Source organism: Nymphaea colorata, chromosome 11 (genome assembly GCF_008831285.2).
Source record: "Nymphaea colorata isolate Beijing-Zhang1983 chromosome 11, ASM883128v2, whole genome shotgun sequence".
NCBI lineage: Eukaryota > Viridiplantae > Streptophyta > Magnoliopsida > Nymphaeales > Nymphaeaceae > Nymphaea > Nymphaea colorata.
The window spans coordinates 11,806,908-11,864,349 of NC_045148.1; the positions used below are offsets into that span (position 1 = coordinate 11,806,908).

The window sequence follows — 57,442 nt, forward strand, 5'->3', positions numbered from 1 at the left end:
TAGGATCATTGGCTTCAGCTGTCCGATCTTGCACGATCAGACAGACTACAGTTCTTCTGCAAACCCATCTCCCTCCTCTCTTACCTTCTCTGTCTGATGCTCTTACCCTCTCCCACCTTTCTCTCATCCCTTATGCTTTCTTTGAATGGAGGGGAAGGGAAGGAAAGGGAGGGATGGAAAGGAAAGGAAAGAAAAAGAAAAAGAAAAAGAGGAAAAGGAAATGAAAAAAGAAGGGAAGGAAAGAGGTGATTATAAAGTCTCTTTTGCATAGAAAGGAATGAATTGCTAAAATCATTTGTTTGTACTACATAAAGGAAAAGAAAAGTTAGAATGTATATTACTTTACAATAATACCCATACATCAGACAATGGAAAGGGGTAAGGGGCGTCGTGAACAGTGGTAAAGGAAAGATAGGTAGATGAAGCTACGGAAGTTTCTTTGTTGTGATGGTTTACATGAAATGAACTGTTGTAAAAAGAGACTCTAGATAGAAAAAAATGCTGCTATTAGGGTAGAGAGGATAAGAGCGTCAGGTGGAGAGGGTAAGTGGGGAGAGATGGTGGGGTTTGTGAAAGAACGTGGTTTGTCCGATAACACAAGATTGGACGGCCGATGCCAAATGACCCTGCCAGGTTCATTTGGGATCAGGTTAAATTGATATATATATATATATATATATATATATATATATATATATCAATTGGAGAAAAAAAGTTTTGAAAATTGAAATTTCATTCTTAATTACACAATTCATGTATCAAAAAAATGAATTACAATGAAAAATCATTGTCTCAAACTAAATTTGATAGACTATCATGAGTGTACATCCATATCGTACTCTTTTTCTTCTCTTGCTTTCTTTTCTGTAGATTTCATCAATATGGTAGCTTCTGCTTGCTTGCAGAATCATAATCAAGACAAACTGTAAAAGCTGTAAAGCCACAAATTGCCTTTGTTAAATACTTTCATGTTGTGGCAACCACTGTCAGTTATGTGCTCAGGGTCTTGATATCCATATTGTCAGTACCATTTACATACACGATGATGGAGATGTAGGTTGCCTTGCCATATTCCCACTCTTCAAAGTCACTGCTTGCCATTCAAGTAGTGGTGTGCAACGCTTCAATCCTTTTGTCTGTGGTCTCCCCATCATACTGAACTGATCAAGCCTAGTTTCTCAAGTAGTTGAAAAGAAAGCTAAGCCAATATCCAACGTCTTTGCCTTGGAAGCGAGACCACCAATCATGTGTTTTTTTATCATGTTCTCAATCATACTTTGAGAACCATATTGATATTTTTTGTAATAGTGATAGATAAGCTAAGGAAGAACATAGCTACCTAAGATATATCATGTCAATTATGTGTTAAACACATAACTGTATAATCTTCAAGGCTTCAGCCAATGCTTTACTTTCCTTTTTGAAATTTGAACCACTATCCTGGGAAGAAACACTAGAACATGTCTCACAAGTTTCTCACAAGTTCTGAATGGAACATATTGTATAATATGTAAATTTGATTGGACATTGGTTGGACTCACAGTTCTGTCAGATTCATTCTTTCAAAAAGAAGGCTCCTCATCACTCCTCACCACCGACCAAACCCATGGCCGACTGCTCCAAAACTCTTCTCCATGCAATGGACTTCTTCTGGTTTCACCACAACATCCTCAGCCCAAACCCCCTCGCCCTCTATCATAAAGCCATGGAACTGGTGAACCCAAGTCCAGAATTGCCATCAGCAAAACCACCACTGCTTCTTAAGGAACAACGTTTCTCTCAATTGCCAGAGCTTGCCCTCAGCCCACTCTATGAGGTGGCATCTCATCTATGAACGTTTTCCTTATCTAAATTGGGTGGCATATAAGGTAGCATCTATGAAAAACTTTTACCACTTAGAATTTCTAGAAATTATAATTTGTCTCTCATAAAATAAATTTTAAAAATAAGTCATCTTCTATTAACAAATTCAGAAATTTTATAGAATCCAACTTGTTTTATGACCATAAACAACATAATACCTGGTAAAAGCCAGAATCAATGTTGGAAGAGTTCTACTTGAAGCACCACAATCAATGTTGGAAGAGCCATCTAATGGATCAAAAACAACACATTGCCTGAACTGTTTACAACAATTTGATAGTCAACTAGATTAGTATACTAACTAGATAGCTGCAATCCAAGCAAAAGTGTGCAATAAATAGAACAAACTTTCCCTTTTTTTTAAGGGTTCAAATAGGACTTTACGAGGACGTAAAAATGGAAACAAATTGGTATTAAACAACCAAATACTTAAACCATAGAGATAGCTGGATGATATATATATATATAGTCCAATTTGAAAAGTGCAGAGTGAAGTTGATGAAAAGTCCTCAAATTTGAATTACCTCCTCACCTCAATCCTGCAACCAAGAAAAAAATCCTTAGTCAACTGCTTAGTTATTGAGTGATGAATTAAGGACATGCACGTGTGCTCAGAGATGCCAACGTATTTGATTTGAATTGGATATCAAATCAAACCATTTTGAAAAAAAAAACTAACATAAAAAAATTAATATATGTGAACACTCAATTCACCGATCTAAGTGATTGCTTTACCCTTTATCATGAGATTTACAAATTGGTTTTGATAAACCAAATTTCAAGAACAAAGGTCCCTACTGAACCACACAAGAAAATTTCATCTCAAGATTGAGCACCTAAACCTGGATCACTTGGGTTGCCATAACTGTAAAATTACCATTTTGCCCCTGAATTTTGTCACCCTAACCTAGAAAGTATGGATTTTCACCAAAACTCCAAAATTTACCTAACAATTGAGCAATTATGCTATTTTAGCTTTACAAAACTTGAGGAGTCGTTGGCGTCAGCTTGCTAGGGTTTTATCAGCCCAAAATCAGCTCGCTCTAACTTGATCAGTTCACTTAGACCAATTTCATTTGCGAATTTTGGAACACCAAGACCATGTTAAGCCGAACCGAGCTAAACAGAACCTCTCTTTAGTGCCCACATAGTATTCCCTCAGTTACCTTCAGTTTCAAAGTCCAAATTTGATTCTAGAACTTTGTTCTAATATCAAACAGACACTCTTGCACCAACTTTAGTAGGTTTGAGCTAAAATTCTCTCAATTCAAAACATGTCAGCTTATACCGAGCTATGATCATATTCTTTAGTATCCAACTTGAGTAATTTGGATTTTGAGTTCAGTTCATTTATCCATATTTGAGCTAAATTTCCATTTTACAGATTTACAAAAGGTTGTCCAGTTCTGGACATCTCCTTTCAATGTAGATCAATATTCTAAGTTAAATTATGATCATTTGTTTATTAATTTCTTGATTTCTTTATATGGTTGCAATCAACCCTTCAAGAGAGTAGTTCTAGCTCTGGATGAGACAACCCTTCAAGAGAGTAGTTCTAACTCTAGATCAGTCAAACAGGGCTCGGATCAAAAGTTTCCATTTTGACCTTCCGCAGCCTTCAGAAAAGGGTCTTCTAGATAATGTAAATTGAATTTTTTAGCTTTCGAGGGGGAAACAATTTTTGCACCAAATTTCACAAGATGCCTTATTTTTACCCTATGCACCTTCTACTGTGGTCAGATTGCCTACATGACCCACCAATTTTGCTTTCCATGGCAATGGTAATTTGGTCTTTTGTTCACAAAATATAATTAGGAGCCATATGAACCTAAGTTAGCATTTCAAAAAGCTTTATATGCACTCAATAGGCTTGAGACCAAGCTGAGCCTACTTCAAATTTCAACTGAACCGCGTTTGTAAAAAGTGCACTTAGACTAAATCCAGTATGTCCTGCACCCAGCATGGGTCTGAACTTATTTCAAACTGAACCGAGACCATGCCAAGTACAAGTGGCTGAGCTTGAACCCACCTATCCGAGGTCGAACCAAGTCTACATTCACGTTATTTCCAGATCTCATGTCCAGATTTCATATCCGGATTTTATAACCAAGTCGCATATCTGGATCTCACATCCAAGTCTTAGATTTGTGATCTATCTTTCATATATTCTGCTCCATTATTTCAAATTTCAGATCTTGATAAGATCATGATGCGGATCTTCACATCATATCCATGTCCATTTTCTAGAATCTTCTTCAGATATGAACCTAGTTCTGGTTCTCAGTACCAATTCATTTTAAAATTTGGATGTCAATTTAAATATTAGATTTGGATCGGATGAAATTGGATTTCAGATCCAGATTTAAGTACGACTTTTCTTTATTCACGTTTGAACCTGAATATGTAAATATCTGCAAAGCGCATTGACATCTCTATGTACACTCTCTTCTGTCCCCATTGACAATTTTCGATTGGACATTGATGGTATTGGAGGTATGTGGCATGTAAGGGACGATGGTCTACCACCGAGAGTTCACTGACTTGGAGCATTAAATCTGCCGCGCTCTTGGATCACCTCAGAATCTTCAAGTTGAATATTGTCCTTTTATGGTAGTCGGCCGCCCTTCATTATTTGCACCTCTCTACCTTCGGAGAGCATGGCCCGCCAAGAACAGCCTGTTGGCTTTGGATGTACATGTCAATGGGATGCACGCGTTCCACTATATACTACTTTATTGGCCTCTCGAAATAATTATGCCTCCATTCCCACTTGCCCACCCTATTGATGATTAAACTCAATAATGCTCAATCAATTTGTGTATGCCCATGTAATTTCATTGTAATGTTTAATGAAGACCGCCCACGAGGCGGAGCCAAGGAATTATTTGTTACAAAACCCGAACTATAATCTCAAAATTTTAACGAAGCCGAAATAGGATTTTTAAAAATTTAAAAGTTTATATATAATTTTTTGAATTTTTAAAAATCTTAGAGGGGGCCAAGACCCCAGCCTCCTCCCCTGTGCCCACTTCTTCGTCATTGTTCTCTTTCATTAAATATGAAAAATACGTCCAATTAAGTGGAATTATGCAAATGGAGAGGAATTATATTACCTGTCCCATTCGGTTGGCAAAGGTTCAGGCACGACTGGAAAAGCAATGGCACATGGAGTGCCCACTACCTTCTCGTCATTTTTTGCGTAGGTGAACAAACACAACCCTTACATGGTGCCTAAGTATTTTTCATGATCAAGGTTTCAAGTTACCCACCAAAAGCTGAAGCCTCCACTCAATCCTTCATTTCCTTAGGGTATAGAGCTACTTTTAGTGCACCCCACTCACCATAGGCCCCTTATTCAGAATTGGCACCCTGAAAATTCAAAATAAAAAATTGGTTTCCTGTCAGCCACTGTTTAACCTGTTGTGCCAACCCCCTTGAGAATAATGTTCTTTCTAGGCATTATTTGAAAAATCTACACGATAAATGCATGGATCTGAAATATCAAAAAATATGCAAAAAAAAAAAATCATGAAATTTTAGATGACATCATATTTTATATGGCGATTCCGTGAAGGTCATTAATCATAAATCTTACAAAATATAATTTATCATGAGTATGTTCACATGCAGTCTGGACATTAAGCATTATATGAATGTACACAATTGCAGGGCGAGGCTCCTGTTCTCCTCCTGCCTCTCTTCTTTCTCTCCCCGCTCTCAAACCCTCTCTCGTTTTCCTGAAAGAAAGAAGGGACGCAGAGCTCGTGCGATCATAAAACCCTCCGTTTTTTCAACAAAATCGAACCACAAAGAAAGAAAATGTTTCAAAATCACTCACTTTAGTTTTAAAAATTTTTAAATAGCTTTTTTTAAAACTCATAAGGGTAACAATTCTTCTCCCTACAAAAATTTTGTCGTGGTAAAAAGCGAGAGCCTCGCCCTGCAAAGGCAGCTTCCCACCGATACGCTTTTTGTTTAAAAGGAAACTGACCATTCAACAATGAGCATAGCAGGCTGTGTGTAGTGGCCAAGACTGTGGATAAAGGTGGATATATAAATACAGTAGCTTTGTCTGCTCTCAAGTTCTTATGCCCAAACTTGCAAATATTCCAAATTCCCAACTTTGCGTGACACTGAAAGCATCAACCTTTCTTTCAACTGTCTCTGTGCTCCCTGTTCTCTCCAGAGGCCTATTCAATCATTGCCTTTTTTTCCTTTCACAAGGTTGAGAGGCAAAAGGTCTGGTAATCCTATGGTCCATTGAAGAGTGTGGTTGAGAGTTTGAGGGGTCCTTCTCTTCAGGTTCTTCCAGGAGTTCGTTGATGGAGAACATAAACAGAAACAAGTGTTCTTGCTTTTCGTTTCATTTATTTTTTGTTTTCTTTCTGGTGCTTGGTAGGGTAGTCCTGTCTCAGAATGAGACGGCCATGGTGTATATTGTGACGCTGAAGCAGCCACCAACTCTTAACTATCTGCTTGGTTTGAGAAAGAGTGATAATGATCTTAGCTATGTACGAAGAGGCAAGCTAACGACGCGACAGAACCAACGGTTAGTTGCTTGTAGCCTTCTTGTGTTGTTCCAGGCGATTCATGCAACCAACTTTTTGGTCTTTGCTATTTCTTTTCATCTTGAGGTTCTCTATTGCGTAAATAAGATGATTGATGTAGTGCCACATAGAATTTTTTTTATTATCACCACATTTTTGTTGTTTCCGTTTGATGGCTTCCAAGTGGCATGTATCCAGATTTTGTTAGGACACACAGGCAGACATACCTTCTCTCTCTATCTCTCTCCTCTGCATGTCTGGTTTGGTTGTTTCGATTGATCTGTTAAGGCAATTACAAATGCTACTTCCTGGATTTGATACGCGTGACAAGTTCTTAATTTCTGGATCATCTTTTCTTTGTTTCTTGGGGTATTTGTTTGTGTTACGGTAGATAAATCATTCGTTTGATCGCGGAAAACCAAGTTGTTGTCTCTATGTCTGTTTTGGAGATCTTTATATTGTTTTATCTTGTTTCTTTGAGATATAATTTATTTAGAATACTGACCTGCTTTCTTTTGGTCTACAGTATATTTCACTTTGGTTTAATTCCTTCTATATAGAGCACTACGTTGCTGTGATTTTGTACACTGGCGGTTGCGAGGCAAATTGTATTTCAGGTTCTAGTCGACTCATTTGATATTCTTCTTATTTGTTTTACCAGCAACTGTTCAAGATCTGATCCTCATAACACTTGTTATCTGATCCGCTTCCAAGACTCACTTCTGAAGCGGACATTTAAAGGGGAGATCTACCAGAAACTCTACAGTTACCACTACTTGATCAATGGATTTGCGGTCTTTCTATCCCCCCAGCAGGTATTCTATAATGAAAGGGTTTTACATATGTTTCTGTTCCTTTTTTTTTTATACCTTTCATTTTATTGTTACAGGCTATGGTTATGCATTTAATCTCATATTTCTTGATGGGGGGGAGTGTTCGTTTAGTTTGGCACTAAAAGATAGGCTACATGGTCTAGTTACATATATAGCTAGTTTCTTTTCTTAACAATTGAAACAGATTCTGCATAATTCAGACTAGCATTTTTGTCTCTTTGTGACAGTTCAGGTCGTTAACATTGTTGATATCTTTCCATTGGTAGTCCTTATCCATAGTTTGACCGTCTAAATAGCTTAGATGCTCCCTGTGATTTCCTAATTTAACTTTTTATTTCACGGATTTGTAAAGCAATTTCACATTTTTTTGGCTTGCCAGTTGTTGTTGTGTTTGGTAGCTCGAGGTCCATGCCTCCCTTCCTTCCCCAACTGCTGATCCTTCTACAGACTAATAGGTTATGGTGTTGATTGCAGAAAACAGACGTTCCTGGCGGGCTTGTATATATTTTAATTGTTTGGTGGTTTGTTTGCTCTTTCATAATTAGTAGCCCTTGAGTTTCATAAGGCTTTTTATGTCTATCTGGAAAATGGTTTGGCTTTTTTTTACTCTTTGTAAGGATGCACTGCCTTTTGGCAAATGGTTGTTAAAACAAGGGTTCGTTTCAGGCATTAGATCAAAGTTCCCTATCCATGAGTATAAGCTTGGAGGACCAGTGTCCCAGATCAGTGATAACCAAGTGCAGTCTCAACTGTCTCACTACTTTCCAATGGACTGCTTTTGTTTGTTTGCAGGCCAAGAAGCTTGAAAATAGAAAAGAAGTTACAAATGTGGTGCCAGATTTCTCTGTAAGACTTGCCACCACACATACTCCTGAGTTTTTGGGTCTACCAGGTGGAGCTTGGGTAATAGAAGGTGGACCTGATGTTGCTGGAGAGGGCATAGTAATTGGATTTATTGATACAGGGATTGATCCCACACACCCCAGTTTTTCTGATGGCATTTCCACTGAGCCTTATCCAGTCCCGCCACATTTTTCTGGTGCTTGTGAAATCACCAAGGATTTTCCATCTGGCTCTTGCAATCGCAAGCTTATTGGAGCCTGTCATTTTGCTGCTTCCGCTATTGCTAGGGGACTTTTCAATGCCACTGAAGATTATGCTTCCCCTTTTGATGGAGATGGCCATGGAACGTGAGTCTCTTGCTTCTTTCTTTAAAAATTTTATTTTATGACGTTTTTTTTTTACTTATGTAAGGTAGGAACATGATTTTTACTGCTCAAAGATGGAATGACTGCTTACCACTATTTATAGGATTATGAATGTTGCTTTTTTATTTTAAATTTTTAACATGAAAGACAATAAAACTTTTTATGTTACTGTATCTTCTTCCATTACTGGAAGTTTAACTGTTTTGCCATAATGTACAGGCATACAGCCTCCATTGCTGCTGGGAACCACAACATTCCTGTCATTGTCGCAGACCACCATTTTGGCAATGCAAGTGGCATGGCACCTCATGCTCAGTTAGTGATGACATACCTTTGTGACGGTAATTAACTAGTTATTTTTGTAAACTCTATGGCTGAATATCCTTCTGTTGCAGCATTGCTGTGTACAAGGCCCTTTACAAGAGGTTTGGAGGATTTGCTGCAGATATAGTTGCTGCCATAGATCAGGTACATGACTGTATTTACCGGTCCTGTCTGTTATTTTGCATTTGGTTGATCCTTTGAATCAAAGGAAAGTGGATATTCACTTGAATCTTTTTGAATCTAGGCTCCGTTAAATACTATCTCCATGGAACACTGATTCCTATCCTGATATGGAAATCCCAACAGACTAAAACATATAAAAAAAGGAAAACAGAAATAAAGTGTTATGTGGTATCTGCAGTAGGCTTCCATGTGGCTGGGAGGTTGTCATGGTTGGTCCATTCAATCAACCACTCTTTGATTGCCCCTCTGTCTGCCTTTGTCTTGCATGTTCCTAGCCTTCATCTAGAACTGGTGCAGCCTGTGCTTTTCAGTTGCATACTTTGGGGCAGGGCTTCAGTTTTGAAACGTGGAAAACTGGGAGGAAGCCTTCCACAAACCGCCTCAAATAGTGTCATGCCTATGGAAGTGTCCCAGTGAGTGTTGTATGACAGTTCTGCCTAGGATAAGTAATCAGCCCAACTTAGGTTTCTGTCTGCAGATCAACACAAGTTAGTTTCTAAACATCTAGTCACTGCCTCCATTTGCCCATCTGTTTGCGGATGATAGGCAATGCTTAGTTGCAATTTGGTCCCCTGGAGCTGCAAATATGCTTTCCAAAATGCGCTAAAGATATAATGGATTACGATCACTAGTGATGAAGCACAACATGCCATCTAGCTTCCCAATGTGTACTTGGAATGTTTTTGTGCCACACCCCGACCTTTTGACACCCAAACATTTTTTTTCTAAACATAAAGCATCGAGGTGCGACTACTCTACAATTCAAAAGTGAAAGAGCCATGCAATTCTAAACAATGGGGCGAACTTTCATTTATATAATCATTTCAATTCATACAAAATCACATCTATGTATAACAAAAATGCGCCAAACTATATAATTGATGCCTAACAAAAACAAGACATCAATAAAACCAAAATAAGACGCGTCGGCACTACAAAAGACACATCCCAAAACCTCCCCAGTAGGACGTGAGTGAAGCCATCTGCTCAACCTGCTGCCCCGAATCTGCCAAAACCTGAAAAAGAAACAACTGAAGGCTTAGCCTTCGCAGTATGGCAACAAGCCAGGAAAATACCAAACCCTCTTAGATAGGGCTCAAATCAGAAAACAATTATCAAAATCATTCATCATCATGTCGTGTCAGAGCACGACACGTACAAGCCACTCAATGGCCACAGTACACAATTTCAATCACATGCTTTCATATCAATCACATGCACATCAGTCACATACAATCATATACATTACATTTTCATTAACTTTAGTGAATTAACAGTTCCTGTGGGTGCAACACAGGCACGTGCACACCATGGGTGGCCTACAGCCGAGAGACAACCCCCGTGGTGGCCCATAACAGTATGGATCCATTTCATCCGCTGCAGCGATAGAGCACTCATCCATGGATGTGTGAAGTCCAAGGAGAGATACTCAGCCTTCCCTAGGACACCCAGGTTGGGAAGGCGGGAGCCCAACGCTCCAAGCACAACACACAACAGTACCCTGGGGCCTTGCACCGCCTGCGCTCCGACAGGCGAGACCAGTGGCGAGAACGGGACGTCTCCCAAACACACAGCCACATCCCTAGCCTCTCATCTCTTAATCATTCATTATTATCATTAGAAGAATGTCACAGATTGACTGGCTAGCTCATGAGGTTGGTACACTTCACGAGTGCACCCACACCTCCAAATGCCTCCACACGAGGTCTACTCATAACACTAACAGTCATAACTAGCCGTCATACGCTAGGGGTACAATTACCCTCCAATCAATTCATTTGAATTATTGCCCACGACAATGTATATGCAACAAAATACACATTCATGTCAATTATCTCATCAATCACATCTTTGAAAACTTAGCCAAACCACAGAGAGTAGTTTCGATCTGCGATTGGCTCGTAGCTGTCCTATGCAGTTATCATTCTATGATGCTATCTAATGCACAATTGGGATCGAGGAGACACTCGACTCGATATCCCGCCTCATCTGTCCTAAACAGTTATCAATTCTAGCATGCACATGCAAATGCGTCATTTTCAAAACAAACTACTAATAGCCTTTCAAAACAGTTCATGTTATATATCCAAGCATACATATACTCATTCACGAAACAATCAATCAATTCACATCACAATCTTAGGATCCCGTGATCCTAGGAGCACACAATCACACATTTGCCCCAGGCAGGGATTTGCCTGGAATGCCGCCATACTTGTGGCGCGCTCACAAAACTCTTCAAAATTCCTCGAGCTTTGAACTCAAGGTCGACGGGACGTGCCCGGTGAACCTGCAGACATAAACAAAAGGTAAGATTCCTACTACATACCTCGACAATTCAAACAAATACAAAACAAAATTATTGAGGCACGTGTCATCGCCTCAAGAGGGTGTCGACGGGTAGTGTCGTCCTACAATCTCTCCAATAGGCCACTTCCCAACCTCCGTTGCGTGATACCAAACAACAAAACACAATGCTTCGATCAATCCATCCTTAACACATTTCTCATTAACTTTCCTTTGGCGTCTTCCCAATATGCACATCCCCTTCCTACCAACAAATACCACCCACGTCGACCAAGGTGCTCCAAGCGTTCCCAAAGACGGTCCTACGCTTCTCCACAACATCACTAACTCTACCATGTTTTTCAAAAGCTTCAAAAAGCAACAACTCATGCTAAAGAGAGAGATATACGCATGGATTCTTGTTCTTCTCACCAATGGTCATAAACTTCCCCCTAAATAACAACATCGCTAAAAAGCTATCCAAAACATCAAATCATGAGTCGAGCATGCTTAAACAATAATTATACATGCTCTAATAAATATTACTCAACAATCTAAGCTCGATTAGGTCTTGCTCACCCCAATACAAGAGCTCAAACTGCTGCGATGCTTCCGGCAGCCACCTCACGAGTCCAAGTGGTCTCCAAGCGGCTAAAATCCTTCAATGCCGCCACCACCAAGGCCTACAAGTCGCTGTTATGAGAGGGAAGACCAGTCCCCCAAGCTGAAATCCGATCACATAATCGTAAATAGGGTGAGATTTAGTGAAAAAGAGGTCAAAAGAACGGTCTGCCGTTTGAGCAAGACCTCCCGTAGCTGCGAGGGAGGAGGCTAAAGTCAAATGGGAGAAAGAGGGCACGAGAGGATGGGAGTGAGGCTGCACACGTGAGGGAGACAGTGAGAGAGGAGAAACCCAATGTTCGGGTGAGGGAGAGAGAGACCGCATGAGCAGGAGAGGGGAAGCGTGGCAAGAGAGAGAGACGTGGGCAGAGAGGGTTCAAATAGAGAGGAGAGACAGACAGGGAGGGTGAGAAGGCGTGAGAGAGGCGGAAGAGGGAGATAGCACGAGAGAGTGAAGGCTGGGAAAGGGGGAGGCCGTGCGAGAGGGAAAAGGGTGTGGGCAGAGGGTCGACAATGCAGCGAAGTAGGGAGAAGGAGAAAGAAGAGGAAAGAAGAAAGATGAAAACAAAGAGGATTCGAGAGGGCTTACCCGAGCGTCGCCCTCCACCTCTGTCGTCGCTGCCTGCTTCTCTGTCGCAAGAACGGTGAGAGATGAGAGAACGAAGAAGAGGGAGGTTCTGCGGTAAGGGAGAAGAGACGGAGAGGAAGAGAGAGCCAGCGTCGGGCTCCCCTTCACGCCTGGACTTCGGGTCCGGGTCCGGACTAGCTCCAATCCAAACTTGAAATAAAAGAACGAGTGTTACATTTTGCTACTGATTTGGTGGTGTAAGGATGAGCTAAGGAAACGAAGTGGGCATATTTAGAAACGGTCTACAACAACAAAAATTATTGTGTTTCCTCGTGAAGGGGGAAGTCCTTCGATGGAGTCCATTGAAAGGTCTTCCCAAATCTGCTTGGGAATAGATAAGGGCTGCAGTAGCCCTGCAGGCTTCATATTCTCGTACTGGCAAACGTCGCACCTCTTGACATATTCTTGAATGGCCCTCTTCATTCCCAGCCAGAAAAAATTTGGACGCGTCCGACAGTAGGTTCCTTCAGCTTCTTCATGCCCTGACGCACATGCGTTATGGAAATGGTCCATCTACATGGTAAGTAAATTAGTTCCTGGTGGTATGAATATCCTACCATTATGGTATAGATATGGATCTTTCCAAAAGTATCCATAACACTGATGTGGACTGGCCTGCAACTGACTCTTAATTCACTGGACTGATGAGGTATTGTGGTGGGATTCTCTGATCTGATCCCATAGATTGGTCTGAGCGCTTGACAAACTGAGCAGGCCTGAATGTTGTTGCTCATCTGCCATGTGTGCAAGCCCATCAGCTGCCCTGTTTTCTTTTCCCCTACGAAACTGCACTTGAAAATCAAACTCCATCAGTTTGAAAATCCATCGTTGAAGTGTAGGTGAGAGTGTGTGCTGTTGTAGGCACGATTTCAAGCTGCTGTGATTGGTTAATACCACAAACCTGCGTCCAGCCAGCCAGTGTCTTCATTTGCTAACTGCTAGAACAATAGCTAGAAGTTCTCTTCCATACGCTGATTTGGCGCTGAAGGATACATCCATGGCTTTGCTGTAGAAAGTCACTGGATGCTGATTTTGACTTAGCACGGCTCCCACTCAAACGTTTGATGTATCTGATTCCACTACAAAGGTGAGTTTAAAATCGGGCGATTGCAGCATGAGGGCATTAGTGACTGCTTCCTTGAGTGCCGTGAAAGCCTTATTAGCTTTCTCATACCACCTAAATTGCCCTTTTCTCGTAACAATGTTCAAGGGCGCTGCTATTACCCCATAATCAGGCACTAATTTGTGGTAGTATCCCGCTAGCCCAAGGAATCCCCTCAACTCTTTCATGGTTATGGGTTGTCTCCACTCACCTACAACAGCAACCTTGTCCATTTCCTTCTGAACCCGCCCTTTTCTAATTATATGGCCCAAGTAGAAACCTGCAAGGTGCCAGATATGCACTTAGTCATCTTTGCCTTCAGCTGGTGATGCTTCAAGACCATTAGTATCAAACACAGGTGCTGGATGTGCTGATTCATCCCTGCTGTAAATCAATATCTCGTCAAAGAATACTAAAAGAAATTTGCACAAGGTCAAGAGATGTTATTCATTACCAATTGGAATGTGGTTGGGGCATTCGTGAGCCCAAATGGCATGACTGTAAACTCGTAGTGCCCATCATGAGTTACAAATACTGTTTTTGGGACATCCTCTGCAGCAACACGTATTTGGTGGTAACCCAAGTGCAGACCCTGCTTTGAAAAATACATGCCCCCTTGCAGCTCATCCAACAGATCATCAATGACTGGAATGGGGTAGCAGTCTTTGACGGTTATCGCATTGAGCGTGCCATAATCTATGCAAAATTGCCAACTGCCGTCTTTTTTCTTCGCCAGTAGGGCAGGGGATGCGAAGGGACTGTGGCTAGGTTGGATCACACCCGTCCTTAGCATTTCTTGAACCATGCCCTCCAAGACTTGCCGCTATACTCTTCTGGTACCTATATGGTCTTTGTTTGATGGCTGTTGTCCTTGGACAAAGAACAATTCTGTGGTCGTAGGTCCTTTTTGGGGTAACCCACTTGGTGTTGTGAATACCTCACTAAATTCCTGCAGAAGTGCATTTAGCCTCGATTTATCTATCTCTGTCCTTCACAATCCATTTTCCCTAACTTCGACTAGAGGCTCACTGGTCAATAGCAAGAAGAAAGAAGCTGTCAAACCCTTAAGCATTTTAAGCGTGGAGTCGTGGACTCTTCTACAGTGGGTCGTTTAGCCACTGCCTTCAAGATAAAACGCCCCTGATCTTCTGTCCTGAAATGCATTTTCATGTCAACAAAGTTCCAAGTGACCTCTTTCAACCCTCACAACCATTGAATCCCGAGCACCAAATCGGCCCCTGCCAAGGCCAGTGTATATAATTCTACAGGAAAGCACTGATTCTGAATTTCCAGCATCTCATGGCTGCACCTGCCCCTGCATTTGAGCATGCTGCCATTGCCGACTACATCATCAAATGCAGGTTCAGCCCCGATGATGCATCCCAGCGCCTTTGCAGACTTCTCTGAGATGAAATTATGCTTTGAGCAAGTGTCGACCAGCACGTGCACTGGTTGCCCCCTAAGTCGCCCCTCTAGTCGCATGAGTTGCGGAACTTCATCACCTGCTGGTTGCATGCAATGAGATTTCTGGCAGCCTTTCCAACGCCCCGTCAATGGCACCAACCTCCTCCTCTTCAGGCCTGATAATCGTCGGGGGTTTCGTCCTCCTCCACCAAGTACATGTGCAGTCGTTTACAAGTATGGCCAAGAGACCAAGGGTTGTCACAATGGAAGCATATGCCTCTGCGTCGCTTGTTTTGATCTGTTTGGGAGTTTAGCGATGAACAAAAGGCTTGGACACTGGGTTCTGCACGCTGGTGATGGAAGAGTTTGAATTCTCAAGCTTCGTCAGATTTCTCATGAAATTTCTATTCTCCTACCAACCCCTCCCAACTGTGTGAAGACGTCTGTGTTTCTCCTTAGCTGTGCACGCCATCTCAAAACATTTTGTCAAGCTCGTAGGCCTCAGGGCTTGAACTTCAATACAAAGCTCCTCCCTCAGGCTTCCCGCAAATTCCCCAATCAGCGGCTCAACTGGCCAGCCCTTCACCATGTTGTTGGTGTTCTCAAATCTCTCCTGATACTCCAATACAGATCCTGTTTGCCTGATCTTCGAGAGTTCTACATTGTAATCCAAGAATGATGATGGATCGGGTGATTAGGGCATCCACGGGGGTTTTCCAGTTTGGTTTTCCCTCGTTAGTTAGCAGCCATCTATACCACCTGATTGCAGGCCTTCAAAGTGAACGGCAGCATGATTCACCCGCTGCTCTCCTACGATCCCTTGACAGTCAAGAATTGCTTGGATTTGAAAACCCATCTCAAAGGATCCTCACCGAAGAACTTTGGGAAGTCCATCTTCGTCAGTTTCCATGCTGTCCCGTCAGGCTCTGATGGCTCTTCTGCTTCCTGTCTCCCGCAATCCTCCGACTGTATCTGTTCAGAGCTAGGAGTTCGCAGGCTACCTTGTTGGAGTGCTTCACACAAGTGCGTTGCCAAGGTCCGATGCTCCGTGAAGATTGCATTGAGCTTGGTGTCTACCCCTTCCATCCTTTGCTCAAGCGGCTGCACTGTCCCATCCGCCACTCCCAATGCCTCCTCACTCGGGTGTGGTAAGCCTCCACCGTCGCCATGGCCTCTCGCTCCGTCACTCTCTCCCATGGCTGCCGTCGCCTTCCAAGCTCTGATACCCTGTTAGCGTCTGCCAACAAGACACAAACCCCAGCTTCAAATAGGTAATTCATTTACTTAAGAGTTTAATCCCTCGTCATTCCAGTATATATCCATTTGGACCCAGTAATCGGGTTTATTACATACCTACTGAACCACCCGATTCACTAACCCTTATCCTGATATGAAAACCCCAACGGACTAACATATAAGAAAAGGAAAACAGAAATAAAGTGTTATGTGGTATCAGGTCCCCTAATAACACCATGGTTAGAGGATATTAAACATGCTTGGTCAAAATATTTTCTAAAGTAAACCACAATCTATAATTTTAAACGAATACTCAACTACATGAAAGAACATAACCACATGACGACAGATATGATGTGGTTCATTCAGATTGAACATACATCCACGATTTTAGTGCACACTTGTGATGACACAAGTTGCAGGGATCCACTTCTATTTATAAAGGAGCTCACAAGGAATCACAAATGCTTTTATTATTTTCACTGTTGTAATTTTCCTCACATTGTACAGCTGTATGTTTCTCTGTAATAACAGTATTTCTTAGGAATCCTCATTTCGTCATGAATTCTCCCTGGTATATCCTTACCTCTTTGAGTTGGTTCTGCCTTGTGATCATCCTCAACCGTAGGCATTGTATTACTTTCATCTTCACCTTATCTCTAACAGTCCCTCTCAAATGCAATGTCAAATTGAATTTGTAAACAAGAAGTTTGTGATGTGTAGTTCTGAGAAGTTTTGTGAGCATGTCTGCAAGCCAGTCGTTGGTGGATACATATTTGACATATCAAGCTTTTCCCTCATAAAGTGGGTGTCAACCTCTATATGTTTTACTAGTATTTTTGGATCGTAGGATGAGCTGCTTCAATGCTGTCACACCACAAAGCTAGTGCAGAGTCCACCTTAGTCTTTAGTTTCTTGAAGAAGATATTGTGACCAAGTCAATCAGCTCTAATGTTGGCAAGGGCTCCATATTCAGATTTTATATTTAAGCGAGATGCCATACAATGCTTGCTTAGGTTTGAAAAATTGTGTATCCTCCAGTTTGTTGTCTACTGTTTGGAGTTTGGACATCTGACCCATTCTGTGTCAGAATAAGCAAACAGAGATCGAGATGGTGATGACTTATCTTCAAGGTGTAATGCAGATGCATCAAACAGAGATTGAAGTGGTGATGACTTGATTGCAAAGGCACAGTGCACCATCCATTTTCTTTATAAGAATTCTTTTGGCAGGATCCAAGTTAGGTCCAAACCCATTCTGCATAAACTGAGAGACACAGTTGCAACAAAAGAAATATCTGGTCCTCTTTTGGTTGCCTACTGAAGGCTCCCAACCACACTTTTGTATGATGTAGATGCCGAGAGAGGCTGATGCACTGTTTTTGGCTTTTTACAGATCATATACAAATGTTATGTAATGCTATTTTGATATCCAGAAGGGTAACATATTTCTTCTTGTAGGCCGCTCAAGATGGAGTGGATATAATAAGCTTATCAATCACTCCAAACAGGCGTCCTCCTGGAATCGCAACTTTTTTCAATCCTATAGACATGGCACTTCTCTCTGCTGTAAAGGCTGGTATCTTTGTTGTCCAGGCAGCCGGTAATACTGGGCCTTCGTACAAGAGTATTTCTTCCTTCAGTCCATGGATCTTTACAGTAGGTGCTGCAGCTCATGATAGAACTTATTCTAATTCAATTGTACTTGGCAATAATGTGACGATCCCAGGAATTGGACTTGCACGTAAGTTGGAATTGTCAACATTTAGTGTCATGATGTTTGTGTTTTATTGAATGCTTCCCCTTTAGGTGATTTCTTCATGCAAGTTAATCGACCAATGTGAATGTAAGTTGTGGTGAAACGGTTTACCTGTATTGTCATGACTCTGGAATTAATTATTGCTTCTGCAATGGTGCTTTTATGATTGCGAGTGGTGGTGCACATTTTCTTCTGATTTTCAGCTGATTTCAAGTGGTGACACTCTTGAATTATTTATTGCATAGTGCTCATATTATTTCAAGCTGTGACACACATTTTCTTCTCGGTTTCGGCTGATTTCTGGCACTGAATTGATTGTGGAAATCTACCAAAAAGTCTAACTTTTGTATCTCATCCTCAGCTGGAACAGATAAGGATGCGTTGTGCACTCTGGTCTCAGCAGTTCATGCGTTGAACAAAACTGTAGATTCAACAGATCTTTATTTGGGTGAATGCCAAGATCCAAGTCAACTGATTCAGGAGTTGGTGCAAGGAAACATCTTGATATGCATGTACACTGTGCGCTTTGTGCTAGGTTTATCATCCATAAAGCAAGCTCTGGATACGGCAGAGAATCTCAGTGCTGCAGGGGTAGTTTTCTTGGTAGACCCTTTTGTTACCGGATTCCAGTTAAACCCAATGCCTATGAAGTTGCCAGGCTTGATCATTTCTTCTGCAGATAATTCAAAGGTCTCTCTGTCTCTGTCTCTCTCAAGCACTGTCAAGATATGCTCTTGAATATGTTGATTCTTTAGGATTATATAATGCCAAAGCATGTCCATGGTGCTACTTTATCAAGAGCAATAGTCAGGGCTTGACATCTCTCTCTCTCTCTCTCTCTCTCACACACACACACACACTTATAGAACACATGCATAAGCACTATCAATATATGCTCTTGCAAACATTGATATTTTAGGATTGTCTAATGTCAAAAAAAATGCTCTGCTGTATCAAGATATGATTTTGAAAATATTGACTTGTTTACGATGATGTAATGCAGAAAGCATGTCCAATTATGCTACTTTATCAAGAGCAGTAATCAGGGCTGGACATCTCTCTTTCTCTCTCACACACAGAGACAAAAGCACTTTCCAGATATGTTCTAAAAGATATTGATCTTTTAGGATTGTGTAATGCCAAAAAACATGTTTTCTCTTCCTACTTTATGAAGAGCAGCATTCAGGGCATATTTATGATCTGCAAAACATGAGCGTAATCAATACATGTGCTTGAAAATTGTTGCTTGACACCAAGGGAGAAGAGACGAGGTCAAGAAAGAGAGAGAGAGAAAAACTATTTTACTGTTAACCCTAATCTCTGATTAAAAGAGACTAGGGAGGGGCAGCGAAAACAAAAATTACATATGGGTCCTCAAGAAATATAAAAGATAACAAATAAGACATACGTAACTTCTTAAAAATTCCATGAAACTACCTAACCCATTAACTAATATTGTAATACTCCCCCTCAAGCTGGAGCATAGATGTCAATCATGCTCAACTTATCACAACCTCTCGTAAACTCACCAATAGGTAGTGCTTTAGTGAGTAAGTTTGTTGCCTAGTTCTTTGATGAAACATGCACTGTAGATATAATTCCTTCCTGCATTAAATCCCTAATGAAGTGACAATCAACTTCAATATGCTTTGTCCTCTCGTGAAACATAAGATTGTTAGCTACGTATGTGACAGCCTTGTTATCACAATACATCTTCATTGGAAGTGTGACAGAAATTCTCATATTTGTAAGCATAGACCGAACCCAAGTCATTTCTGCAGTAGTTTGGGTTGTAGCCCTATATTCAGATTCAGCACTAGACCTAGCCACCACATTCTGCTTTTTGCTTCTCCAAGATATAAGATTGCTTCCCACAAAGATATAGAACCCTGTAGTTAGACTTTCTATCTTCTACTGATCCGGCATAGTCAGCATCGGTGAAGGCTTCAACTTCATAAGTTGAACCCTTCTTAAACCACAACCCTTTCCCTAGAGACGACTTTAAATACCTAAGAACCATCATGACTGCTTCCCAATGTATCTTCCTTGGTTTCTCTATAAATTGGCTCAAACGTCCCACTACAAAACTTATGTCTGGACGAGTGATAGTTACATACAGCAGTTTCCCATTGAGGGATCTATATGATCATGAGTAGACAACTTCAGATTGATTTTCATGTAGATGTAGACGAGGATTCATAGGCAGATTGGTAGCTTTTGCTCCAAGCATTCTGGTCTCCTGTAATAAGTTTAGCACATACTTCCTTTGACATAGAATTATTCATTTATTACTTCTGGCAACCTCAATACCTAGGAAGTATCTCAATTGACCAAGATCTTTTGTTGCAAACTATGTCACATGGGTACGGGTACGGGTGCGGGTACAGGTACCGGTACCGGTACGGGTACGGGTACAGACCATTTTCAAAAAACTTGGGTACGGGGGTACGGCTGTACACACACAGACATATATATATATATATATCAAAAACTGTCAAACATAATAACATATTCACATTTCACACATATATATCAAAAAAATGCAAACAGAATAACACACAAACATAAATCATGGTCCAAAACACATAAATCAAGGTCCAAATGAGCTGCAGCTGCAACAGATAAGATAACCAATAGAAACAGGGATCATGTAGTGCAAAATCATATACAAATACAATACATATGTACTGTTTTAATATCTACATGCAGCACTCATGCAGTACAACGGCATGAGTGCAGCACTCATTCGATGCCCTGCAGGCAAATGCAATCCAGAATCCACATTCAACAATACCCTGCCGGCAAATGCAATCCACATTCAACAATATTCTACGACAGTGAAGAATGAAAAGGCCGCATATTCTAAGACAGTGAAGATTGAAGAATGAAAAGGAGGCATCTATTATATTTGAAAGGGATTTGAAACCCTCTCGGATTGGTGGTCGGTCATCAAAGATTTAGGGATGTCGAGGCTTACGATTCAACATCTTGGTTTGTATTCACAGATTTGAAACAGAGAGAGAGAGAGAGAGATTTGAAACCGTAGAGAAAGGGCGAGCCAGAGGGAGGGGTGATGGCTTTTCACTTTCAGGCGAACAACACAGAAAACCCATCGCCGGTCGTTGCCGGCGGCGAAGGCAGGGGCCGATTAAAATGAAAACAAAAAATGTAAAAAACTTCAGTCACCTCCTGTCTTCACCGCTGTCGTCGCCACTGCCGAAGCCGCAGTCGTTGCTGCTACTTCGTTGCCGGAGAGAGACGAGAGGTAAAGAGTTGAGGGTCGAAGGTTTCGGTTTCGTTTTACCTTTTTTTTCTAACGTCATAATAATTTTTAACGTTAAAATCAGTTAAACGTTTAAAAAAATGGACAAAATTGGTCCCGGTTAATGTTGACCGTGTCCAATTTTGGACGGATACGGTCCCCGGTACGTTGACCGTACCCGGTACGGTCAACGTGTACCGGGCCGTACCCAGGCCCGTACTGGTACCGGTGTCATACCGGTACCGGACGGGTACGCCCCCCCGTGTTACATAGGTTACAAAGTATTGTTGAAAAAACATTTTTGTAGCAGAAATATCCTAATCATTATCTCCTATAAGAATAATGTCATCTACATACACAACTAGAATAACCATACCTGAAGGAGACCTCTGAAATCCACACGATGACAGAACCTCAGACAGTTTATGAAACCAAGCACGAGGCACGAGGACTCTGTTTGAGGCCATATATAGCCTTTTTAAGGCAGCACACCTTCGAATGCCCTCCCAAACTTTCAAAGTTAGGTAGTTGCTGCATATACACTGTCTCAAACAGATCTCCACAAAGAAATGCATTTTCACATCGAGTTGATACATAGGCCAGTCGCGCTGCATGGCAATAGAGATGATAAGCTTGATGGTCCCAAGCCTGGCCACAGGGGAAAAAGTTTCAAAGAAATCAACTCCATATGTTTGAGTAAACCCTTTTGCAACTAGCCGTGCCTTATACCGCTCCACAGTCCCGTCTAAATGATACTTGATAGTGAATATCCACTTGGACCTGACAACATCAAATTAGGTGGTAGATCCACCATCTCTTCTTACATCGCTTGTTTCCACTTAACCTATTGTATGCCTCTGCCAAACCAAGGTTATCACTCCCAGTGAGCATCTGTGCCTTAGCCACTGAATATTCTGGAGAGAGACCTGCCGAAAACTTGGAAACCATACTTTTCTCATAATTAGTCTTATAGCACGACTTACATGGGGGCCAAAGGGATTTGAGTCGCTCAAAAGTGGCCTTGACAGCCCCAAAATATTGGGGCAAACTCATATCACCCTGTTGTAGTTTGTATAATTCTTCCTCTACTTGGAATACCCTACTCATATTCTTATCAAGTGAATAAGTCTGACATAAAAAGCCCCACATCTTCTTAGTAGTGGTGCAATATGCAATGGGAGGAGCAATAGAAGAGTCCACACTATTCATTATCCAAGGCGTAACCATGTTGTTATCCTCTTACCAAGAAGCATGCTTTCCAGTCTTGATTACTGGTTCATCTTCCTCAAGTAAATTTTTTTTTCGATGTCTTGTGACCAACATCATGAATGACCTCGACCAGATTTCATAGTTAAGGCCGTCCAAATTACCTGTAGAACCATAAGAGAATGGATTGCCCCCAATTTTCAACTCATGAGAAGAATCAAGTTTGGAATTTTCAGCCATCGTAAATCTGTCCACAAGAATTCAGCCAAAAGAGAATATATTTAGTAGAATAAAGCTGATCATAAATGAACCATCGACTATCACCATACGATAGAAGTAAAAAATATGGTGTTGACTGTCAACACATGACAGATTGTAGAATAATGGATGGGAAAACTCTTCACGACAGACTAAACTTCTGCTGAATCACCTTACTTAATCTGATAAATTTAGAGAAATCATGAACAAATCCAATAGATCTTCGTAGAAAGAACTCTCACAAACATGTATGTATATATCTAAGTCACATGGGTGCTTTAAAGTGCACCTAGCGCCCTTGTCGACAAGACGCGGGTGTGGCTCTGACACGTTCCCAAGCCGCACCAGATTTTTTTCCTTTTTTTCTATTTTTTCTTACCCTTTTTTCTCCTTTTTCCTCACCCTTTTTCAGGTCCCTCGTATTTTCCCCCCTCTCATTCGTTCTTTTTCAAACTTTCAGCCATTGTCATATACATCGTCTACGTGTATTATACAGCGAGGAATTGCTCAGGTATAATCTGGCAAAGTTGTATATCTTGGGAATATCTAGGCAAATTTTTAAAAAATTTAAAACGATTAATAAATCCTGAAAATTATGAAAAATAAAAATTAATAAAAAAATATGAAAAAATGTGTATAATACACGTTTTTTTATTTTTTGGTGTTTTTTTGAAAAAGACACATCTAATTGCTGTTTTATGCGGCCGACTTATTTCTCAGGTATTATATGTGCTTTTTTCAATTAATACACATTTTATGTGACAATGCTTTCAGCTTTGCGCCTCTCTTTTTAAGAAAAGCAGATAGTTAATGGTGCAGCAGTCGTCCTTTTTAAAGGACAACCAGTCTGCTGTCCTTTATAAGGATGACTAGACTATGGATATTTAAAAAAAAAAACTCTATTCTATTTCCTGTTTCTTTCTTTCGTTTTCGAGCTTCCAACTTTTCTCTTTAAAAAGAAAGGTAGCAAGGGAACGACCAGACTGCTTACATTAAAAAAAAAAAAAAACTTTATTTTATTCAATCGAAAATATTAAAAATTAACTGCCCTTAGAATACCTGTTCTTTAAAAAGGATGGCCAGACTGTCTATATTCTAAAAGACCATTATTTTATTCAATTTAAAATTTTTAAAATAAATTACGTTTATATTTTCATGCACCCAACACTTACATTCAATCTAAAATGCACCCAACTCCGTTTGGCATTTGCTCATACTTGCAGTGTGTTTTACTGTTTTTCAATTCTTTTTTGTGATGTTCAGGTTTTAATGATTATTTTCTAAAATGTGGAATTGTTTGATTGTTGTTTTCATGGTATACACTATACATGCTTGAGTTTAACTGTTAAAATGTTAATGTTTTTCACCTAGATCAGTTTTTTGTTTTGCTGCAGTGATGGTTATACTGTTGTCTAATGCTTACTTGCTTAGCATGTTTTCATGACTAATTTCTGCTGGGTTTTGCTGTTTTTTATAGTGTCCATAATTTGATTTGTTTTGATACAATGACTGCCAGCACCGAATGTTTGAAGTGTATTGTAAACATTTACTCAATTTGCCATTTACTGATTTAGATTTTAGCATTTTACTTAGCCTCAAATGTGGATACTGTAAATTTGTAACTTTTTTTTTTGTTTATAGACAATTTTGTTGTGTGTGTGTGAGAGAGAGATATAATATATCTATTATAGTAATAATAATAAATTACCCTCGCCGCACTGCATCACTTAATTTTTTTGGAATGTGCTGCTCCGGCACCATCACCGGCACCCCGCACCTATGTGACATAGGCATATATATACACACAGACCATAAGATGAGCAGCACGCTTCCAAAAAAATATAAATACCTTCACAGCAGACTGTTGTCTGCTTGCTGACAGCCACACTACAACTAATCCACAAAGAAATCCTTACTCTTGAATCTTCTAATCCACGACCACTTGTGCTGTCACCTCCAACGAAGACTGGGTTTTAATGCAGCTGACAATGCTGCATCAGCAGATAATTGTCTCCTAGGATCCACGAACCATCAAATCAAGAAAAAGAAAAAAAAAAAAAACTACAGCAGACTGCCTTGACTCCAGCGACATTCATAGACTAGTGTCACCATCACACCCAACTCTGAAGATGATCTTCACATCACCGACAATCTTCAGGCTCTGCAACTACCAGATCTAGGGCATCTAATCACTACCTTGACATGTTCAGTAGTGATTAGATCCCTGATATACCACATGTCATAGGCCCTTAGGGCAAACTGCTACACACAAACGGATCTGAGCAAGAGAACAGAGATGAAGAGGAGGAGGGAGGAGATAAAAGATGAGAGATGAAAGGAGGAGATGTAGCTGGCGTTAGGCAGATCCAGGAAGGACCAGCTCTGGTACCATGTTGTGTGAGACCAAGGGAGAAGAGACGAGGTCGAGAAAGAGAGAGAGAAACTATTTTACTATTAACCCTAATCTCTAATTAAAAGAGATTAGGGAGGGGTGACCAAAACAATAATTACATATGGGTCCTCAAGAAATATAAAAGATAACAAATAAGACATGTAACTTCTTAAAAATTTCATAAAACTACCTAACCCATTAACTAATATTATAACAAAAATATTGATTTAAGAATAAAGATTTGATAAAAAATTATGTTCTGTAATGCGCATTAAGGCCAAAATAGTTGGTTTGACATATTTCTGATGTGTGTTCTGTGGTATCCCCCAAATCATGAATTATTCTTGATCATTTGAAAATAATGAAATGGCTCCATCACTCTCCCCTTGCATGTAATTGTTATTCATGGATACCTTGTGTATTGTGATGCAAAATAGGTTCCCGGGAGCACAATATATGCTCTTGAATGTGTTCATATTTAGGATATGAGGCCAGGAGTGTTGAATGATGGAGTTTTATAAAGGCCAAAGTAGTTGAGGTGGCATTTTTGTGACGTGTTCATTCCTGTCTTTATATCATTATTTGTCCTTTGGTATCATAGAAGAATGAAACATCTCTATTTTCTGTGTCTTTTCCTCGAACTCCATGAATCAAATTGTTATAAATGAATGCCTTTTTGTGTATTCTGCCATAAGAAAAGGTGTATGTAACTAATGTCGCCTTCGTGAATGTAGCCTATTGTTTTTTTGAACTTTAATGCTTGACTGCGAAACTCTTGGCTACTGCTTGATGTGCATTGCTTCAGCTGAAGGTTTGTTTCTTTTTCTGGGTATAATAATTTCTTCCTGAAGCTCCTGTGATTAAAATCTTTATGAAAGGGAATGTCAGAATGTTAGATTTATCTTATGGAAATCAGAAATGGCCTAAGTTATAGAGGCTTCTGTACTTTCACAATTTTGCAGAAACTTCACATCTCCGGCTGTAATATCTCTTTGTGACGTTGTGTACAGATTTTACTCCAATATTATAATGATTCATTGGTGAGAAATACATCATCAAACATTATTATCCAGTTTGGAGGTAGCGCAAGAATTTCTGGTGGCTTGCAGCCAGAATATAACAATTCAGCACCTAAAATATTGTATTACTCTGCACGAGGGCCAGATCCAGAAACTGCACTCCTTGATGATGCAGATTTTATGAAACCCAACTTGGTTGCTCCTGGAAACTTCATCTGGGGTGCATGGACTTCTGGTGCAACTGACTCAGTAGAATTTGGAGGTACTTGGATGCTTTTCTTAGCCTTCACATTTGAAAATTGGAGTTTGTGTTGACGTCATTCAAACGTGTTGCTTCATCAGGTGAAATATTTGCAATGTTATCAGGCACAAGCATGGCGACACCTCATGTTACAGGGATTGCAGCTATGATCAAGCAGAAGTTCCCTAATTTTAGTCCTCCAGCGATTGGCTCTGCACTCTCTACTACTGCATCTCTTTATAACAACCAAGGAGGTCCAATAATGGCACAACGTACTTATAATAATCCAGATTTAAGCCCGTCTCCAGCAACACCTTTTGATATGGGCAGTGGCTTTGTGAATGTGACAGCTGCTTTGGATCCTGGCCTTATTCTTGATGCTAGTAAGTTTCCGTTTATCTTTGTCAATGTGAAACTGTCGCTACGTTTCTTTTTGGTGGTTGTAGACATGAATTCATGTTAAGTCGATATGGAAACACAGCCATTGCTTAAAGTTTTTATATCACCTACGTATAAAGGGAGAAGAAACTGGTGTTAATTGCAGTCACTAGCTAGTCATAGATGCATTTCGTGTCAAGCTTGAAACAAGTCATTCATATACCTATCAAGAAAGTTTTAAGCATGTATTTGCATAGTTTTATGACCTTCGAGGAACTGTGTTTGTGTATGTGTACATGTGAGTGCAAAATTGTTCTTGGTGTAATGTTCCCTTTGGTTTGGAATTGATTGATCACGGTCTTAGTTCAGTTTCCATTCATCTGTCAAACTTGACATTGCCTTTGCATGGAAGAGTTGTGTGTTGCTTGCCTCAGCTTAGCTGAACAGAGCTCTAAGATGGCTTTGGAGCTATATTAAACATTGGCAAAATATGAAGTCGGTGCAATGTGTATAGGGCCACATTTGACTGACAACCTGTGGCCTTTCATGGTCTGTCTATGATCTTCACCTTAGCTTTCAGAATTAGGCAATGCTTTCTTCCAGCCGCTGTGTTTTGTTAATGAGCTGGATTTTCTCATAAGAAGCCATAAAGTGATTTTTCATGGGTTAATTCAATTGAATTCCCTGGTTCTTTGCTTCTAAAGGTCCTTGAAATACTGGAATTTGTGGTTGTTTGAATTCGTGGTTGTTTCTCTTAGCAATTGGAATATATTTGTTATTTCTTCAAATGTGAAACCAGGTGAATTGAGCCTGTGTGTTACTTTGTGATATCTACTGCTTTCACTTTCTAATATATAGTACCACAGCAAGATGTTATCTTTCCCTGAGTCTTCTGGGCTAGGAAGAAATGCTTTGGGAATTTAGTTTTTGGTAGAGGGCGTTAGATTACAAGTAATCTTTAGTAAGGTAATAGTGGCTATGTTAGGAAAAATTATGATTTGTGAACCTATGTTACAGATGGATGACAGAAACTAAATAAAATTTGCTATTGTTTGCTGGCTCCAGGCTATGATGATTTCTTCTCTTTTCTATGTGGTATCAACGGCTCCAGCTCAACCGTACTGAATTACACAAGCCAAGCTTGTGGAGCCAACACCATGCTTGCAACAGATCTCAATTTACCTTCCATTACGGTATCAAAACTGAAACAATCCTTAGCTGTTCACAGGGTGGTGAAGAATATCGCAGGCGATGAGTCTTATAGAGTCAGTTGGAGTGCTCCTTATGGAGTGTCAGTTGCAATAGTTCCCAACCAGTTTTTCATAGCCAACAGACAGACGCAGAATCTTACTGTGTTTATGAATGCCACCATGAATAGCACTTCTGCAAGCTTTGGTAGGATAGGAATTTACGGAAATCGTGGGCATGTGTTAAATGTTCCTATTTCTGTGATATCTAAGACTGTTTTTAACGGCACTGATTCATAAATATGTACTGAAATCTCTTTTTCTATTTTGTTGTTTTTTCTGATTCAGGTCAGTTTCTTTTCCTTTCCGAAACTGTCAAGCCTGCCTCTGTAAAGTCTAGATACTGATATAGTTGTTAATACTACGAGCTAATCCATAATAATTTTAACACTCTCACTTCAACAGCCAAGGGGGAGAAGGGAAGAGGACGAGAGAGAGAGAGAGAGAGAGAACACGTTTTGGTATTCACTAAGCTGCCCTATTCTCATGTTGAATGAGAATTAGGGTAAAACAACATATTACAAAAGAAGTCCACAACTGGCTTATTTGTAAAGAACTGTTTCTAAAACTTTTAAATATTCAAAAACACCACTCAACACAAATATTATTCAACACTTTCTCTTAAATTGGAGCATAGATGTTAATCATGCTCAGTTTATCACAACATCTAGAAAACTTTGCAATAGGCAAAGCTTTATCACAACATCTTCAGACGCTACATGTATAATGGAGATGATTCCTGTAGAAACGAAACGAAAAGAAAAATACGATGTAACGTGGAAAAACTCTCAAGAGGAAAAAAAACACGGGTGAGAGAAGACTGGTGCCCACTAGCAGCCAAACACACTCTCTCTAAGAATTTCAAAGTTAGGATTTACACAGGTTAAGTAGGGTCAGAACACTAGCACACTGGATCGGGTCTAGATCCAGACTTAGATAGGTGCCCCGACATGTTTTGTTCGGTCATGTAACACAGGGTTATTGGCCAGATTGATTGCGGACTTGTTATTACAGTGCATCTTCATAGGTCATTTAGCCTCTATTCCAATATCAATCAACAATACTTTCAACCACAGTAATTCTGACACTCTCATAGCAACAGTCCTATATTCAGCCTCTACACTTGAGTGAGAACAAACATTTTGTCTCTTACTCTTCCAAACAACAAGATTTTTCCCTAGGTAAACGCAGTACCTTGAAGTAGATTTTCTAGTATCAACACAGTCTGTCCAGTCTGCATCTGAATACCTTTCAATCTCAATAGGTCCTTGTTCGCATATAAAAGCTCCTTGTCAGGATTCTCTTCAAGTAGCACAAGATTCTATTGACGGCCTTCAGGTGAGCATCCGTAGAAACATGCATGAACTGACTCATCACATTTATAGCAAAGGTGATATCAAGTCTAGTCAGAGTGAGATAGATTAATCTTCCAACCAGACGTTGATACCTCTCCTTAGCCTCTTCACAAAGAGGTTCTACATCCTTAATACTGAGTTTGTGTCCAATATCCATAAGAGTAGAAGCCGATCTACACCCTAGTTTTCCTATCTCCTTCAGTAGATCCAAGGTATACTTCCTTTGATTCAGCACAAGGGTCGTACCTGACCTAGCAATTTCAATACCCATAAAATATCTAAGTTTGCCAAGGTCCTTGAGATCAAATTCGACAGCCAGTAAACTCTTTAATCTTGTTATCTCATCTTTATCATCGCATATAACAATCATATCATCAACATAGACTAACCAAAGAGTAACCTTATCTCCTTCTTTTTTACGAACAGAGTATGATCTCTGTTTCCTTAATTGTGGTCATGTTATCTCATTACAAGTCTAAGACGTTCAAACCATGCTCGGGAAGACTGCTTGAGCTCATATAAAACTTTCTTCAGTTTGCAGCATTTTCTCAGTTTCTCATATCCTGGGGGCATACACATATATACTTCTTCTTCAAGATCTCTATAGAGAAAGACATTCTTAACGTCAAGTTGGTACATCTTCCACTCCTTCAACAATGCTAGAGAGATGATAACTCTAACAGTCTTCATCTTTGCAACAAGAGCGAAAGTCTCCAAGTAGTCAATCTCATATTTCTGACTAAACTCCTTGGCAACCAGGCGAGCTTTGTGTCTCTCAACATTCCCATCTGGTTTGTACTTAATGGTGTAGACCCACTTGGATCCAACCCGATGAGCCGCCTTAGGGATCTCTACCATTTCTCATGTCCGGTTTCTGATCAAAGCTTCCATCTCTTCTTGCATTGCATGAGTCCACTACAAAACATTTGTAATTCTTGTTCAGTCTATAATATGATACAAAGTCACCAATAGGGTGTTGAGTACATGACCTGACACTATTTCTCAGGGCAAAACTCTTCATTTCCAATTTTTGTCTGAATGTCTTTCTCAATTTGTTTGTCCTGGGCAAGACTTGGGTCATCCAGGGAAGAAGTGACATTGGGATTATGAGTAGAATTCTCACCATCAGTCACCTCATCTGTATGAACTTTTGGCCTAAAGTAGACCTGCCCAAACAAGCGATTACGTTCCTCTTCCGTCCCAGTGGAACACCCTTCATTCTTCTCATGTTCAAGCACATCTACAACTAGTGGACTCTCTTCTCGCTTGTACTCCAAAAAAATTGTAAATTGAATCTCCTGACTCAGAGAATACTCTTCTCTTGACATAGACTTCTCCTCTTGAAGAGGATTCTCACCAAAATAAGAGACATATTCCAAGAAGGAGACATCCCTGGTAACTTAAACACGACCAGTTGTAGGATCAAGACACTTATACCCCTTTTGAGTAGGAGGATACCCAACAAATATTCTCTAAATCGACCTTAGATCAAGTTTTTTAACATTAGGATTGTGATCATGAATAAAGCAAACACATCCAAAGACACAAGGAGGGAGGTGAAAGCGTTGACGATTCCCTGGAAGCATAGAGTGGGGGGTCCGCCATTTAACACACGACTATGCATAGAACATCTCCCCAATAATGTTTGGAAGATTCTTTTGAAACAAGAGGGCCCTGGTGACATGATGCAGCTGGCAACTTTTCCTCTCAGCGACCCCATTTTAAGGAGGTGTATAGTTGCAAGATGTCTCATGAACAATCTCCCATTTTCGAAGGAAATCCTCTATTGCTTGACACACATACTCACGAGACCGAAAGGTCTTAACAGATCCACCATATTGGGTCTCCACAAAAAGAATGAAGGTTGTTATGACATGAGGCACTTTGTTACGATCTTTCAACAGGTAAACAAAGGTACTCCTCGAGTAATCATCTATAAAGGTTATAAAATATTGAAAATCACAACGGATATGAATTCCCAAAAGCCCCCACACATCAAAATAGATCAAAGAAAAAACTTCATTAGCACGACTATTAGAAACAGGGTATGAAGCCCTAACATGTTTAGCAAACTGACATACATCACAAGATATCATAGATATGTCCAAACTAGAACATAAATCAAGAAATAACTATTTCAAAACTCCAAAAGGGAGATGCCTAAGGCATTCATGCCAATACAAAAATGACTGAAGACAATCTTCTCTGTCCTGCTAACTGCTGTCATAAGAGTTGTGGCCACATAGATGGGAAGTCAGTATAAGCCTTCAGACACCAAACCAATCTCAATCATCTTCCCTGTCACTAAGTCCTGCAACACATAACGATTTGCAGAGAATATGAATTCACAATTCAGCTCATTTGTAATCTTGTTAACAGACAAAAGATTCAAGGAAGATGAGTAACATGTATGGCACCATGCACTAAAAATTTGTTTAACAAAAAAATACTCCCTTTTCCTGCCACAGCGGTAAATGAACCATCGACAAGAGAAACACGTTCCTTTCCAGATGAGAGCTTATACTCATGAAAGGGCTTAGGATTGCCAGTCATGTGGTGGATGGTACCACTGTCAACAATCCATTCTCCCATACAAGAATTACCTTTTTCGCCAAAAATGGCCATAGCATGGTTAACCTTCACATCATCTGACACTTCGGCCTGACCAACATCAATCCCGCTTAAATTAGCACGGAGTTCATGAATCTGTTTAGCTGAGATAGGAGTCTTCCCACCATTAGGGTTATGAGCATATAAATAGGCTTCTTTCCACTAGAAGATCTCCATTTACTATTCTTCTTTTCAGGATATAGGTCCCAACAAAACTCCATGGTATGACCTGTTTTCTTGCAATGCATATATTTTCGAGGAGGTCGGGCAGCTCCCATAGGGGCATGACTAACCAGAACAGACCTTTCATTATATGAGGTATGATCCCCCTTTCTCCCATTTATAACAATACACCTTTGCTCTTCTGCTTCTACACGGGAGTAGACATCTTCAATACTAAATAACTCTTCCGAATTAAGAATTTGACTCCTTATACCTTCAAAGTCATCATTCAGTTCAGCTAAAAATAAGAATACCCTATTCTCCCTTTCTTTGGCTACATGATGTACCTAATCTTGGGGGAAATTCCAAATATCATCAGAATAGTAGTCAAGTTCCTCCAATTTAGATTTCAAAGCTGCATAAAAGTCTGTCGCAGAGAGATCCCCTTGTCGTAGTGCATAAACATCTTTCATCAGTTGATACACTCGAACAGTCTTCTTCTTCTGGCCATACATTTGTTCTAAAATAACCCACATATCTCTGTTAGTCCTCTTGCGAAGAATGAGAGGTTGAATATCAAAGACAAAGTTGACAATCCAAATCTTAACTTGGTTGTCCTCAAGAAACCATGTGTCCCAAGCAACACTAGTGTCAGCAGGTTCAATCTTCCTCCCATTAACATAAGCAATTCGGCCCTGACCAGCAATCCCCATAATGATAGCAGCAGACCATTGAAGGTAATTTTCCTTGGTGAGGTGAATGGTAGTAACTTGAACGGGGACATTTTCAGTTCTAGATGCCCCAACATCGGCCTGGTTTGTATTGACAGTAGAAAAAGTAGATTCTGCCATAACCAAGGTTCAACAGTGTAGCAAAAAGCAAACGTACACAACAGTAATAGAAGAACAACTCTGTAGGAGACAACAATAACACAGTGTATGCAATAAAGAAACTTAGCATTAAGTAAGAAACGAGAAAGATGATCCCTGGTAGTGTGGAACAAGCGGCTGCCGACTGCTAGAAGGAAACGCAGGGCAGCATGCAGCAACAACTGGGAGCACCGGTGGCAATTAGGAGTAAGGCGGCTAAAGGGCTGGCCACAGCAGAGAACGGTAGTGGCAAAGGGTAGCAACAACAACTGGGAGCACCAATGGCAAATGATGTCACAATCAAGGCACAAACCTCCACAACAGAGTCGACCGACAGTGAGCAGCTTCAAAAACAAAAAACACAAAGAAAAAAACTGCAATGGCTGGCGTGAACAGAGGTACCGAGACTTCATGGCAGATCCCACAGGAATAACACCGACACAGGGAGCACGGGCGGCGCTAGATGGAAGGGCGACATTGGATAGAACATGCGACACTGCTTCTTTGCCAGTTCCCTATTCTTTTAGGCAACAGTATCCTGCAGCAACGGCAGGAGGGTGACAGTCTGAAGAAGCGGCAAGGAGTGTCGAGCAAGAAGAGGGAGAGAGACATAGCACCTATTGTGGCATTCACAGCTGCTCAGGCAAGCGAACACAACTGATGTTGTGGAGTAAGCGGCGATGATGGAGCAGGAAACATTGGCGGTGCAGAGGCAGAGCAGCGTCAAGTGGTGCAAAGGCAGGGGAGTGTCAGGCGAGCAAAGGGGGGCCGGAACTTCACGACAAACAACAAATTTTTTTTCCAGAAATTTGGCTCTAAGAAAAGAACACAATGTAACGTGGAAAAACCCTCGACAAGAGGGAAAAAGCCACAGGTGAGGTAGGACTGATGCCCACTAGCAGCCAAACACTCTCTCTAAGAATTTCATTCACACAGAAAATTAGGGTTTACACAGGTTAATAGGGCCATAACAGTAGTACACTGGATCAAGTTCAGATCCAGACCCAAATAGGTCACCCAAATACAACATATGTCAACAATTCTCTCTCGAACCATATCATGAATGTAATGACAAATGTGCTTTGTTCTCTCATGAAATATAGGATTATTGGTAATGTAGGTGGCACCCCCATTATCACAAAACATCTTTATAGGTGTAAAAGTAGAAATACCAAGATTCTCAGGTAAGGATCTAGACCATGTCATTTCAACAGCAATTTGAGCCATAGCACGATATTCAGACTCCGCATTGGACCCAGAATCAACATTTTGTTTCTTACTTTTCCAAGAGATGAGATTTCTTCCCACAAATACACAAAACTCTGTGGTAGACTTCATGTCATCAACTAAGCCTGCATAATCTGCATTGCTATAAGCTTTGACATCAAGAGTGCACCTTTTTTAAAGAAAAGACCTTTGCCAGGGAAGGACTTCAAATACTTGACAATCAACATAGCTACATCTCAGTGTGACTTTTTTGGTTTTTTCATGAATTGGTTTAATTTTTTCATAGCAAAGCTAATATCTGGCTGAGTTACTGTCACATAAAAAAGTTTACCAATCAATGATCTGTAGGCTTGTGAAGCTATCTCTTTTCAGTCGTCATCATATAGATGTACCTGTGGGTTCATAGAAAGAGTTGCAGGTTTAGCTCCTAGCATCCTTGTATCCTATAATAGATCAAGAACATATTTCCTTTCTGATAACACCATTCCTTCCTTACTACGACCAACTTCAATGCCAAAGAAGTATCGTAGTTGGCCAAGATCTTTGGTAACAAAGTGTTTTTGTAGAAATTTCTTTGTTTGAGGTACCTGCTGTTCACATTCATCTATCAAAACAATATCATCAACATACACCATTAGCACAACTATACCTTTAGATCCTTTCTTGATGAACAACGAATGGTCCAGTTGAGACCTCTTAAAGCTACATTTTAACATAACTTCTACGAATTTGTGAAACCAAGCACGAGGACTTTGTTTCAAGCCAACCTGCACACCTTACCACACTCTCCCTGACATTCAAAGCCGGGAGGCTGCTGCATATATATGGTCTCATCAAGATCCCTATATAAGAAGACATTTTTAACATTCAGCTGATATAAAGGCTAATCATAATGTACTACAATGGATACAAGACATAATGTGCATCCTAGCCACAGGAGAAAATGTCTCAAAGAAATCAACCCCATATGTTTGTGTATAACCTGTTGCTACAAGACGAGATTTGTAGCGCTTTACTGAGCCATTAGACAGGTACTTGACAGTAAACACCCATTTGGAGCCCACGACATCACAACTAGATGGAGGATCAACCAATTCCCATGTTCCCCTTTGCATTAGAGTCTCCATGTCATCCTGCATAGACTACTGCTACCTAGGGTCAAGTAATGCCTATTGGTGAATGGAGGGAATAGAACGTACTAACAAGGCTGACACAAACTGTTGTAGGCCCACCAATACATTAGTAGAAACAAACTGATATATAGGTAGGGCTGCACACGAGCTGAGTCGAGCTCGAGCTCGACCAGCTCGACTCATGTTTAGTCAGCTCGAGCTCGACTTGAACTCGACAAGAGCTTCACAATTTCAGCTCCAGCTTGACCCGAGTGGCTCGTTTAAGCTTTCATTGTTCGTAATGCGCACTCTCCGAGACTACTTGCCTTCCTTTTCACTGCATTCGATGGCTCGCAGCACGCATGGAGGAAAAAATGGTGAGGAAAGAGAAAAGCAGGCGGGAGGGAAAATGAAAAATGTGAAAGTGGGGTGTAATAAATTAACATAAAAAGAAACGTGGCTGCGTGGTGGTGAACAGAAGAAAAAGAGGGAAAATTAAAAAACGTAAAAATAAAATGAGATTAAGTTGAGTGGGTGAAAAAAAAGGAGGGAAAATTAAAAACGTAAAATAAAATATGAGATTAAAGTCGAGCCGAGTCAAGTTACCAACTCAAACTCGACTCGTTAACGTACTTGAGTTTATATTTAAGCTTGAGCTTGACTCATATAAAAAGCGAGTCGAGCTCGAGTCGAGTTTACTCGAGTGAGTTTGAGTCGAGCCTGAGTTGGCTCGACTCGTTGTGCAGCCCTAGATATAGGATGAAAAGTACATTGTCTTTTGCCTTTGTGTAAGACAGTCGATAAGTCCAAAGATATTTCAGAAGCATCCTATGCAGGAGGATTAGTGACATCATATATACTTACATCCTGAGAAGCGACTGGTGGACAGTCCTGAGCAAAACCGGTGCTATGGGGGATCATGGAATCTGCTGACACTGGGGAATGAATCACAATGAATAGACTGCAGGGAAACCGGTGCGATACGTAAAGGAATAGACGTTGACATGTCCAATAGTGATGGAGTAGACTGGAAATAAGGACTTGACTCAAAGATTGTAACATATGCACTAATGTACTGCTTATGAGTATGGGAGTTAAAATAGATTAACCCTTTTGGTATTTTGGATAACCAATGAAAATACATTTAATTGATGCCCCAAGTTTGGTATTTTGGATAACCAATAAAAATACATTTAATTGATTGTGTACCAAGTTTGTCTTTATTAGAACCAAGGATGTGAACAAAGCAAGTACACCCAAGGACTTTGTCCCCATGTGTCCTTTGTCGAGAAAAACATGATCTAGCTTGGTTTGTTCTTGGTTTGTTTGGCTTATTGCACAAATAAGCCAATTTTGAACACTTCAATTTTGGTTCCTTCAAAACCTTTGCCAGTCGTAGGCCTATCCTATTTCTAACGCAGTGATTAGAGTTCCTCACTCTGATTCCCACAGGAAAAAACAACAGAAGCAAGAACAAAAGAGGAAAATATGAGAAAATGAAGTGAAATTCAATAACAAAAGGGGATTAGGGTTTATTCATCAACAGTTAGTCCTAAACAAAAGAAAAGAAGCCTTTTTAAGATGCTTAACTCTGACATCCGTATTGGATTTGGGTCCAAAAATTTTAAAAATATCCAAACCCAACAAAATTCAAATAAGCCTAAACCGATTAGAATATAAGATCTGGTCTACTCTAAACTATACTACGTAAATTTCCCTAGGTTGAAGACTTTGGCTCTTGACAAAAAATGTGCACTCATATCAGTGAAAGATGAGCAGCAATGGAATGAGTTGCCTGGACTCACCTGGAGTACATATGCAGAGTAGCCTTTCTCTGTCAAGACGAGCCCACAACAAAATCCTTGGCCTCCATCACCCTATCTGCTTGCGATGTCAACTGTGGGCCTAGTGGTCATGATGAAGCACCCTGCATATTAATAGCTTGTACTAGCCGCTCAAATCCTGTTGAGTCAATAGCACCAGAAATAGGTATATAAATCAGCTACATTAAAGATGAGCGAGATGTGCATTATGAGGTACAAATTCTTTTTTGAACGTTGTAGGACACGGTAGAGACTGTTAGGAAACACTCTGGACGTAAGTATACCCAAATATGCTTTGCTACCTCAAAAATAACCTTTTGACTACCCTGGTCGACAGGCCTTGTAGGGCTCAAAGCTCTCTTGTAGTTTCTGGAAGGAAGGCTTTTCAATGGAGCATTTTAATGAACTGTTATAGCAAACTCAGCCTGGGGCAACACTAAATCTCAACACTTGATGTGATCTCTAACTAGACAACGAAGTAGGTTTGCACTTCCGTTTGACCATATGTTTGAAAGTGGTAGACACTACTAAATTGCAACTTGTACTTAAGCAAAACACAATGATTTTAAAAAATAACTCATGATGTGTGTGTCGTGATCAGAAATGATGTTATGCACTAGGAACACTTTCATAAAGAGTAGGACACAATTAACGAGACATCAATTGGATGCTTGAAGAGAGTGAAAACTGCCATATTGGAAAACTGATCAACCGCAACCACGATAGAATTAAGACCACACATAGTTTTAGGAAGTCCTACCATAAAAATCTATGGAGGCATGGTCCGAATGCTAGTGTGGGATAGGTAAAGGGGTGTACAAACCACTATTTTGATACTATCCCTTAGCCATTTGACATACTCGACAATTGTTGACAAACTTGACCACATCTTTCTACATCTTGGGCCAGTAGTGTTGCTCCTCAAGTAAAGCGAGGGTCTTATCATGACCAAAAATATCTCTACCATCCTCCTTCTTGAAGCCCAAAAACCAGCTTAATCTCAAAAAAAAAGTTGGGAATGCACAATTTATTGCCCCAGAAAAGAAAACCATTGTGAATGCAAAAAAAAATATATATATTTGAAATATTAGGCTTTGCAATGACTTCATCCCATGTTTCTGGAAAGTTTGGGACAACAGCATACAACTCCTTGCAACCCTCAAAACTAATAACATTGATTGACATAGTCATAAGAAGATGATTCTTTCTACTAAGCATGTCAGCAGCCTTATTAATAGTACTAGACAATGCTTAATAGAAAATGTGTGCTCTTGTAGGAAGTTGACCCAGTTGACATGCCGAGCACTAAGCATTTTTTGTTTTGGAAAAATTTTAATGTTACATGAACTTGTGTATAAAACAAACTCTTTAAAAATCAAGTAATGACATCAATAGTGCAGGGCCTGCACTATATTGTAAAACTCCATATCATAAGTGGAATAATGACGTTTGGATTGAGTCAACTTTTCACTATAAAATGCAAGTGGTTTTGATTCTGGATCAAGACAACACCAATACCCACGTTAGAAGCATCACACTCCACTTCAAAAACCTTGGAAAAATCTGATGGTGTTTAAACAAGGTAGTGGTCATCCTCTCCTTGATAAGAAGAAATGCCCTCTCAATTGCAAGGTTCAACACAAACCTAGTATTCTTAATGCATTTCATAATAGGTGTTGTAATAGTACTAAAACCCTATATGAAGTGTCAATAGATAGAGGCCAACTTGTGGAAACTACGGATCTTTCCTAGAGTCTTAGATGTAGGCCAATCGACAATCATTTGCACCTTTGGTGGATCTGCTTTAACTCCTTCGAAAGAGACAATGAATCCTAGAAAAACCAAATTATCAATGAAAAAATCACATTTCTTAACATTTGCAAACCACTTTTCCTTTCTCAAAATTTTTAAAACACTACGTTGATTGGAAAGATGGTTTGATACATACTCACTATAAATAAGAATATCATTAAAAATACACAACAAACTTTCCCAAGCAGAGACGCAGGTCATAACATTCAAAAACATGCTCGAGGCATTGGGTAGATTGAATGCATAAGCAACCACTCATACAAGCCATCATGCATCTTAAACACCATCTTCCATTCATCTCCCTCTTGAATATGAATCTGGTGATAGCTGCTTTGAGATCAATTTCAGAAAAGACTGGAGCACCAGAGAGCATGTCAAACATGTGTTCGAGATGAGAGATAGGGAAGTTGTATTTGACCATGAAGCAGTTTATAGCCCGACTATGTACACACATACATTTAGACTCATCCTTCTTGGGCATAAGTAGGGCAAGGATTGTACAAAGGGCTATCCCTCTCACAAATGTAACCCTTGCATGCGTTTGCACCTCAACATGATCAGCACAGTTCATATGTCGTGTGGGTAGATTTTGTTGGAGTGTGGAGCTTATTCCATACTTGATAACCTTCCCTCATTTCTGTGGGCATTTATGTCATTTTTTCGCATTGCGGGTTTTGCCCTAAACTCATGTTTATGAGGGCTCTATTTTATCTTGTATTCTGTAATTTTCATGATAACGAAAACTGCTCTGTGTGGCTGCTATGGACATAGGAGAACATTATCTCCGAACCACGTAAATCTTTGTATGTTCTTTCTTTCTTTTTTTTCGTTTTCTATTTTCTTGGTGCGGTAAGAGAGTGTGGGAGAGCCGAGTTCCTAACAACTGGTGTTAGAGCTTGGTTTGTGCTTGAGAGGAACTTTGGGAGCCATGGGGATGGAAGAAGGAAAGGTGAGAGAAGTTTGACGACAAAAATTTTGGTTTATGAAGGATGCAGATCGAAGATTATTTGCATCAAAAGAAACTTCATCAACCCTCATCGGAGTGAAGCTGACAACAATGTTGTAGGATGATTGACAGTTACAAGATAGACAGGCGATTGGAGTCATTCACTTGACAGTGACGAAGAATGCCACCTTCAACATTGTCAATGAGAAGAACACCATAGGCCTGATGAAGGTGATATCTGATATGTATGAAAACCCTCTGTTTTTAATAAGGTTTATTGACATGTTGTTTATTTAATTTGAAGATGGTTGAATGTGCTTTTGTTATTGATCATATAAATGAGTTCAATGTGTCTACATCTCAATTGAATTCTGTGACATTAAATTTGATGGTATGGTTCAAACATTGATTCGGTTGTATGATGATTGATAGTTGCAAGATCGACAAATGCTTGGAGTCGTTCGCTTGACACTGACCAAGAACGTAACCTTCAACATCGTCAATGAGAAGACCACCACGGACTTGATAAAGGTGCTATCTGGTACGTATGAAAAACCCTCTACTTCTAATAAGGTTTATTTGATGTGTCATTTATTTAATTTGAAGATGGTCGAATGTGCTTCTGTTACTGATCATATAAATGAGTTCAATGTGTTTATGCCTCACTTGAATTTTGTGACGTTAAATTTGATGATGAAGTTCAAACATTGATTCTATTGTCATCGCTGCCTAAGAGTTGAGGTGCAATTGTGATTGCAATGAGTAGTTCTCATGGATCTAACAAGTTAAAATTTAGCAGTGTTTGAGATCTGATCTTGAGCGAAGATATTCGTAGAGGAGAAGGAGAAACTCTTGCTTCTGCCATGAATATTCAATGTAGGGGAAGGACAAACAAACACAGTCAAGAATGAGCCAGATCTAAATCGAAGGGAAGAAGGCAATCCAAACCTCAAGAATAAGGATGCTGGAACTATGGGAAGCCGGGTCACCGAAAAATGGATTGCAAATTATTGAAAAAGAAAAACCAAAAGTAGGAGGAGAAATATGCAAATGTTGCCACATTGAACATACATGAAGCCCTAGCCTTGAGTCTATATAGCTCCTTTGAATGTTGGATTTTAAATTTTGGTGCATCTTTTCGGTCCACTTCATGTAAGGAAAGCGTGCAAAGTTACATTGCAGGCAACTTTGCAAAAGTCTATCTTGCTGGTGATAAACCACTAGATATTGTGGATGATGTCTATTGCGTGCATCCAAGGGAGAGAAGAGAACGAGAGAGAGAGAGAGAGAGAGAGAGAGAGAGAGAGAGAGAGAACTTTTTCATATGCACTAATCTGCTCTAATCTCACGTTAAATGAGAATAGGGTAAAAAAAATACAAAAAAAGTCCACAACTAGAACACTTATCTGTAACGAGTTGTTCCTTTACTCTTAAATATTAAAAAACACCATGTAACACAAATATTATTCAACACTCCCCCTCAAGCTAGAGCATAGATGTTAATCATGCTCAGCTTGTCACAACATCTAGAAAACTCTGCAATAGGCAAGGCTTTAGTGAAGATATCAACGGCTTGATGTTCAGAGGCCACATGTATCCTGGAGATGATTCCCTCTTGAGCCATATCACGAATATAATGGCAATCTACTTCGATGTGCTTTGTCCTCTTATGAAATACTAGATTATTGGCAATGTAGGTGGCAGCCTTGTTATCACAAAATCTTCAAGGGTGTAAAACTAGAAATACCAAGACTCTCAAGTAAGGATCTAGACCATGTAATTTCAGCAGCCGTTTGAGCCATAGCACAATATTCAGACTCCGCACTGGACCTAGAAACAACATTTTGTTTCTTACTTATCCAAGAGATGAGATTTTCTCCCACAAACACACAAAACCCTATGGTGGACTTCCTATCATCAACTGAGCCTACATAATCTGCATCGCTACAAGCTTTGACATCAAGAGATGTATCCTTTTTGAAGAAAAGGCCTTTGCCAGGGGAGGACTTCAAATACTTGACAATCAACATAGTTGCATCCCAATGTGATTTTCTTGGTTTTTCCATGAATTGGCTTAATTTTTCCACAACAAAGCTAATATCTGGTCGAGTTACTGTCACATAAAAAAGTTTACCAATCAATGATCTGTAGGCTTGTGAAGCTATCTCTTTTGAGTCATCATCATATAGATGTACCTGTGGGTTCATAGAAAGAGTTGCAAGTTTAGCTCCTAGCATCCTTATGTCCTATAATAGATCAAGAACATATTTCCTTTGTGATAAAGTTTAAAGAGAAAAAAGGTACACATTTCACACTTAGGAATTTTTATTGTGTTTCTTATGTGCACATTGACTCTAATGACACAGACAAGCTAGATCCAAAGTCAAAGAAATGCTATTGTATTAGCTATGGCAATGACGAATTTGGTTATCGCTTTTGGGATGATGGGAAAAAAATCAAGTAGAAGGATGTAATCTTCAATAAATAGCACTTTACAAAGATAGAGACACTAATGTTCTAGAAAGGACCAAAAAACAAGAAACAAGAAAAGTGCTTGTTGAATTGGAAGAGGTTTCTAAAGAGGACATAGTCAGAAATAACTTCAAGAATGTTCAGCACAACTAATTGGAACAAAATCATAGCGTGCCTAAGGCATAGTTGAGGAGATTGAGTAGGACACCAAAGCCTACTTAGAGGTATTCTCCTTCCTTGCACTATTTATTGTTGACTTGATGCTAAGGAACTAGAATGCTTTGATAAAGCAATGTAGGTAAAAGATTCTATTAAGTGGGAGTCAGCAATGAAGGAGAAAACAAACTCCATGCATATGAACCAACTGTGACTGTTGATTGAGCTACCAGTTGGAAAAAGGGCTCCGCATATTAAATGGGTCTATTGAATAAAAGATAAGCTGATGGTAACAAGAGGTACAAAGCAAGATTAGTGGTAATGGGTTTTCAACAAAAAGAAAGTATTGATTACACTAAAATATTATCTTTGATTGTTAAATTGGCTGAAGTTAGATTGGTGTTGAGCCTGGTTGTAGCTGAAAATCTATACCTAGAATAGTTAGATGTCAAAATAGCTTTTCTTCATGTTGATCAAGCAATGCAGGTAAAAGATTCTATCAAGTAGAAGTCAGGAATGAAGGAGAAAATGAACTCCATGCATACGAACCAACCATGGGTGCTAACTCTACCAGTTGGAAAAATTATTATGCATAATAAATGGGTCTATTGAATAAAAGAGGAAGCTGATGTTAACAAGAGGTGCAAGGGAAGGTTAGTGGTGATGGGTTTTCAACAAAAAGAAAGTATTGCTCACATTAAAGTATTCTCTTTGATTGTTAAATTGACTACAAATAAAGTGGTGTTGAGTCTGGTTGTAGCAGAAAATCTATACCTAGAACAGTTAGATGTCAAAATAGCTTTTCTCCGTAGGGATTTAAAAGAAGAGATCTATTTGGAAGTGATCTTATATGGTTTGAAATAGGCACCAAGATATTGGTATAAGAAATTCGATAGCTTCATGGAAAGAAAATGAATTTAAGAGATGTGATATGAATCATTGTTGTTACTTAAAAAGACTTAATAGTTGTTATATTATTTTGCTCTTGTATGTGAATGATATGCCTATTGCAGGTTCCAATCTACAAGAGATCAATAGGTTAAAACAACTATCAAAGAAATTTGCAATGAAAGACTTAGGTGCTGCAAAGCAAATTCTTGAAATGAGAATAATGAGGGACATGAAGACATGTGCTTTAAAATTATCTCAGGAGATTTATATTAAGAATATCTTGTATGGGTTTAAAATGCAAGATGCAAAAGATGTCACCACTCCTTTGTCAAGTTATTTTAAGCTTTCAAATGATTTATCACCCAAGACACAAGAAGTTCATGAAGCTATGTCCAAGATCCCTTATGCATATGTAGTAGAGAATATAATGTATGTCATGGTCTGCACTAGGCCAAACATTGCACTATGTAGTGAGAGCAGTAAGCATATACATGTCTAATCCAAGAAGAAAACATTGGGAAGTTGTTAAGTGGATCCTGAAATACTTAAAGGGAACTTCAGGTATGTCACTTTGTTTCTGGAAGAATCACTTACCTTTACAAGGCTTTGTGGATGCAGAATTAGGAGGCGATATTAATAGTAGAAGAAGTACTACTGAATATGTCTACTCCTTGGGTGGAACATGTGTTAGTTGGGTATCTCAACTTCAAAAGGTCGTTGCTTTATCCACCACTGAGGCATAGTATGTTGCCATCACAGAAGCAAGCAAGGAAATGATTTGGTTGAAGAACCTTTTGAAGGAGTTGGACAGCCAAGTACATGGAAGTGTTTTTTCTATGGTAACCAAAATGCTACTCATTTGGCAAAGAATCTAATGTTCCATGCAAGGAAAAAACATATATATAACTGAAGTGTCACTTTATTCTTAATTTGTTGGAAGATAATGTGTTGTCACTTGAAAAGATTAGTGAAACAGAAAATCCAATAGACAGCCTGTGACTGTTGAGAATTTGAGGCTATGCATGATGTCAGTTACCCTCCAAGGTTAATTGTTGAGGAGGTGCTACACATGGTGGTTCGAAGGAGTACAAGGCTTGAATGCTAGATCAGCCTCCAAGTGGGAGATTGTTGGAGTGTAAAACCTGATATATAGTTGATAGTCTTCCCTAATTTCTGGTTTGTGGGTTTTGCCCTAATCTCATGTTTATGAGGGCGCCATTTTGACTTATACGTTGTAATTTTTTGTGAGAGTGAAAACTGCTCTGTGTGGCTGCCGTGGACATAGGAAAGTGTTGTCTTTGAACCAAGTAAATGTTTGTGTGTTCTTTCTCTCTTTCTCTTCTTCTGTTTTCTATTTTCTTGGTGCATTAAGAGAGTGTGAGAAAGTTGAGTTTCTAATAGATTCGCCAGGCTAGATCCCAAAATAAAACCATTGGCTTGTTGTGTAGTATGCTTGGGTGGTAAGCTATCCAGAAGGTTGTTGAACATGACATTTAAGAACTCGTCTAATAAGGGAGCAACCTCTACATGGACATGCAATAGGTGGTTGACACAGGCTTGGCCACTTAGGCGTGTTAAAATATAAATCCTTCACCAGCATGTTGAAGAGGAGTCTCTTAGGATTCCACCTCCTTGTAGAATGTGTTAAGATATTTAATGTCCTTGTAACATGTGAAGAGTCTCCTAGGATTCTATGTCGTAGTTAATATCCTTGTTATATGAGAAGTCTCCTAGGATTCTATGTTGTAGTTAATATCCTTGTAATATGTGAAGTCTCTTAGGTTTCTATGATGTAATTAATGTCCTTGGAGCTTGTGAAATCTCCTAGGATTCTACGATTGGAGACTCTTAGAATTCTGGAAATGGGATTATAAATAGAGGTCGTGCAAACCATTTTGGCTACGGCTTCTTCTCCTCAGTTTCTTCTTGTTTTCATTCTCTCTCTCCCTCTCTCTCTATATCTCTATCTTCCTGCGTGAGTGCTGTTTTCTGGTTACAGATATTGGTGCTAGATTTCTATCATGGTATCAGAGCGCCAGGTTACGTTATCTCTACCAAACGAAATGCCCAAACAGGTCTGATCTGGTTAGAACTCTTTTCTCATCTTGTCTCTATCCTGAATTTACTTTTCTCTTGCGCAATTCTTGTTCCTTTTTCTTCTTGCTTACCCAAGGACACATCTTGTTATATCGTGTCTTCTTTCCCTCTCATCTTCTACCTATATACCATTCCTTTCTGCTGTCATGGAAAACCTTTCGCATTCTGGCATGTCCTCAAGTTTTCTTCCTCACCTTATTACCGAAAAACTCAACCATGAGAATTATCTGATCTGGAAAAGGCAAATCATGCCTTTCATAAGAAGTCAAGGCCTCTTTGGACATCTCGATGGTTCAACAAAGGCTCCACCAATATCCGTCTTACAGGAAATAAAAAATGAGGCAGGAGAAGTTATTGCTGTTCATGAAGACAACAATCCTGAACATGCTATGTGGATGAGACGTGATCAAAGTCTGGTTGCGTATATTTTGTCCACTTTATCTCAACAAGTGTTACTTTCAGTTTCTGATGATTGTACTGCAGAAGAATTATGGGAAACCCTTGCTGATACCTTTTCCCAAATATCAGAAGCTCGAATTATGTACTTAAAGAAAGAATTTCAGAATTTGAGCAAAGGTTCAACGTCTATCATGGATTATTTGGGGCGTATTAAGGCCGTCGCAGACCAACTTGCTGCCTCAGGGAATAACATTTCTGATAAGGAAAAGGTGCAGCAAACCTTGAATGGACTAGGGCATGATTATCATGCTTTTATTACAGCTCTTGAGGTCCTTCCTGTTCCGCCTTCATTCAACGAACTACAAGGTAAACTTCTCCAACATGAAATGAATATGAAAAGAGTCATTGAAAGGACTGATCAAGGGAACTCCCCAAATGTGTTAACTATGAATGTAAAGTTTGGTAAGAGCCATGGGAACTCCAACCATGGTGGTCGTGGCATTCTACCAACACCACATAACCAAGGTATGTCTCCTTTGAATACTTCAAGAAAAATACCAATTTGTTTTCAGTGCAACAAGAAAGGACACATGAAGGCACAATGTTGGTTTAATCCTCAAAATAAAAACAAAGGGGTAAGACATGATTATAAACAAGGAGGACAAAGTTCTAAATCCACCGCCGAAGATATGCAACAGCTATTGATGACCGCATTCTCAAAGATGACTATAAAGCAAAATGAGCAGGAAGAATGGTTCTTGGATTCAGGTGCAGCTACCCATGTGACAGGAAATGCAGGTAAATTGACTAACTTATCCCCTCATTACGGTAGAAGTTGCATTATAACAGGTGATGGAAAATCTCATCCTATTACACATATTGGAAATGCACATATTCCATTGTCATCCTCGTCTCTATCACTGTCTAATGTTGTTCTTGCTCCCAATATCAAAAAGAACATCATATCCATTTCTAAACTCATTGATGATACAAGCTCTTCTATTGAATTCACACCTTCTTCTGTCTATGTCAAGGACCTCCAAACAAAGAAAATGTTCGCTAGAGGGGAGTGTCAAGGGAATATGTACGTCCTCAAGGAATGTCTACCCAAGGATTCATCCACTTTTGATATAGGATTAAAGACATTTTCTCTTTCTCATAATGCGTCATCAGTGCCAAGTTCTTGCCATTTTCAATCAAAAGTAAGGGGCCCTAACCAATTTTTGGAGTCTGATTTGTGGCATAGTCGGCTAGGACACTGTGGTCGACATTTCATTGAAAAACTTGTCACAGATAGTCTCATTCCAAGATTAAGTTTACCTCTTACTTCAAGTGTCAAAAAATGTTCAAGTTATGGACTTTGTAAGAGTAATGTTTTACCTTTCCATAATATAAATCAAAGGGCTTCCAAACCTTTTGAAACTATTTTTTCTGATGTATGGGGGTCAGCCCCTATTGATTCCATGTCTGGGTCAAGATATTATGTCTTATTCATTGACTCTTACTCACGTTTCACCTGGATTTACTTCATGAAACACAAATAAGAAGTACCTCACATATTTCGAAACTTCTATGCCATGATTCAAACTAATTTTTCATCCAATGTGGTGCATTTTCAATGTGATGGAGGGGGAGAATATTCCTCGCTTGATTTTATTGAATTTTTACGTGAAAAATGGATAACTAGACAAATTTTCTGCCCTTACACACCACAACAAAATGGTGTAGTTGAGCGGAAACATCGACATATAGTTGAAAGCGCCATGAGCATGATGCATGATACTAATGTGCCCATTTCCTTGTGGACTGAAGCCTTCCATACTGCTGTATACATAATAAATTGTTTGCCTATGACACTCTTGATGTCTAAATCGCCATATTTTACACTCTTAGGCAAACAACCTGATTACAAGAACTTGAAGGTTTTCGGTTGTGTATGCTATGTTCACGTTGATGCTGCCTTGAGGAACAAGTTTCAAGACAAGCTATTCAATGTAGATTCGTTGGATATGCTGATGAATATAAAGCTTTTCGATGCTATGATCTAACAACTAAACGTATCACAACTTCAAGAAATGTCATTTTTGATTAACATAGTTTTGATAATACAAATGAAATGCCTATGACCATTGAATCTTATAATCCCTGGACCAGTACACAGTTATTCAATGCAGATCCTGTTATAGAAAATGATGTGCCTCAAAGTGAGGATTCAGAGAGAGCAATACAACCGTCGGATATGGCTCAAAGTGAAAATCAAGAAGATCCAACACAGTCATCAAGTCATCACGAAAACAATAATGAAGAACAGAGCAACGATGCACATCAGTATTCGGGTCTTATCTACAGTCGACGACTAAGGGACAGAGATGCTCACAGTGAAGAAGACAACATGCCCCACCTTAGAAGATCCCAACGCATTCGTCATCCCATTCACAGGTGGGTTAGCTATGATTCTTTATCACTTGATTTTCAGTTATTCATGGCAAAAGTTGGCAAGGAGGAAGAACCCACTTCATTTTATCAAGCATCAAAATCACATCATTGGAGAAAGGCTATGAAAGAAGAAATGGATGCCTTGCATGAATGTGGAACATGGGAGATCGTTCTGAGGCCACACGAAAAGAACGTAGTGGGCTCCAAATGGGTATACAAAATTAAATACAAACCTGACTGCAGCATATAAAGACACAAAGCAAGGTTAGTAGCAAAAGGGTTTACACAACAATATGGAGAAGATTATGATGAGACATTCAGCCCTGTGATCAAAATGGGAACAATTCGCGTGATTATATCATTGGCAGTTGAATATGGATGGAGACTACATCAAATGGACGTGAAGAATGCTTTTCTTCATGGAGATTTAAGGGAGGAAGTATATATGAAACAACCTCCAGGATACACGAAAGGAGACTCTCATGCATGGGTTTGCAAACTAAGAAAATCTATTTATGGACTTAAACAGGCCTCACGTTCATGGTTTGATAGTTTCTCTTGCAAGATTCAAGAATGTGGTTTTCGGAGATGTCCTCTAGATCACTCTCTTTTCATTTATCGAAAGGAAAACATATTTACTTTACTTCTTATATATGTTGATGATATTGTTATCACAAGCAATTTAGAAAAACACATAGAAGAAGCTAAAGTTTTGATGATGCAAAACTTCAAAATGAAAGAGCTTGGTGATTTACGATTCTTTCTTGGAGTGGAGATTGATAGGCACAATAATCGCCTCACATTGACACAACAAAAATGCACGTTGGATCTGCTGAAAAAGTCAGGTATGTCTGATTGTAAGCCTGTTGGAACTCCTAGTGTTCTAAATCAAAGACTAAGTGCTCAAGATGGGGAGTTATATGAAGATCCTATGCAATATCGAAGTATTGTTGGGGCACTTCAATATCTTACATTTACTAGACCAGATATTATATATGCTGTGAATCAAGTATCTCAATTTATGCATGCACCTAGAGATACTCACATGGATGCTGTCAAAAGAATATTAAGATATCTTAAAGGGACAACAGGAGATGACTTAGTTTATGGTAAGAGTGAAAATATAACTACTGGACATCAACTTATGACATTCACAGATGCAGATTGGGCTGAAGATCCCGATCAAAGAAAGTCCATTTCTGGTTTTTGTATTTTCATTGGACGTAATCTTGTGTCTTGGAGTTGTCGAAAGCAAACGGCAGTAACAAGATCCAGCACTGAAGCTGAATAAAGATGCATGGCTGCAGGTACTGCTGAAGTTACATGGGTTAGACATTTGCTAGAAGACATTGGAGAAAAGATTAAAACATCAATGTTAATATGCGATAATCAAAGCGCTATTAACATTGCCTTTAATCCCGTACAACATGGTCGAACAAAGCACATTGAGATTGATCAACACTTTGTTAGACAAAAGGTGGAAGACAAGGAAATTCAGCCTATGTATGTTCGTACAGATGAACAAGTTGCAGACTTATTTACAAAAGTATTAACAAAGGAACGATTCTGGCAAGTTGTACATGGTGCAAAACCATGCACAACTTGAGGGAGGGTGTTAAAATATAAATCCTTCACCAGCACGTTGAAGAGGAGTCTCTTAGGATTCCACCTCCTTGTAGAATGTGTTAAGATATTTAATGTCCTTGTAACATGTGAAGAGTCTCCTAGGATTCTATGTTGTAGTTAATATCTTTGTTATATGGGAAGTCTCCTAGGATTGTATGTTGTAGTTAATATCCTTGCAATATGTAAAGTCTCTTAGGTTTCTATGATGTACTTAATGTCCTTGGAGCTTGTGAAAACTCCTAAGATTCTACGATTGGAGACTCTTAGAATTCTGAAAATGGGATTATAAATAGAGGCCGTGCAAACCATTTTGGCCACGGCTTCTTCTCCTCAGTTTCTTCTTGTTTTCATTCTCTCTCTCTCTCTCTCTCTCTCTCTCTATCTCTATCTTCCTGCGTGAGTGCTGTTTTCTGGTTACAGATATTGGTGCTAGATTTCTATCAAGGCGTACACATCATCTTGGCACTCCTCAACGAACTTTCGATAGGTCAATCCAGCTACGCCAGATACCTTCTCTAATCTTTCACCCCCAAAGGATTTGGTTTCTCAAATGAGTAAAAGTATAACATTTGCGCATTAAATTTGAAAGAGTAGGTCTTCTTGCGACCACATGGACAGCCTTGCAGTCGAGCTGCCAAGGGTGACTAAGTAGAATGGGGCAAGCAGCCATGGGAGCCATGTCATGCCACCTCGTCTTGGTAGTGATTGCCCATGAATAACTACACTAGACACCTATGAGTGATGGAGACCTCATTACTTTTCCTAAACTAAGAGACATTATAGGGATATGACTTATTTTTAGTCATGATGTTTTGAACATACTTTGGGAGACCATGTTTTCACACTACCCACTTTCAGTGATAACCTTAGAGACATGACCCTCACAATGATATCTAGTTCTAAAAATGTTGTTTCTAAGCCCCTTAGTATCACACCCCAATATTTTGAACCCCAAATAATTTTTTTTTGTTAAAACATAAAACATTGAGGTGCGAGGACACCACAATTCAAAAGGAAAGGAGCTATGCAATTCAAACAATGGGGCAAGCTTTCATTTATATAACAAATTTCAGTTCGTACAAAAATCACATCTTACTACTCAATATATATATATATATATATATATATATATATATATATGACAAAAATTCCTCCAAATCATAACATTGATGCCTAACAAAAATAAGACATCAATAAGACCAAAACATGATGCACCGACACTACAATAGACCCAAAACCTCTCCAGTAGGAAGTGAGTAGAGCCATCTGATCAACCTACTACCCCGGGTCCGTCAAAACCAGAAAAACAAAGACAACTGAAGGCTTAGCCTTCGCAGTATGGCAACAAGCCAGATAAATCCCTAACCCTCTAAGGTAAGGACTCAAATATGAGATATAACAAATATGAAAGCAAATCACTATCATGTCGTGATAGGGCATACATTTACTTGACTTGACATGGAAGCCCCTCATAGATACCACGACATATAAAGGCCACTTGATGGCCACGCTAACACATTCACAAATCACATCCAAGTCATGCATAAACATATCATTCTCATTCACTTCATTCACATTCTTTTTACTTACATTAACTTTAGCGAATTGACAGTTAATATGGGTGCAAACACAGCCAAGTGCACACCAGGGCGGCCTATAGCTAGGAGACAACCCCCGTGGTGGCCTGAAACAATATGGATCCATTCACGCAACAGCGGAAGAGAACTCGTCCATGGATGTGTGAATTCCAATGAGAGATACTCAGCCTTCCCTAGGACACCTGGTTTGGGAGGGCGGGAGCTCAACGCTCCAAGCACATCACACAACGGTACCCTGGGGCTTTGCACCACCTGCGCTCTGAGCATGCAAGAATAGTGGCGAAGGCGGGACAACTCCCAAACATGTTGCCACAACCCACTGGCCTCTCATCTCTTATTCTTTCTTACTTAACATTATGGAGACACATTCACAAAATGACCGGCTAGCTCATGAGATTGGTTCACTCCAAGAGTGCACCCATACCTCTAAATGCCTCCACACAAGGGCTACACATATAACTAACATTCTTTGCTAGCTGTCATAACATTACAGGTACAACTATCCTTCAAATTTATTCATTTGCATTCATGCCCATGACAATGCATGTGCAACATATCACAATATTCACATTAATAACACACATCAATCACATCTTTCAAAACTTAGCCAAACCACGAAGAGTAGTTTCAATCCGTGATTGGCTCGTACCTGTTTTAGACAATTATCATTCTAGGATATTTTCTAATGCACAATTGGGTCGATGAGATACTCGACTCGATACCCCACCTCATCTGTCCTAAGTAATTATCATTTCTAACATGAAAATGCAATTACGTAGTAATTTTAAAAACAACATCAATCACATAATCATTCAATCTCATGCATGCATACATTCACTCACATCATAATCATAAGATCCAACAATCCTTACAACACACATTCAATAGTTGGGCCCAGACAGAGATTTGTCTGCAATGCCACCATACCTGTCGCACATCACCAAAATATCCAAAATGCCTCAAGCTTCAAATCTGGTTGCTCAAGGTCTACTGGATGTGCCCGGTGTACCTGCAAACATAAGCAAGTGATAAATTCTCTACTCGTTTAGTTTTACAATTTATACAAATATAAAATACAATCATTGAAGTCATCACCTCAAGTGGGTGTCGACGGGTAGTGTCGACCCACAAAGCCTTCCAATAGGTCTCTTCCCAACTCTTTGAGCTTGTGACCAAACGTCTAAACTCAAAACTTCGATCAATCTATCACTAACACATTTCTCACTTGCTTTCCTTATGTGAGGCATCTACCCCGCCATTAAGATTCTCAACATACAACGTATATGCACATCAATAGAAGCATTTTTCTCAAGCTTGCTAAAATAGTTTTAAACCTTCTCCACAACATCACAATCTCTACCATGCTTCATAATCACTTCGAAAATCAACCCATCATGCTAAAAAGACAACTATACACATAGATCTTTGTCCTTCTCAAAATAGTCAAACACTTTCTCCAAAATAGCAACAATGATTGCACTAACAGTAAATTTTATATAATTTAAACTTGATTAGGCCTCGCTCATGCCAATCTTAGTGTCCAAACCACTGTAGTGTTCCTGGCAGCCACCTCAAATGTTCCATTGATCCCCAAACGGCTAAAATTAACTATTGTCGTCACCTCTCAATCCTTCAACTCGCTGGTATGAGGGGAATGATATATCCCCCAAGCTGCAATACAATCCAACAACCTCAAAAATAGTGAAAAAAAGCAAAAAAGAATTCAAGAGGAGGGTCTGCCATTAGAATAGGGCCTCTGACAGCTGTAAGGGAGGCTAAAGTCAAGTGAGAGAGAGAGGACACGAGAGAATGGGAGTGGGAGAGAGGCAGCACATGTGAGGGAGACAATGAGAGAGGGGAAACCAAGGGTTTGGGTGAGGGAGAAAGGGACTGGTGCAAGAGAGAGAGCACGCCAATAGGGAGACGATGAGAGCGAGCAAAAAGCATGCAAAAAAGAGAGAATGCAATAGAGAGCGAAGACAGACATAGAGAGAAAATCGAGTAGGGGAAGTGGGGAGAGAGTTTGAGCAAAGAGAGCGTGGGTAGATGCGGTGAGAGCTTGCGAGAGAGGGGGATCGAGTGTGCTTGAAAAAGAAGGGGAGATGGGTAGGGAATGGCGAGGGAGAGGACAGACGCGAGAGGGAGAAGAAGAAGACAGAAGAGACTGAGAGGGGAGATGACAAAAACAGCGAGAGAGGGAGGAGGAGAAGAAGAAAGAGACAGAGAGAGGTTGAAAGGCTCACCTGTGCGCCGCCATGCCGCCCTTCACCTCCACCTCCTTCTCTGAGTTGTGATCATAGCAGAAGAAGAGACGAAGAGGAAGAGAGCCACTAAGGAAGGCGAGGGAGAAGAGCCCTCGCATCGGGCTCTCTTGCGGGTGGATTCGGGTCCCGGTCTCGACCCGATCCAGCCCACCTGCAAAAGAAGAGCGTTACATCTTACCCTCCTTAAATAAAATTTCATCCCTGAAATTTAGATCATAGTCAGTGCAAGAACATGTGTGGATACTTCTTTCACATATCCTCCATGAGTTCCCATGTTCTCTCCTTCAACCCATGGTGTTGCCTTTCCGCTCTTACTAGAGGAATTCTCTTGGTGCGAAGTACTTGCTCTCTTTGATCCACAATTCTAATAGGCTTTTCTTTTATTGTCAAATCATCTTGCACATGAATACCTTGAAAATCAATCACATGTGTAGAATCGGGTGTATACTTTCGAAGCATGGAAACATGAAAAACGCCATAAACATGACTCAAGTTAGGTGGTAGTGTCAATCTGTATGCCACCTCTCCGATCTTTTCTAATATCTCAAAAGGTCCAATGAACCCCGGGCTCAACTTTCCTTTAATACCAAATCGAAAAAAGTCTTTAGTATGTGAAATTTTCAAGAATACATGATCACCAACCTCAAAATCCAACTCTCTGCGTCGATTGTCGGTATAACTTTTCTGTCTACTTTGAGCAGTCAACAACTTTTTCCTTTTCAATTGTACTTGGTCAGTGTAATGTTGCAATACCAAAGGGTTTTCGATTTTGTCATCACCCAATTCAATCTAACAAGTTGGTGATTTGTATGGCCTTCCATACAATGCCTCAAAAGGTGTCATTCTGATACTAGAGTGGTAATTGTTGTTATATGCAAACTCTACCAATGTTTATCTCATTCTCCCTTTCAGTCCAAAACACAAGCATGTAGCATGTCCTCAAAGGTCTGAATGGTCCTTTTAGATTTCCCATAAGTTTGGGGGTGGAACGTTGTGCTTAGCTTAAGCTTAGTACCTAATATCTTTTGCAGTTGCCCCCAAAACCTATAGGAAAACGTGGATCTAGATCCACAATAATAGACTTTGGCACTTCACGCAATCTCACTGTAACACCTCGACCTTTTAACCCACAAACCATCGAGGTGTGACTACCCAACAATTCAAAAAGACGATGAGCCAAGCAATTCAAAACAATGGGGTGAACTTTCATTTATATAACCATTTTGTTTCATACAAATTCACATCTATGTGCATGACCAAAATGCCCTAAAATCATAACATTGATGCCTAACAAAAAGAAAACATCAATAAAACCAAAACATGACGCGCCGGCACTACAAACGACAATCCCAAAACCTCCCCAGCAGGACGTGAGTGAAGTCATCTGCTCAACCTGTTGCCTTGGGTCTGCCAAAACCTGAAAAAGAAAACAACTGAAGGCTCAGCCTTCGCAGTATGGCAACAAGCCAGGAAAATGCCAAACCCTCTCAAGTAAGGATCAAATAAACGAACAAATATCAACCCATCTATCGCCATGTCGTGTCAGAGTACGACACGTAAAAGCCACTTGATGGCCACACTAACACAACATCAGTCACATGCGAAGCATGCTTAAGCATAACACTTGCATTCATATCAATCACATATACGTCAGTCACATGCATTCTATCAAACACATTACTTTTTCATTAACTTTAGTGCATTAACAGTTCCTATGGGTGCAACACAGGCACGTGCACAACACGGGCGGCCTACAGCCGAGAGACAACCCCCGTGGTGGCCCATAACAGTATGGATCCATTTCACCCGCTGCAGCGGTAGAGCACTCATCCCTGGATGTGTGAAGTCCAAGGTGAGATACTTAGCCTTCCGTAGGACACCCAGGTTGGGAAGGCGGGAGCCCAACGCTCCAAGCACAACACACAACAGAACCCTGGGGCCTTGCACCGCCTGCGCTCTGACAGGTGAGACCAGTGGTGAGAACGGGACGTCTCCCAAACACACAGCCACATCTCACTGGCCTCTCATCTCTTAATCATTCATTATTATCATTAGAATAATGCATTCACAAACTGACTAGCTAGTTCATGAGGTTGGTACACTCCACGAGTGCATTCACACCTCCAGTTGCCTCCACATGAGGTCTACACATAACACTAATAGTCATAGGTAGCCGTCAAACAATATGGGTACAATTACTCTCTATTTCATCCATTTGCATCGTTGCCCATGGCAATGCATATGCAACAACGTACACATTCATATCAATCATCACATCAATCCTCACATCAAACACGTCAATCACCTCTTTGAAAAACTTAGCCAATCCATAGAGAGTAGTCTCGATCCGCAGTTGGCTCGTAGCTGTCCTATGTAGTTATCATTTTATGATGCTTTCTAATGCACAATTGGGATCGAGGAGACACTCGACTCGATACCCCGCCTCATCTGTCCTAAACAGATATCAATTCTAGCATGCACATGCCAATGCGTAACATTTTCAAAACAAAAGACTAATAATCTTTCTAACCCATTCATATCATATAAGCAACATACATATACTCATTCACAAAGCAGTCAATCAATTTAACATCACAATCCTAGGATCCCTTGATCCTAGGAGCACACAATCACACATTTGCCCCAGGCAAGGATTTGCCTGGAATGTCGTCATACCTGTGGCGCGCACACCAATTTTTTCAAAATGCCTCAAGCTTCGAACTCAAGGTCGACGGGATGTGCTCGGTGCACCTGCAAACATAAACAAGAATAAGGTTTCTACTAGATACCTACACAAATCAAACAAAAACCAACAAATACAAAATAAAATCCTTGAGGCACCTGTCGTCGCCTCAAGAGGGTGTCGACAGGTAGTGTCGACCCACAAAGCCCTCAAGAGGGTCTCTCCTCCATCCTAGAGGTCACCACCAGAGGCTTAAGCTTTTGCACCATCGATTTGAATCGATCACTAATTCATTTTTCTCTTGCTTCCTTAGTGAAGGTGTCTTCCCAATATGTACCCCTCTTCCTTCCCATACATACTATCCACGTCGACAAAGACGCTCTCAAGCATTCACAAAGACGGTTCTACACTTCTCCACAACATCAGAATCGTAACCATGCTTCTCTATTGCTTCACAAATTAACTCATCATGCTTAAATGATCATCAGAGGCATGAATCAACACATCTTCATCATAATCCCAAACTTTTCCCAAAAACAAAATCTCTAACATGCGTTCCAATTCATCAATTCTAAACTCTAACATGCTCAAGCAATAATTATACATGCTCTACTATATAATATCCAATAATCTATGCTCAAATAGGCTTTGCTCACCCCAATCTATGCGTCCAAACTGCTGTGATGCCTCAAACAGCCACCTCAAGCATACAGTCGGTCCCCAAATGGCAGAAATCGTGCCAAGCCGCCACCACCAACGCCTTCTATTCACTGTTACAAAGAGAATGATGCACCCTCAAACTGAAATTCCAATCCAACAGCCACAACTAAAGAGAACAAGCAAGAACGTGCTCAAGAGGAGGAGTTCGTCTAAAATATTGGTTCGATTGGGGGAGGCTGAGAACTGAG

The 57,442-nt window shown here is 40.0% G+C and overlaps 1 protein-coding gene across 3 annotated transcripts; it reads left to right on the forward strand.

Annotated features, from left to right (window-relative positions):
- Positions 1 to 5,585: 5,585 nt before the first annotated feature.
- On the forward strand, positions 5,586 to 28,392 carry LOC116263994 (subtilisin-like protease SBT2.3). 3 transcript variants are annotated; one of them, XM_031643865.2, is made up of 11 exons: positions 5,589 to 6,102; positions 6,263 to 6,412; positions 7,072 to 7,225; positions 8,036 to 8,433; positions 8,671 to 8,766; positions 8,847 to 8,919; positions 17,696 to 17,978; positions 18,355 to 18,683; positions 26,122 to 26,392; positions 26,473 to 26,754; positions 27,815 to 28,392. In XM_031643865.2, exons 2-11 carry the CDS (start codon positions 6,291 to 6,293, stop codon positions 28,234 to 28,236), a joined length of 2,430 nt encoding a protein of 809 aa, XP_031499725.1. In that variant the 5' UTR covers positions 5,589 to 6,102; positions 6,263 to 6,290; the 3' UTR covers positions 28,237 to 28,392. The 3 variants fall into 3 exon arrangements, with proteins under 3 accessions (XP_031499724.1, XP_031499725.1, XP_031499723.1); XM_031643864.2 differs by having other exon boundaries at positions 5,586 to 6,412; positions 26,497 to 26,754; XM_031643863.2 differs by having other exon boundaries at positions 5,589 to 6,412.
- The last annotated feature ends 29,050 nt before the right edge of the window (positions 28,393 to 57,442 follow it).

What these genes read in the sequence shown, in the direction of transcription:
- LOC116263994 (XM_031643863.2), top strand. Translation starts at nt 6,186, where the DNA reads ATGGAGAACATAAACAGAAACAAGTGTTCTTGCTTTTCGTTTCATTTA. An exon ending in GATGGAGATGGCCATGGAAC is followed by an intron (nt 8,434 to 8,670) that starts GTGAGTCTCTTG and finishes CATAATGTACAG; the next exon opens with GCATACAGCCTCCATTGCTG. An exon ending in TGACTCAGTAGAATTTGGAG is followed by an intron (nt 26,393 to 26,472) that starts GTACTTGGATGC and finishes TTGCTTCATCAG; the next exon opens with GTGAAATATTTGCAATGTTA.